Below are 72,089 nucleotides of genomic sequence, written 5' to 3'. Positions count from 1 at the left end.
ATTTGTTTTGTCAGCTGTGCTTTTCTGACAAAATATGGCATACCTCAGTGTAAAGGGTGAGGTGGAGTTATGAACCCCTGAAGTTGTGGTGGGTGACCATTGTAGAGGGCTGGTGTAGTGGTTTGAGCTTTGGACTATGAGTTTGGAGACCAGGGTTCGAATCTGGCAGAGCCGTGGAAATCTACTGGGTAGGCTTGGAGAAGTCACATTGTCTCACCCTCAGAGGATGGCAATGGCGAACCCCCTGAAGAAAGTTGCCAAGAATGTCCCATAATAAGTTCACCTTAGGATGACCATAAGTCAGAAACGACTTGAAAGCACAACAATAGGACTGAGACCCAAGCGTTTCTGGTGTGGGCACAAGAAACATGTTGTGAGCTAGGCTGTTGAGACAGCAGTTGTTGCTGGTGAATAAGTAACAGCAGGAAAGCCAGCATGGTGTAGTGGACTCTGACTCTGGAGATCAGGGTTCGATGCCCCGCTCAGCCATGGAAACCCACTGGGTGACCTTGGACAAGTCACATATTCTTAGCCCCAGAAAAACCTGTGATAGGCTCACCTTAGGATCGTCATAAGTCAGAAACTCCTCGAAGGCACACAACAACACAAAAACAACAAGTAACAGCAAACCTCAAGCTGGGCAGTGGTACAAATGGTACAAAATGGTGAGGTGCTGATCATGAAGCTAGCTTGTGATCTACCATCAGAAAGGTTGGGCAGTGTCAAGACTTATGACAGAAAGGAGAATTTCATAAGACGTTCTTCTTTGGAAATTTCCAGTACGAAACCTAAAACATCTGTGGAACTTGGTTGCCCAAGGAAAAAATCCAGATCACCCCAGTGCTTATCTTAAAGTGCCCCAAACTCTGACGTTTTTGCAGAAGGTCCCAAAGGAAGAAATAGCTGTGTCGACAGAAAATAGGCCTCTATCAGAGCAAGGCCTGGCTGCAGGCTCTTTCAATCCTGTTCTTCAATCCACATCCAAAAAACAGCAGTAAAGAGCACATACTTTTGCTCTGGCAGCCAGCCTTCTGCCCCATCACCCAGGTGAGGGGTTATCGGGGTATCTTGAGATATTTCTCGGAACCCATTGCACTAGGGCAGAGGAAAGTGCCTGGAGTTGGATTTGCAACCCACCACTTTCACATTAAAAGCTGTCTACTAAGGCTGGGATCCTTTTCGTGACATTTGCTAATGCAGGCATGCATGACTTCATGGAAGGCTGCCAATATGCATTCCAGTTCTCTCCTTCTCCCTGTTGGACCAGATTGACACATTCCAGTTCCCCATAAGTGAAGTTGTGTCACTTCTGATTTCTATTTTTGGTCATCTTTGGGTTGAAAAAATGGCCTTTGGGGTGGCGGTGGAGGGAAACAAATGATCATGTCTGCAGTAAGTACTGTATATATTTGACTATAAGTTGACCTCATATATAAGTCGAGGGCAAGTTTTGGGCCCAAAATTATAGACTTTGATATGACCCATGGATAAGTTGAGGGTAAAAGTTAGAGGCATGTAATGAAGGATGTAAAGGACAAAGCAAAGGAAAACAATGCCAAAGAAATCGAAGGCTTTCATGGCCGGCATCCATAGATTTTTATGGGTTTTTCGGGCTATGTGGCCATGTTCTTTAAGAGTTTCTTCCTGACATTTTGCCAGCATCTGTGGCTGGCATCTGAAGATGGTTTTCTCTGAAGATGCCAGCCACAGATGCTGGTAAAACATCAGGAAGAAACTCTTCTAGAACATGGCCACAGAGCCCAAAAAACCCACAAAAAACAATGCCAAAGAACTTACAGAATTCCAGCAGGCATCACTATTTGTGCTCATACTAAAGGCTGGATGGGTGACAGAGCAGGGAGGGGTCAGTGCTTCCAGGGCAGACTAAACTCTTGCCTTTCACCATATATTTAGATATAATATGAGCTAAAATACAGTACTTACATTGACGCATAGATGTCAATTCAGGTTTTTTGGGTCAATTTTTAAACCTAGATTTCTAGACTTATACATGAGTACCGTATAGACTCAACTATAAGTCGACCTCATGTATAAGTCGAGGGCATATTTTGAGGCTAAAATTACAGATTCTGATATGACCCATAGATAAATCTAGGGTAAAACTTAGGGGCATACAGTAAAGGATCTAAAGGATGAAGCAAGGCAAAACAGTGTCAAAGAACTTACAAAATTCCAGCAGACTCTGTGCTTACTCTTAAGGCTGGATGGATAAGAGAGTAGAGGGGGGTCAGGGCGTCCCAGATAAATTATATTTATTTATTTATTTATTTATTTATTTAGGTATTTATATCCCACCCTTCAGCCTTAACGGCTCTCAGGGCGGCTTACAATATTATTTTTAATCAGACAGTTCCCTGCCCTCAGGCTTACAATCTAAAAGACACGAAACAAAAGGAGAAGGGAATGGTGGAGGGAAAGGGGATGAGGTCCAGTGGTTCTTCTCTCCCTCTGAGGCTTGGACCAAGGCAGATGGATTGGAGGGAGGGCTCTTCCTTCTTCCAGGCTGGCCCTGATGGAGCTGGACCTGCCTGGTGAACTCCCTCTCAGGCCGGCGGATACTCTTGTTTTTCACCAGGGGATGGTTCCTTCTTTTAAATAAGAGTTAAGACACTTAACTTACCGTACATTGACCCGTACATAAGTTGACTCAGGTTTTTTGAGTTAATTTTTGGACCTAAATTTCTAGACTTATACATGAGTATATACAGTATATACAGTACTTTTTCCAGTGTTATGTAAGGAGATATCCAGTGCCTCTTTACTGCATGCAATTTTCAGATGAAAAATTGCCTGGAAAATGTGCCAAAATATTGAAAGATTTGGGGTTTGGTGGACTTCCAGGAGACCCTATGAGCCACAAAGTTGGGTTCAAGGCCACATGTACCTCACAGGCTGCAGTCCCCCAACCACAGTCTAAGGTTACACTACTTGGTAATTTTTCTCATGCTGCACAAGGAGGTATCCATTACCTCTTTATGCAATACAGTGCTACCTCGGGTTACGAATTTAATTCGTTCCGCGGCGCCGTTCGTAACCCGATACATTTCGCAACCCGAAAAGGCGCTGGAAAGCCACTAGCCGCGCTTCACATTTGAATTTCGCGCCGAAATGAATTTCGTAACCCGAAAAATCTTTCGTAACCCGGAACAGTTTTTTCCAATGTAACTTTTTCGTATCCCGGAAATTTCGTAACGCGGTCAATTCGTATCCCGGGGTACCACTGTAGATTTTTCCAGGTTACACAACAGCTTCTGGACAGGGCCAGGGGGAAGTCAGACCCCTTCCCTCCAAATGGCCAGTGATTTGCAGGAGATGCTCCAGGAAAACTCCAATAGGTTGCCATCTAACACTTTGACAGCATTAAATAGCTTCTCAACTCAAAGTTCCAGTCCTCAGGATGTCAGGGTAAAGTCTAGAGTCATTCTTGAGTCTCAGTTGAGGAACAGCTGACAGACTTGTCATAAATTTATTCAGAGAAACCCTTCTGCTTTGAGTCTTCTGCAGCCAATATAAGGGCTGTGCCCCATTTTCAAAAAGATGGAGCTTTTGTCAGTATAGCAACATGAGGCAGAAGTCTTGGATGTCCATGGGAGGTCCATGGTTTCCTTCAGATTATCTCCAGTTCTGGAGGGCAGCTATGAAATTCTGGAAATGGGGATTCAGTGAGCGCACCTAGAACTCTGACCATGGATTAGGCATGCCATCACAAAGTTTCTGTCCTTGTGGTTGCAGCCAGTCACAAATTGAAATTCATGGGGCCACCCTAAGTCAACAGATGACATGAAGGCACATATATACACATGAACATCTGTACTGGTTTGCAACATGGTGTGGCAGCAGAGTAACTCTGGCAAAAGTTTCACAGCTGTTTGTCAATGAGTGATAAACAAGGAGCAGTTCGTCACTCACTGAATCCATTCTGTGCCATTAATGAAAGTGTCTTCCACCTTGTATTCATTTGCAGCTAATGAGTCAGAAGCCAATTAGAAAGAAAACTAAGAAAGAAGATTACAATTCACAGAGTCCCCGTAACTGGAGTTGTAGTGTCATAACTAACTTTTCAGAGCTCTACTCTAGATTCTGTAGTGGGATACTGGTGTACTTTCCTATAAAGCTGCTGCCAACACTGCAGAATAAATGGAGTGTGACACCACTCTGTCATGGCTTCATCCTATGGAATGCTGGGATTTGTAGTTTGTTCTGGCACCAGAGCTCTCTGACAGAGGTGTCTAGATATCTCCGACAACTAAATATCTCTGACAACTTACAAATCCCAGAATTCCATAGTATAGAGCCACGGCATTTAAGGTGGTACCAAACTGCATTAGTCCTGCAGTGTGGCTGCAGCCTTGGTCTTTATATTATAAAGCAACCTCCTGGCCATTGTGTATAATAAGAAATTGGGTATAATATGAAATGGACAACTAAGGAAACCATAAGCAATTAAAACAGAATTGAATCAAAAGTGCTAGAAAAGTGTTTTAAGAGGTAATGAAAAGGGGTGGGGGAAAGGATGAAGGATGAAATAAAGAGACAGAGGAATGCTTAGCTGGTTAAAAGCAATTTTTTTGCAGGGGGGATGTTAGAGGAAAGCTTATCCCATCCTCATCTGGACAGCTATTTATGACAGGGCATGCTTACTGGATCAAGCTTCTCATCTTAATGTTCAACCCTCTGGGGATGTTTTACAGGAAGAAAAGAAAGAAATCTGTTGCTTGCAAAGGTTGGAAACCCAACTCATGATGCAGTTACATCTCTCGAGAGGCTGTGAGGATAGGACATTTGGTTTGGCGGCAGAGGGAACGACTGGGGCAGAATTAAGAAAGATTATATGTTGTGGATTTATCCATTATGGCTGGAGGGGGTAGAGACAACTCTCCGAAAGCCTGTGCAAACAAAGCTCATGCAGTGTAAACCAATGCATTGTTTGTTTTCAGGATTTAGTGTAATTCATATTCACCTGTTGTTCAATGGATTCTCTTCATTTCAATCTAATTGTTAGTCCCACTGCAGAAATAAAGCAGTTTGACACCACTTTAGATGCCATGACTCTATCCTACAGAATCCAGGGATTTGTAGTCTGGTAAGGCACCAGAGCTCTCCAGCAGGCAAGGCTGAATACCTCACTGAACTACAAGCCCCAGGATTCTATAGGATAGAGCCATGGCGGTTAAAGTGGCATCAAACTACTTTATTTCTGCAGTGCGACAGGTCTCCAAGTGAAAGTAGACCTATGGAATGAATGATACTTGGAATCAATTATGACTTAACATCAGGCTCATGCAATGCATTTCTTCTTGTTGGGGATAATAATTGGATGTCATCTATTAAAATAAATCTGCAAAATTAATGGGATTTCTGGTATGGTACTTTTTAAACAAGAGAAAGCATGGTGTAGTGGTTTGAGCATTGAACTAGGATTCTAGTGAGCAGGGTTCGAATCCTGACTGGCCATAAAAAACATACTGGGTGACCTTGGGCAAGTCACAGTCTCTTAGCTTCTGGAGATGGCAATGGCAACCCCCCTCTGAAGAAACTTGCCAAGAAAACCCTGTGATGCCAGAAATGACTTGAAGACACACAACACACACACTTTTTAAACATACGGAAAGATGTTCCACTCCTTTTTCTGCTTTAGCAAAGCTTGGAAAAGTTTCTTCTCTGTAATACCAAAATCCTCTATCAATTTAGACTAGTCAGGTCAGGAAAGGAAGAGGAGATTGTTCCAAATTCTGGACTAAACAGTATTTTGACCTCATCTGGGAAGGTTCATTTTATATAGTGGGCCCTTGTTATCCACTGGGGTTTGGTTCCAGGTTCCCCTTGGATAACAAAATCTATGGATATTCAAGTCCCATTAAATGCAATGGCATATTAAAATGGTGCCCCTTGTATAAAATGGAACATCAAGGTTTGCTATTTGGAATGTATACTTTTTTGGAATATTTTGGAGCCGTGGATGCTTGAATCTGTGGATTAAAAAAATCCATGGATAAGGAGGTCCGACTGTATACTCATGCTCTGCTCAGCCATTTATCTAGAGGTTCTCTCAAGCAAACTTTCTACTTGTATATGAAGACCGCAGACACAATCCTGTTTGATGCTGGTGGGATGTAAATGGTCGACCTGCATTTTTATACAGAATTCCAAAAGCACAAAGCAGCATTGCTTGGTGAACGTGGAAAGCAGAAGTGGAGCCAGTGGAAAGTGATCTGTGGAGGAGAGCACTTTGACCTTTGTTTACTACATACGTTTTATTTATGGTGGCTATTTTTTTCCAGAGGGAGAAGGAACAGCTAGTGTCCCGTCCCTGTACAATGGTGCAGAGGGAACTTTCTCAGTGCTCCTTGTGGTCAGAGGCTATTTGGGCTGAGAGTAAACTTGCGCTAGACAGCCGGGTTGTGGATTTTGCACAGCAGGGGAAAAGTTGCACAAGGAGGTATGGGATACCTCCTTGGGTAATAGTCGAAAAAGTATTTACACAAATGGAACCCCTAGCAATAGCAATAACATTTACATTTCTATACTGCTTGATAGTGAACTCAGCACTCTCTAAATGGTTTACAATCTGTAAGCCAATTGCTCCAACAAGCTGGATATTCATTTTACCGACCTACGAAAGGATGGAAGGCTGAGTCAACCTTGGAGCCCTGTCTGGGATTGAACTCACAACTTTGTGGTTGCAGTACCAGCATTTAACCACTGCACCAACAACCCTTCATTGTTGTTGTTGTTGTTGTTGTTGTTGTGTGCCTTCAAATTACACTAGGATAAATCACCAAAGGGATTCCAGCCAAGAAATCCTGTGAAATCCTTTTGGTCATTTCCAGCCAAGAAATCACCAAAAGGATTCCAGCCAGGAAACCTTGTTCTTGGTCCTATTCCAGAGATGAAAATCTGGGTTTTCTGCTGTGAAATTGACAGGACTGACCATGTTCACACAATTTGCAAATGGCAAATTGTGTGTGTGTGTGTGTGTGTGTGTGTGGACACCATTCATAACCATGTCAGGCAAGGATGTACAACCTCAACAGTCATTCATCTCATTGTATGTATGTATCTTTCAGGTTTTTTTTTTCTCATTGTGGGTTTTTCCCCCACTGCCTGCTCCAGATAAATAGCTTGGGGTGAAGGCCTGCTGTTATACATTCTTTATTAAGGAAAAAATATGCTGGGAAAGTAAGGAGGCAAAATCTGTGGCCCAGGGCACCATGTGCAAAGGAGAGCCTCTCTGATCCTTTGCACAGGCTTGTTTGAAATATGCAGCAATAGCAGCCGAGGTAGCAGTCTTCTCCTTGGAACGTAGCAAGGGAACAAAAGGGGGAAGAAACCATCCACAGTTTGGTCAAGCGAGCACAGAAGGGGACATGAGAGGAGGACTGGTCTTCACAGAGACAGTTCTTTGTGTGCATTATGTATCCAGGCGTGCATACATCTACATAGTTTAGACCTTTTTAGTCTCCCCTTTTTACTAACGCAAGGGAGTGACTCCTTTGGCTTTGGGCCAAGCCACTTGAAGGAATGTTTAGGAGCCCAGGAGATCCACGTGGTCATGGACAATTATAGAATCAGAGAGTTGGAAGGGGTCCCCAGAGGCCATAAAGTACAACCCCTTTGCTCAGTGCAAGATCTCCAGGTACAGCATCCCCAGCAAGTAGCTGTCCAGCCTCTTTCAGAAGATGTGCAGAGAAGAAGGTCCCACCACCTCTCTGGGTCATTGGTTCCATGGATGAGCCACTCTTACTGTCAAGAGGTTCCTACTAATCTAGGACCTAGACCTCTTCTTTGATCCTAAGTGTGAGGGGGAAAAGCTCAGGGCAAGAGCACTGTCTCAAAAAATGTGTGTGTGTGTGTTGTCCTTGGCCATATTCCCACTTACAAATAAATCACTTTGCTATCCAAATCGATGGATTGGTTCGGCAGTGGAGCATGGTTCAGACTACATTTTCCCTGATTGCATTTTCTTGCTGCAAAATAAAATAAAATAACCCACTTGTGGTTCACATTGATGAATGAATCGATTCAAAATGGACCCGCTCCAGCTGGCCAAAGGGTAAATTAAAATGATTCTGATCTGCATCTGGTTCACACTTGCATGGAATCAATTTATCCAAAAAGATGCAAAAAAAATCAGCATTAAAAAGATAATAAAAAATAATAAATAATAAAAGTTTTATTTCTATACCGCCCTTCTTGCAATCAGGGCGGTGCACAGCATTATACAAACATTATACAAAACACATACAATAGAAACATTACAATTAAAAAATCACATTAAAACCAATTCTGGCCAGCTTGCCACTGCTGTCAGAGGGGGGGAAGACTAACTGGAGCCTGTGTCCGGGAATGCTAACTTGAACAAGAAGGTCTTTAATCCCTTCTTGAACTGGGCCAGGCAGGTGGCCGAGCGGAGCTCTACGGGCAGCGAGTTCCAGAGGGTCGGGGCTGAGGTGGTGAAGGTCCTCCTAGATGTGGAGGCCAATCTTGCCCCTGGGACCCTCAATAGCAGCTGCCCAGATGTTCTGAGGGTGCGGGGTGGATGCGGGTTAAATGGGTCTAGTGCATGGCCCCCCTCTCCGAATCACTTCAGAGATTCAGTTCAAGTGCGAACCATGGTCATTTAAACTGGTTCAAATTGATTTGCGATCTGGTTTAAAAGGTAGTGGGAATGAAGCCTTTATTTGTTTGGCTTGGTATTTTTTATTTGATTAGGATATTCTGTGCAACCATGTTTGATGCAGAATATATCATGCTTAATGACATCACCATCTTCCTTGTTCCCCTGCACCTTCTGTCTATGGTTCTGCATGAGAATGTCTTAGGTTCTGCCCAGTCATCTGCTGACAAGACGCTGTACTCCAGCTGTTATTCTATGAAAGTCTCATAACTCAGGTGCTATGGAGTCCACTCCTTGGACTCTTCAGTCCTCCTCTGTCTCTTCTTCTTCCAGTACTGTATTGCAGCCATTCACTCACAAACCACAAGGTTGTGAGTTCAGTACCAGCCAGGGGCTCCAGGTCAACTCTGCCTGGCATATTTCTGTAGGTAGCTAAAATGAGTACCCAGCTTGTTGGGGGCAGTTAGCTTATACTCTATAAACCACTTAGTATACTGGTAAACGGTATAGAAATGTATTTGCTATTGCTATTGCTATTGCCACTCCAATGGTTGGTTTTAGCAGCTGTCGCCCTGGCACAGAGTCAAATATCTGAAGGAAAGGCCCAGGCACGGGTGTCCTCCATTTGTTTTGGTGAATCAATATTTGCAGTTGCTTTTTGGCCTCCTGGAGCATTGCCGACAAGTACTTGTTTTGTGACCCAGGTCGAAAGAATTACCGGCTTCTTTGCCAGTTGAGTTTCCTCAAGGCTAGATTCCTTCTCTCTTGCATAACGGAGATCTCTCATCACTCAGCAGGGCTATGCGGAGATATACAGCTCATTCCTTTTTCTTTTTCTTTTTCTATTTTTGACCCAGAGTAGATTGATTTAAATCAGCCAGGAAAAAAAAGTGGATTTAAATCAATGTGTGAATCAAGTTTTCCATTGCTACCACTTCCTCATATATAGCCTTTGTTGCTGTTGTTGTGTGTGCCTTCAAGGCATTTCCGACTTATGGAAACCCTAAGGCGAAGATATCATGGGGTTTTCTTGGCAAGATTTCTTCAGAGGGCATTTGTGTTGTCTTCCTCTGAGGCTAAGAAAGTGTGACTTGGCCAAGGTCCTCCAGTAGGTTTCCATGGCCAAGCCGGGTTTCGAACCCTGGTCACCCAAGTCATAGCACTCTATATATTTCCTAAAAGGAGCAAATCTGACCACTAAACCATGGCCTGAATCCTCCTGGTTTGTCCCAACTACAGTGGACCCTTAGTGTCCACTGGGGTTTGGTTCTAGGATTTCACCCCACTCCATGGATGCCAAAATCCACAGATACAGAAGTCCCATTATATACAATGATGTAGTTAAATGGTGTTCCTTACATAACATGGCAAAATCATATACAGTTGGTGCTCCTTATACACAGTTTTTTTTATGCAGAGATTCAAGCATCCACAGCTTGAAAATGTTTTTTAAAAAGTATAAATTTCAAGTATCTAACCTTGATTTTTCCATTTTATATAAGGGACACCATTTTGCTGTGCCACTGTGTTTAATGGGACTTGACCATAGACAGATTTTGTTATTCACCGGGGGTCCTGGAACCAAATCCCAGAGGATAACAAGGTCCACTGTACAATGATGTAGTTAAATGGTTTTCTTGTTGGAATATATTCAAGCCATGGCTGGTTGAATCCATGGATGCAGAATCCATGAATACAGAGGGCCAGCAGTATAATATACCCGTTGGATTAATTGCTGATGGTGGAACAGCCAGTGCTCTGAAGAGGAAATGTCCAGGTGGTGAAGGTCATCTCCAACATGGTTGCTTTCAAGTGGTTGCCCGGCTTTGCTCAAGGGTAGGGCTGGCTTTGTATGATGGTGAAGAGAGGTGTCTCCCTGGAGAAAGTGAGACTGGGACAAAGGTTCAGAAAGAGTGTGGAGAGGGCTGGCTGTGTACAGATGTGAAGAAGGAATGTTCATATGTCTCTCAGGTAGCAAAAGAGGGAACTCTTGGTTGAGCTGCTGTATGCTAGATCCTTCAAAGAGTGTGGCCAAGCTGGTAAGTGTTAATGTAGTAGAACACCCATGCTGCACAGCAGTTTACTTTTGCCTGAGTCTACTGGGAAGGGCAAGATTCTGTCCCCTCCTCTCCTCTTCCCCTGCTGAATCAATGGGGTGGAAATGACTTTTGCACTTTGAACTCAAGCCCGCTGTGTGTGGGCCAAATATAACATCCTTCCCTATCCTCACAGCAGGGAGTCAATGGGGATTCTGTAGGGACATATCTTGCCCTTCCCAATAGACTCAAGCAAAAGCAGATGCTGCAGGCTGGGCGTTCTACCTCGTTAATAACTCTTGCCAGCTTGACCACAGGTTTTGAAGGATCTAGCCTACAGCAACTCAACCAAGACTTCACTCTTTCATGATCTGAGAGATATATGAATTTTTCCGAGTCTAAGATCCTCAGTGGAGGGCTTTTCTTGGTCTCACCATTGTCACAGACCCATCTGGTGATGACATGGTAGCTACTCGGATGCTGCACTTCGGCTGCAGAATTTTCTATCAGGACCAAGGGCGTCGGGTAATGGGGGGACCAGGACCAGAATGCTCTGAGCTGCCCCCGGAACATTCTGACCGATGCAGACATGGCCGTAGTTTGCTGCATTTGAAGCGAGCTGAGGACAAAGGGGGAAAGTGAGGAAAAGGAGAAAGAAACCAGGATATTTTAAAAGCAGCTGGGAAAGTAGGATGGCAGAGGACTAATTGGGACAGTTGGCTTATGAGGCAGTCAAATGATACTTTCTGCTTTCCCATGGCACAGTGAGAAAAATGTGAAAGATAAGAAAATGGCACTTGGTTTTGGTTCCCTTGCTTGTACTCTGACCAGAAATACAGTTTATACTAATTTAAAAGTATAGAAATTTTAGTCAAAAAAATCGACCCCCCCAAAAAATGAGTTGACTTATCCATGGGTCAATGTAACTCTTATTTTAAAAAGGTAACCATCCCCTGGTGAAAGGCAAAGGTGTAATCTGTTTTGGAAGCACTGGCCCTCCTCTACTCTCTCATCCATCCTTCCTTTAATGTGAGTATAAACACAAGGCAGCTGGATTTTTGTATGTTCTTTGGCATCATGTTCCTTTGCTTGATCCTTTACATCCTTTGTTACGTGACCTTGGGTTTGATCCTCAACTTTTCAATGGGCCATTTAAAATCCATAATTTTGGCCCCAAAACCTGCCCTTGACTTATACATGAGGTTGCTTATAGTTGAGTATATATGGTGATGTCAGAAGAGACAAAATTGGGCCACATTTTACAGCATGGGACATTATTCCCCCTCCCCGAGCACCCTTGAGTCATATCAAAATATGGCTTGGTGACATTTTTGTTCAGAGCAGTAGTGTTCCTCCTTTTGGCATCACCTGGTGCGTGTGCCTAGAAAGGGCTCCTGAGAGGTGGACTGACCCACCCTCCCTCCCATTGCCTTACTCAACTGCCCCCTGGCCAGCCCCCCCCCCCACCTGGCTAGACCACCGCTATGGGGGCTGGGACCATAGGGTCTCACATTCAGGGTCTGGCATGGCTTCAGGGTGAGAGGAAAAGGGAGGTTGAGACCCTTTCTCACTCACCCAGCATCCATGCCAGTCCCACTGGGTATACCGCCCCAGCAGGTGTGCAACTCTTCTCTGGGTTTCACCCAGTGCATTCAGCACCCTCGCACCGCCCTAATGACACATCTGGTTCAGAGACCAAGAAAAATTCCCCATGAAGAAGACTTTTCAAGTTTGCTGTAATTTTCATGGCAAAATGTAATTTATTTTTGGAAATTTGGATCCTATGTTTGTTCAATTAACCAACCAGAGTATTTGTAGCATCTCCTAATGCACCATGAAAGTAATCCCAAACTCACCTGAAAATCAGCAACAAGACTACAGTAGAAAGACTGCAGAATGCCAGTTTGTGGTTAGGTTTGTTGTTGTTGCTGTGTGCCTTCAAGTCACTTCTGACTTATCACAGGGTTTTCTTGGCAAGTCTTTTAATAATAATAAAATAATAATAATAATAATAATAAAATTTATTTATGTTTCCCCGCCTCTCCCAGTGGATCGAAGCAGGGTTACAGACTAAAAAAGCACAAAGTGTTTACATAAACATTCAATTAAAAGCAGCTAAAAACAATAAAATATACAACATCATACAGTAACAATAGCATCAACAAACAAGGCAGGGGTCATACACAGACAGGGCAAGTCATTCTTATCAGGGGGGTCTTCATATCAGGACAGGTATGCTTGGCTAAAAAGCTCGGTTTTAATCGCTTTTCTAAATGTTTCTAACGAGGTCGCCGAGCGGATCTCCTCAGGGAGACTGTTCCAAAGTCTCAGAGCTGATGTTGAAAATGCTCTTTTCACAGAAGGTTTGTCATTGCCATCCTCTGAGGCAGAAAGAGTGTGACTTGCCCATGGTCACCCAGTGGGTTTCCATGGCCAAGCCTGGATTTGAACCCTGGTCAGTTCAGTAGCAGCCATGTTTGTATGCTGTGAGAGAAAAGGAACTTGGAAAAGTTCCTTGGAGAGAATGTAACTCCCAGAATCCACCAACTTGGTGCAGTATAACTGTGAGAAGGACCATGCTGACTTGAGGATTCTGAGTACTGTAGTCCAAGAAACGGATGTTTCCCAGACTTTACTGAGAACTGCTAATGGGTTACAGGAGACAATTAATTTTGTAATTAAAGGCTCCTCATGAGCTCCAGGCTTCCATCCATTTGGTAGAAGAACGCAAGCTGAGAAGGCAAGCCCTGGGAAGCACTGCTATTATTAGTTTAGGGTTTATTATTGCCTTTAATTGCATTGACATTAATGTGCTGGCTTCTAATTGTTTTCAGGCGCCTTGGGAAAGATGGAAGATAGTTTTATGAAACGTAAACGATGAAATATACGCATAACTCACTTTACTTCCAAAAGGGGCATACGATTATTGGAGGGGGTGATTAGATCAATGATTTAATTCTAATATTGGGTGGTAGAAAAACTCCCCCTTTGAAGAAGAGGCGTCCTCGTGTCTCTCTTTATGAATCACTGTTCCTGCTGTCAAAGTTGGAAGGAAATCCAGGAAAGCACCAGGGGAACCAAGCATGGGTGAAACCTCTCACAGGCCATTTTATTAGCTATTTAATGATTTCTATAATGCCTATGCAAAGTAGATTATATAAAATAACATAAACATAAACCAAGTTAACTAGCAGAGCAGTTCTAATCTTGTTCTAATCTTGTGGCTGGTGGCAGAGCTAGGAGGAATGTACAGAGGTGCTTTCCTACCTTTGTTGAGGATATTTGGGCTGGGGCTTCCTCCATTCCAACAGACCAATTCTTCCCTCCAGATACCTACTGACAATTGTGTTTCCCAACAGTGACAGCTGTTTGCATCCCTACCAACATTTCACAGCTGAAAACCAAGACATGTGTGGCTAAATGACATCAGACTGTGGTCAAGACAGCTATAGTTACTAATGAGAAAGAATAGGCAAGCTAGAAAGGGGTGCAGCAGTTTGCTTTTGCCTGAGTCTGCTGAGAAGGGAAAGATTCCTTTCCTTTTCTACTCTTCTTTCCCAAGAAGCCTGTTCTAAAGTCACTTGGTAGAATCTCATGTGGGGACTGCTGTTGACTTCCATGTCAGTGGTTTAATGAATCTGCTTTCAGTTCTTCTTCCTCTTGTGTGCCTTCAAGTTGTTTCCAACTTATGACGAACCCTGAAGGGAACCTATCATGAGGTTTTCCTGGCAAGAATTGTTCAGAGGGAGTTTGTCATGGCCTTTCCCTGAAGCTGAGAGCATGTAACTTGTCCAAGATCACCCAGTGGGTTTCAAGGCCAAGTTGCTCTGTGTTCTGGCTTTAGCTTTAAAGAAGCTATCCAATATACTGGCAATCTTTTCGGGGAGGAGAAGGTTTAGTGCCTAGGATATCTCCTTCAATGTTTAGACTAAAAGTCCCAGTGGATTCACTAGCCCTCCAAGAGGGAAGTCATCCATGGTCCCTGATCTTGGGAGACCACCATACCTTTGTGGTTCCAAAACTTTAGTCCCCCAGACTTTCTGGCCTTCCCAGAAAGTCCCAGAATTCCTGACTGTTGCCCAAGCTGGCTGGAGCTTCTCACAGCTGAAGTCCAAAACACCTGGAGGACCAAAGTTTGGGAACCACACAGAGGACTCGCAGAGACCTGGCTGTCAAACTCAATGACCCTGTAGCTTTTATCACAAGGAAGAAAGAGGAAGGAGAAAAGGTGGGTGGGTTTATTTCTTGTTTCCAAAGTAAACACACATGGGATCTTGGCATGGTGTGTGCAGTGCGACAGGCTTGATGCTGCGCCTCTGACTCTTCCTTCTCCGCTGCCTGCTCCTCCTCAGGCAAGTCAAAGCTGGTATGCCTCCCTCTAACTGTGAGCCAGCAGCTGTGTGCTCATGGATCACCAGTTGGCAAAGGGCCAGAGCTTCTGTACTCACTTTGGGAGAGAAAGCATGCGTGGGAGATGTGCTGCAGAGTGGCATTTGGGTGCTGGGCTGGACTCTGTGCCCCCCCTTGATCCAGGGTCTCAGGTGCCTTCTCTCCATCCTAGGCACATGAGAAGACTCCCCCCCCCCCCCGAACATAAAAAGACTTAAGAGAATGAGAAATGTCCATAGAAGATGACCCTTCCAGCTCCTTACTCCATAAAAGAACCCCTAAGTATGTAAGAAGATCTCCAAGAATGTAGAATGGAGACCTGTAAGAGCATAAAATCTTGTGGGGCATAAAAAGACATCTAAGCACAACATAAAGATGTCTCTATTGAATATAAGAAGCCTCCTGGAACATCTCATAGGGCATTTTCTTGGGAATTTACATCATAAACCCATTTGGCAATGGCACAGTTTGGAGCAGTGTCATTGAACTGTGGTTGTATTGCCAGGAAAAGAAGACTATCATAGCTGTGGCATCATAGCTGTGACCATTACACAGATGGAGCAAGCAGTGTGACCATTGCTCAACCATTTATGATGCACAACAGTTTGGCATTTTCTGGGGCAGGATGCCCTTGTGCGATGGCAGCACAAGGGGGGGGGTCCTCAACAGAGCCATGGGGCACTGGGAATCCAGAACGATGGCATTTTAAAGTCATGGGTGCCCAGTGCCCAGCCATCAAAATGTCCCCACCTTTTGTGCTGACTTGTTGAACAACGAGAGCCCCCAGTGCAGAATGGGACATCTTGTACAGTGCCTTGTTGCTCATTAGCTGAATCCTCAAGCATGGTTGTGTATCATGCCAGTGATGTAGTTCCATCGCTGTAAAGTTATGCACCTCACCCTGAGATGCGGTATCTCAGCTAAGATCTCTAGGCATGTTATAAGAGGTCCCTGTAGAACAGAATTTCATCCAGTACTTGCCCAGTGCATGATCTCCTGCTAAAGTATCCCCAGCTGGTAGCTCTCCATCCTTTTGTTGAAGATGTCCGGAGAAGGAGACCACACTACCTCTTTAGACAACTGAACTGTTGCTGAACTGTTCTCTCTATGAAGAAGTTCCTTCTAATGTTCAATCAAAATTTGCTAACTTCAAACCATTAGAGCTGGTCATGTCATCTAAGCAGACCCTCAGAGACCCATTTTCCAGGAAATACCTATTTTTCAAAGCAGAGATGGATACCCATTCGCTACTGTTTGCACTTCCCCATCTGGTGCCACCCAACAGGTTTCCTTGTGTGAGTCTATGCACCATCAAGCCAGTAACCCACTGAGTGGGTGCTAATTTTGACGCTCCCTCCTGCCACCTTCTTAACTGATGAATTTGATTTAGGAAGAAATGGAAGAAGAGGAGCACGAGAGTTCTCTCCCTGCTTGCTATGGATCATGGTCTGTTTGGTGTGTGGAAGCCCAAGTTTCTCAGATACTTTGGAGATCACCCTCCATAGGTAATGTAAGGCATTCAGACCTCACACATCTTTATCCTTCTGTTTTCCTTCTTTGTCCCTTCTTCCCATTTCTACCTCACTCTGACAGCCACACCTTCTCTTTCTGTGCATTTGTACTTGGACGTGGTTTGTATCTTCTTGTTGTGTGCCTTCAAGTCACTCCTGACTTATGTGAACCCATCATGGAGTTTTCTTGGTTAGATTTGTTCAAAAAGGGAGCTGCCTTTATCATCCCCTGAGATTGAGAGAGTGTGACTTGCCCAAGTTCACCACCACACACTCCAGTCGTTGTTGTTGTGTGCCTTCAGGTCATTTGTGACATATGATGAGCCTATCATGGGGTTTTCTTGGCAAGATTTGTTCAGAGGAGGTTTCCATTGCCTTCCTCTGAGGCTGAGAGAGTGTGACTTGCCCAAGGCGACTGAGTGGGTTTTCATGGCCGAGTGGGGATTCAAACCCTGGTGTTCAGAGTCATAGTCCAGCACTCAAATGGTTCAAATCACTACACCATACTGTCTCTCTAGTTAGTACCTTTTGTTGTTCTTGCATTGAAGTCATTTCTGGTTTATGGTGACCCATGGAGTTTTCTTGGCAAGATTTGTTCAGAAGAGGTTTGCCATTGCCATTGAGAGTGTGACTGTCCTAGATAGGTCTCACAGATCTCTTGGCCTGGAGCTGGTTCTTCTTTATTCAGGGGGAGGGGGAGGAATCACAGGGCAAGTGCATTGTCTTGAAATATACAAGTATATATCTATTTTACATTTTCTGGGCTGGCTGTTTTTTACTTGAATGATTTGAATCACATCCTTTGCACTTTACATTTTAAAAAAATAGAATATTCAGTGGAAAAGAAGGGGTAAATGTATAACCATACTGTGCTGCAAAACTTACTTTATCTCTGTGAGGGTTTCTTTTGACTGATCGCTTTTTTGTGTATTATAGTGATGAATTTATGGTTGTGCTGATAATTTTGTGTTGGCATTACAAGTAAACTAATAATTATTGGCCAGCAATAGACATCAACTACTTTGCTGAGTATGCATCAGCTACTGAACTGAGTAGACTGTGGGGAAGAGTTACCATCGTGGCAATAATGTCACAATTGTGATTCGAATCTGCACTGCAGAAATAATGCAGTTTGACACCACTTGCCATTATTTTTTAAAATGATCATGATGGTGATATTTATTTATATCCCACTGTTTTCCCAAAATCAGGACACAAAGCGGCTTACAAATTAAAACAGTACGATTAAAAACCTATAAAAGTGCACATTAAAATAGAATTAAACTAGCACAATATTAAAACATCAATCGTTAAAAGAATAAAAGGCAATAAAAATAAAAGCACTTAATATAGTGCATATTAAGACAGTTAAAATACTAAAACACATTAAAACAATGAAAATAAAAACTATATACATGCCCTTAAAACTTAAAAAATTGAGCACCATACAGCATTATGAGCCAACCTCAATCTCAGGAGTCAAATGACATACTCTGTGCAACCAGGAGAGATACTTAATGTATCCTCCTTTTTGACATCACTAGGGATTTCGCCTTGAAACGGCACTTTTGTGACTTGCGACTTTATTACAAGGAGGCAAATTGGAAGCAAATTGGTTACATCCCATGCAGAAATGGGATTTTAAAATCCACTTTTGCGGATTGTTTTTCAGATGCATTGGTGTCAATGAGAAATAATGTGACATTAATCCAAACACAAAGTCGACAAAACACACTCATTTTTACTTTCAGGAAGTTCTTGAAAGTAAAAAGGAATGGGTTTTGTTGACTTTGCATTCTGATTAATGTCACATTATTTCTCATTGACACAAACGTTGTTTGAAAAACTACCTGCTTTTGCTGGTTATTTCTAATTTCTGTTTAACCCTGAACATTGCGTGAAAAACAACCCACTTTTGCAGGGTTTTTTCACTTTAAAACAAGTTTCTGCACGGGATCCGTCCCGTCTGATAAACTCCATCGAATCATACACTTGCAGAATTGGAAGTGACCCTAAAGGGCCATCTAATCTAGCTCCTACCTTGCAGAAATCCTCTGCTAACACACACCACTGCATTGCCCCCTGTGACTGTATAGGCAGTCATATCTAGGTCTCATATTTTGGCCCTGAAATCTCATAGCCTGGGCTAGTCCCCACTTTCCAACCTTGTTTTTGTTGTTGTTGTTGTTGTTGTTGTTGTTGTTGTTGTGTACCAACAAGTTGTTTCCAACTTATGGTGACCCTAAGCGAGACGTATCATGGGGTTTTCTGAGGCTGAAAGAGTGTGACTTGCCCAAAGCCACCCAATGAGTTTCCATGGCTGAGTGGGATTTGAACCTCAGTCACCCAGAATCCTTGCCTGACACCCAAACCACTACACCAGCCTGCCAACCCAAACATTTCTGGTTTTCTCCAATAAACTAGCTTGCAGTTGGTACTGAGGTAGGCTATTTATGGTTTCTCTAGCACCAAGGTGGTAATTGTGTGGCTCTCCAGATATGATCATACTATAAGTCCCAGCAGCCCTTTCCAGCACAACCAAGGGTGAAGAATGCTGGGACATGCAGTCCAATAACATCTGGGGACTTATGTGATCCCCCCGCCCCTGGGTTTGCCTTGAGTCATCAACATTCTTTAAGGAAATTCAGAAATCCACCTTGGGATTTCCTTCCAGGCAAATCCATCCACACTACCAAACATCTGTTTGGCAAAGTACTGACTTGTCCTCACAGCTGCGATTTGGCCAATTTCCTGAACTGGAAGCTGGTGATGAGAGACAACAGGCAAGTCCAGCATGTTGAGTCACCTGCGAGGTGCGAAGTGATGTCTCCTGCACTTTGGGAGAACAAACGAAGTGAAGCATCCATCCAGAGGGACAGGCATGCTTGGATGCACACCCATGTCCAGCCCCTCTAGCGACTAAAAAGGTGATGCGTTTCGGTGATTGCAGATCATTGTCTGAAAACCTGGGTGCAGTTTCTACCCCACCTCTGGCCTCCTTCGCCATTAGCAATAATTGCGAGGGTAATAAAGATGAGCTAAGATAACACGATGACCCAAAAATATGCTATTTTTTTCTAATTAGTAACTATCCCGGAGGCTCTTTGGGAGCAGGGAAGTCCAATTCCCGTGCAAGGAAGCACGCAAGGCTTCTTTTGAGAAGTTTACAGCAGGGATGTGGAGAAGGTAGATCCAGGTCAGAGCTCAGAAAAATTGTTTTGGGGTGGTTTCAGCTCCCAAAATCCCACTGCCAACATGGTTACAGTAGTCCAAAAATGACTTGCAAGCTGTGATCCAAATATCTGGATGATCTGAAGGCAGACCAACAAACATTTCTGACTCCCAGCTGACTAAGTACAGTCACGTCTCCACATTTGCAGCTTTGACTTTTGTGGATTTGATTATTCACAGATTTGATTAATATGTTCTCCCTAGGACATACATAACTTCATACATAATCCCACTATCCCCATTTCCCCCTCCCCTAAAACGACAATTAAAAATTATACATTAAAATAATCCAATTAAAATAATCCAATAAAAATAGGCAGCCAGATGTTAACCATAGAATTGTGCTGGAGGACTAGAAATTCCTAGAGAGGTAGTCCCTTAGGTTAAAAAAAAAGTGGCTTTTTATTTGTGGTTTTTCCAGTTTTGCAGGGATCCTGTGCCCCTAACCCCTGCAAACTTGGAGGGGCACACTGTAGTAACAACAACAGCTGTCACAGTGTACCTTCAAGTCAACCTTTACTTATAGCAATCCTATTGCAGCATTATTTTGGAAAGATGGTATTTCCAAGGAAGTTTGCCATCCCCTTCATCTAACTAAGGCTGAGAGAGTGTGACTTGCCCAAGGTCAGCTCATGTGTTGCTTCAGGTTGAGGATCAGCAATTATTTTTCCCCCAATGTGCCAAGGACCAGTATTATATGTGTCATTGGCTGCATGCTCTGCTCAGTTGTGGTCCTCAAAACAAATTCTTGGGCTTCAAATCCTGTAATTGAAATTGTTGCCTCTTTTGTGCCAGGTTGCAGCTGGTTGAACTTGGAGTTGTGGCTGAAAGCAAAGGTGCTCTGTGATGTCACGGGCCTTGATGTTGTTACAAAGGTGGTATTACAAGGGACATCCCTTGGTGATGTCACTGTGCATAATATAATTACATTTGCACAGTGTACTAGAGTTGTACAGAATATACCATTTAACCTAAAACGAACAACCCTGCCTACAAAGTCTAACCAATGAGGGGAAAACATATGTCTGCACTTTTCAAGACAGCATTCTTGCTCTGAGATTCCTTCCCCTTGCCCTGATGACTAGAGGCCTAGGGTTAGGCCCTAAGATCTGGCAACCCTACTCATGCCTTCAAAGCCTTCCGATCTCCTATGTGTTGTTAGGGCCACATTTTGGGCAGTGTGTGGCTTGGGAGCATCTTTCAAAGGATTTGAAAGAAAAAAAGAGGGGAGGTGTTCTGAGAAATATGGGTGTCAGTGCGCTGTTTGATGCATATCATGATTACACATTATCCTCTAAAGCAGAGGCTGTGAACCTTTGATCTTCCAGGTGTTTGGGATTTCGGTTCCTAGAAGGCTTGGTCAGCTTGGTCAATGATCAAGGATTCTAGAAGATGAATTTCAAAATACCAGAAAGACCAAAGGTTCAGAACTACTGCTCTGAAGTTCTTGCAAGCGATCCCTCTTTGCTTTGTGTTACCTGTGCCTCTTGTTGCATGAGTGCTTTTCCATTTTAAGTCTAAGATTTTGAATGAAGAAGAGGCACAACTGGAAAGCTATGATGCTCCAAAAATGACAAACACACATCAGTCCTGAATGTATGCAGGAGAAGAATTCTGTTGGTTGTTTTAAAAATCCATAGACTACCGTGGACCTCCATAAACCCTATACAATGTGCAGGGATGTGGGTGTATATGTGTGATGGTTTGTCTATCTAACATACCCTCCAACTATCCCTATTTGGCAGGGACAGTCCCAATTGTTGTCCCACTTTTTTGCTGCCTTTAAAATGTCCTAATTTCTCTCTCCTTGCCCCCCTTTCACCCTTTGTCCTCAGTTACTTCAGTTGCTGCAAACTGAGTTCAAAATGCAAGAGTTGTTTGTAAATTAACTCAGTAGAATTAGAGGAGAAGAGAGGGTGGGATCTTTCTCTTCCCAGGCAAACCAGGCAAAAGCTAACTGCTGCAGATTGACCTAGCTTCCTAACATTTGTCGTCTCGACCACACACTTGCGTTGCTTGGCCTGATGTGTCCCAGTATTCATCTGTGCAATGCTGGGCAGTGTGACTTAAAACTAGGGTGGATAACAGCACTGGCCCACCATAGACCCTTGGAAGACTGCGCCACAACCCCATCCCACCCATTATTTTTAAAAGAAAAGTCAAAAGAAAAGTGGATTAAAATGAAACACCCTCCTCTCCCCGTCGCCCGCCGGAGTTGTGGAAAGCAATTTTGCCACATTTTGAAGGTTCCTCTGGACCATTTGAGGCCCAGAACAGATCTTTTAGTCCATTTGCAAGTTAACCAAAAGATGTGGGAGGCATTTTAGTCTAAAAAATGTTTTCTCAAAAAGTATTGGAAAATTGGGGAGGGTTGCTGGGGACCCTGGTGGCCTCACATCCAGCCTTGAGGGACACATCTCCAGGCTGTGCCTTCCTACCCCCTGATTTTACACATGTGTATTTATAGATGTAGTAATCGCTTTGAGAAACGGCCTCTCACACACCTTGGCTGGTTAGGAACCTGTTACAGAGAGGATTAAAAGGGCAAAGGGAAGACCAAACAGATCTGAAACTGATCCAAAACATCCAAGTCCCTGCTAAGACTTTACCAAGCAAAATTGAGCGGAGGCAGGTGACTCCCATGTTGGTGGGGCAGTGACTCCATCCCAGGTTTTAGGTTGCCCATGGAAGAAGCTATCTCTGGTGCTGAACACTAGACCCCCAAATACATTCAGGACCTGGGATAGCTCTTTGAAACCTACCTAAAATCTGAAGTAGGTTCACAGATCTCCTGATGCAGACGCCATCACTGACAAAATTGCACCCATCAACAACATTTAGTGGTAGAATAGTCCCCAAATCCAGGATAGCTGGAGCACACATAGATACAGACACTTGAGAAAAGACCTCAAGGGTGATCCAGTCCAACTCCCTTCATCCATGCAGGAACACACAAGCAAACCAGCCTGACAGATGCCCATAACTGATTGTATGTACAGCGCTGTGTAAATTTACAGCACTTTATAAATAAAGTTTCATAGTAGTAATAATAATAATAATAATGTTCTAACAAGAACCTTTTTTTGTCCCTTGCTGAAAGAGACCTCCAAAAACCTCTGATCATCCACAGTCAATCCATCTGTAATGTGGTCTTTCTCTTTTCCTACTGCCTCCCACTTTACCAAGCATTATTATCTTTTCCTGAATAGCCTAAATTACACGCACGCATGCACACGCGCGCACTCACTCACACACACACACACACACACGGCACCACAGCCTGTTGATCTTGGAAGCTAAGCAGAGTAAGCCCTGGTTAGTACTTGGATGGGGAAACCTCCATCAAATACTAGGTGCTATGAGTATTACTTGCCTGAGAAATTCCTATGAAATTCATGGGGCTGCCAAAAGTTGAAAGGTGACTTAAAGGTACACACACACACACACACACACACACAGAGAGAGAGAGAGAGAGAGAGAGAGAGAGAGAGCTGTGACTGGAATTCTACTTCCAGTTTGGAAAAACTGGTGTTTTGGATATTAAATACATCAGTGGGGACCTGAAACCTATTTAAAAGTGCCTTTCCATCACCGTTCCTTGATAGATTCCTAACTACCCTGATGGTACCAGATCCATTCTGATCTTGGAAGCTAAGCGGAGACAGCGCTGGTTAGTATTTGGATGGGAGACCACTAGGGGATCTCAGGCACTGTAGGCTGTAGTTCAGAGGAAGGAACTGGCAAATCCACCTCTGAATATTCCTTGCCTAAGAAAACCCTATGAAATTCATGGAATTGCCATAAGTGCACAGTTGAGTTGAAAGTACATATATACAAATACCCTAAAGGGGCCATTTTCCATCTGATCTTGGAAAGCTACACAGGGTCAGACCTAGTTAGTACTTGGAAGGGAGACCATCAGGGAATAACAGGTGCTGTAGTTTGTATTTCAGAGGAAGGAACTGGCAAAACCACCTCTGTAGCTTCCTTACCTAAGAAAACCTTAAGAAATTCTTGGGGTTGCCATACGTCGACAGGCAACTTCAAGGCACATATCCACCCACGCACTGTTCACTCAAGTTTCCAAGAGCAGCAACTTGCCCTCTTTTGTCAGGGAAAAAAACATTAGAGAGATCTGGGGCAACCATAAACATGGCCCTGGGCCACGTTTTGCCCATCTCTCTTCTGGGATGTAAAATTATCTATCTGTACCACTGGTTGTGAGATTCAATAATGTCCCTTCTCCAAATTTAAGAAGATTATGGAAAGTGAACTCAAAAAAGATTTTTCAGGGCTTTAACTGAGGGAAGGAGGGAGGGAGTTTTGAGCAGGGGAATGTTTATGGTTCCATAAAGAGCTGCAAGGTATGTCTCGAGTCGGGTCTGACCGGTCTACGTTGACAAGTCAATGCCTCCAATTATACAGCATGCTCTGGCCTGCAAGTGAAAAATCAATTTGTTATATTTATATATTTATATATGTTCCTCCTTCCATGACTTTGTTCGAGGCAGACATGTTTCTGGTACCTGGGGAACCCATCACAAATGCAAAACAAGATCCTCTTCCAAAGCAGCTCATAATCCAGTTAAAAGCTGGGGAGGCAGTTAGACCTAATGCTTGTCTACATTTTTTTAGGGCAGGACCCAGATGGAGCCTGCTTTCAAACTACTTTACTAGAAATTACATCCAATTAGTTTGCATTGATTAAGATAGTCAAGGCTCAAGGAGAACTCCACAGACTATGGTTGCCAGATCTCCATTCCTTGTCCTGAGTTCCAAGGTTTGGACCCTTGTTCCTAGTCCTCAGGGCAGGAGAGAGGAATGTCAGGTTAGAGCAGTTCTTTGCAAGATGTGTGAATCGCGGCCTTTCACGTTACACACACTTTGACCGACTTGCTTTTCATCACCTGTGGTCCGATCCAAAGTCTCCCATTTCAGGATGGGCCCAGTGAGTTTCCCCTAATTATTACTATTTATTGTTTATTTTATTTTTATCCCACCTTTTTCCCAAAGTGGGATCCAAAGTGAGATATACAACATATCCCAAAGTGGGATATACAACATATATAAAACAGATTAAAACAACAATTGAAATCGTACAATTGAAATCATAAAAAATATTTTTAAAATTACAAATATAAAATTTAAAAACATACAAAGTTATAAATAAGGGTTTTGGGGGTTAGTGAGGGAGTGGCCACAACCTAGACCGAGGATACTCCAGAATTTTAAAGACAACACTCAGTCCAAGAGGTCTAATTAACAATGTGTAAGCCGCTCTAATATCCTTTTGGCTGAAGAGCAGGGTATAAATAAATAAATATTATTATTATATATTATAGGTACACAGTGGTTGCGCTATATAATTCAACAGGGAGAAATGTAAGGTAGAAAAAAAATGCAAGGCTCAGATATAGGGTGGGTGATACCTGCTTGACAACAGTACATGCGGAAGGGATTTAGGAGTCTTTTTTTAGTAGACCACATGAGTCAACAGTGTGATGCAGCAGCTAAGCAAGCCAATGTGATTCTAGACTACATCAAAAGGAGTGCAGTGTTTAGAGGGAAGCAATACTACCATACTATTCTGCTTTGCTCAGGCTGCATCTAAAATATTGTGTCTGGTTTTGGGCATCACACTTGAAGAGGTAAAGCACCCCAGATTCCAACAGACCATCCTAGTTGTGGGATTTGGGGGGTTATACTTCAGAAAATTGACTTTTTCCAGCTCTGGGGAGTAGTAGTAGTGATGGGCCCTGGCATCAATGGATACAGGGTCCCAAGCAGGGATGTATATCAAAATGCCCCAGGCATGTCTAGAAGAGATAGGCGATTTCCATCTGCAGATAAAAACTCTGACTCTGGGCGTTGAATTGTCTCTGCCTTGTGGATGTCACCTCATACTGTCAAGTCTCCAATTTTTTTATGTATTTATTTTGCATTTCTTTGCAAAATCCTTAACCAGCAAATTCCCCATTTTAGCCTGTCAAGGTGCTTCTGGAAGGTAGGATGGGGAAAAGGGAGGGATCTACCGTTCTTGAGGTGTGCCCAGACCTGCAGCCTTATCACAATGCACTTTTTGGATAGCTTTTTACTTCTTTAAAATAAGTGTGCCTTTCCATTCACCAATACTCAAAGCTCTATACTGTGTCTCTCTGTGTGCCTTCAAGTTGCCTGTCAACTTATGGTGACCCCATAAAAGTTTTCTTAGGCACGGAATAGTCAAAAGTGGTTTTGTAGTTCCTTCCTCTGAAATCTAGCCTACAGTACCCTGGATTTGTAGGTAGTCTCCCATCCAAGTACTAGCTTCCAATATCAGATGCTATCTATCTATTGAGCTATCGATCCATCGATCTATCATCTATGTATCATCTATCTATCATCAATGATAGATGGATGGATAGATAAATGATAGATAGGTTGAAAGATATGATTGTAATTAGTTTCTCAAAGATATAAAAAAGTTATATTACAATGGTGACTGAATAAGAGATAAAGGCTGCATGTGCACTGCAGAAATAATCCAGTTTGACCCCACTTTAGTTGCCATGGCTCAGTGCTATGGGATTCTCGGACCTGTAGTTTTGTGAGACATTTAGCCTTCTCTGTCTGGGAGCTTTGGTGCCACAACAAACTACAGATCCCAGAATTCTATAGCATTGAATCATGGCAGTTAAAGCAGTGTCAAACTGGTTATTTTTACAGTGCAGATGGAGCCAATCCCTCCTCCTTGAGGTAGGACTATAAATTTTATAATGTTTTAAATTGTTACAGGGATATGGCCTTGCTGAATGTTGGAGGAGGAATATCACATGGTGCTAGTGCCGGCTTGTGCCGTGCTTCATGTTCTGTTGTAAATGTCAAGGCAGCACCTGTTACACTGGACTGTTTCCAAGTCAGTGGTGTTCTTTCTAAACTTTAAAGGAGGTGTGCAATTAGCCAAAACTGGGGTCAGCACCTTGAATATTTCCTTCAGAGTTTGTACTAAAATGCAGAGTGAATTCACACCAGAGGAGAAGGCTCTTTCTGTACAATACTGTATTGTATTTTACTGTATTTTATGGATTTGCTTTTGTAATTTTGTAAACTGCCTCAATCTTTTGGAAAGGTGGTATATAAATTATTATTATTATTATTATTATTATTATTATTATTATTATTATTTCTAGTATAGGCCAGTGAGCTTCAGTGTTAGAACTGTAACAGTTAATTTTGAGATAAAAGACTTACTTTTACAAATTTGTAACAAGAGCAGTAACTAACAGTTTTCCAAGAGGGAGGTGAAATTACAACTGTAACTAGTTCCTTTCCTGTGCCAAACCCAGGGAAATCCATACCTTTTAAAATCATCCTTCTTTTGTTGATGTGATGCATAGGTAGTTATCCCTTGGCGTAAAACAGATGTCAGTTTGCCAGGAGATTTAGGGGGAGCAGCAGGGTCAGGCAGAGGTGGCATTCTCTCAGCCCTTGTCTACAGGATCAAGGAATTCCAGCGCGTATCCAAAAAAAACCCCACAGACACCCATTGTGGACTCTCCTGGTTCACCTCCAGGTCACAGACTAGCTTCGGGGGAAATGGGAATGGCATAGATCAGATGTGACAATTGCCCAGGTACCATTTACCTCCAGGATGGGAATAATGCAACCTTCCAGAGAGGATGGACTAGATCTCCCAGCCAGGGCTATGGAACCAAGCGTTGGACTCTGACTCTGGCTTCTCTGTTATTTGACACCAACACCTTCGTAAGTGGCAAATGTACAATGTCCGAATTTAAAACAGCATTAAAGACCAGTCCTGTCCAGATGAATATTTAAATTATGAATTTTAAATTATGAATTGCAAATGGTGGGCTGATTGTTTTGGTCTTATATGTTTTTTTTTAAATTGAGGCTGTGTTTTAACTGGTATTATATGTTTTTAACTGATATTTTGGGTCATATTTTAATCTGTTACAGTTCTCTGCCTTGATGCACATTTATTTAAGTATTAAATACTATTAAAGATATTATTATTATTATTTACTAATAACAACTTACTAATTAATTACTAGGTCTTGTTTGCATTGGGTTCCCAGACTCTGCAATGCCCTCTTTATGATGGTCAACTGGCACCAACACAGCTATCCCTTGTTCCTCCCCAAACATATCTAGGAAGATAGTTTGATTGTTCAGATCATTACCACATTTGTTTCTAATGCTTTTTCATAGAATCACTGAATTATAGAATCATTGATTTGGAAGGGATCTCAAAGGCCATCCAGTCTCACCCAATTCAAGCCAGGTACATGCAAACGTTTGTGTAAAACTAATGTGGTTCCAGAAGCTTTAGTGAATAACCCATAACATCAGAAATCCACCAAATAGCAATACCTTTATTGGGTCAAGCAAAACACCCAATATGCATGTTGCAAGCTTTTGATATCCCACCAGCTTCTTCATCAGGCAAGGTGTTACAAACCATACAAGAGGGGGGAAATGAAGATATTAGCTGTATGCCTGCATTTTGCAGTTTTTGTTCTCAGTTCTGATGGTATGGAGGGGTATCCTTTGCAGGCTGGCAACTGCTCCTTCTGACCATGTGACCACTGGGAGATTCTCAAAGTCCAGGAAATTTAACATCCATTTGCAACACAAAAAGATACTTTATTTGCAATCCAGTATATCTCCATCCTTTGTGAGGGCACATGCCTCAACAACCCATGTTTCTAATTGGTGTTGGAATGAGAGCCACAATGGCACCCATGGAACCTCAAAAGAGAGTGGCACAACAGGGATGCCACAGCTGAAAAGGCCCTGTCCCATGTCTTCTCACAACATATTGCCATGACTGGTGAGATTCAGAGAAGGGCTATCATGTCATTCCTTAACCGTCTTTTCTCCAGGCTAAACCTACCCAGCTCCCTAAGCCACTCCTCATAGGGCTTGGGGGTTTCCAGACCTTTCACCATTTTGGTTGCCCTCTTCTGGACATGCTCCAGCCTGCTAACATCCTCCTTGAACTGTGGTTCCCAATTTAAGCTGCTTCTTGAGTTGTGGTGTAGGTACAATATTAGGTACAATATATGCCTACTGTATGATATTTGTAGTATATATTCTGGCTCTTTTCTTGTTGTTATTTATTGCCCCGTTGTTTTAAGATGAAAGGCGGGTTCAAACTAGTTGCAAGCCATAAATTAAAAAGGGAAACAAACAGACAAAACAAAACAAAACAAAATATGGTGCACCGAAGACCTGCCATAAACATGTCTCTGGGCAGGAATGCGCGTTTCCTTGAGGCCCAAAGGCAACACCTGAGTAGAAATGCCACATTTATCTTCCGAGGATTGTCTGTGGGATTTCCCAGATTTGCATAGACAGGTTAAGTGTGAGAGACTGATGGTTATCAGGGAAGGAACCAAGCGATTTATTTTGGTGGAGCTATCACAACTGGGCAAGGGTGACTTCCTTGGAGAAGGGAATGACCGCTCTCGTCCTTTCTCTTTCTGCAGGTCCCTGGCTATCGGCCATCAGTATTCCTCCTTGGGAACCCAGCCCATTCTCTGCGGAAGCATTCCTGGCCTGGTGCCCAAGCAACTCCGCTTTTGTCGGAACTACGTGGAGATCATGCCCAGCGTAGCTGAAGGGGTGAAGATTGGCATCCAGGAATGCCAGCACCAGTTTCGTGGGAGGCGATGGAACTGCACGACTGTCAATGATAGTTTGGCTATCTTTGGACCCGTGTTGGACAAAGGTGAGTAAAGGTTTGGTTGAAAGATTGGCCAGAGATAGACAAGAAGGGAGAAAGAGGAAGAGGAAGAAGTCAAGAGTCTAACTGGTGAACATTCTTGAGAAATGTGCAATGGTTTCTGGCTGCTGCCACACTGTGGGATTAATGCAGTTTGACACTGCTTTAACTGTCATGGCTTCATCTGACATGGTGATCCTAAGACAAGCCTATCATGGAGTTTTCTTGGCAAGGTTTGTTGAGAGACAGTTTTACCAGTGTCTTCCTCTGAGGCTGAGAGAAGGTGACTTGCTCAAAGGCACCCAGTGGGTTTCCATGGCCACACAGGGATGTGAACCCTGGTCTCCAGGGTCATAGTCCAACTGGCAGAGAAGGTTAATGTATGCCAAAACTGCAAATCCCAGAATTCCATAGCATTGAGCCATGGCAGTTAAAGCAATGTCCAACTGCATTAATTCAGCAATGTAGATGCAGCCTCTCTCTGTTTCTGTCTAACCAGCTTGGGAGTCAGAGGCAGTGAATGTTTGGTGAGATTTAGTATGAATCCCTGCATGCAGAGTTATGAGGATTTACTATGCCATGTCATCTTATTGTTGAATGAGCAATTGAAGCACAACCAAACATACAGCTAAATAAGTCCTGTTGCCAGTTTCAGCTGCAGCAGATGGATAGGCATTGACTGAGAATCCCATGCACAATAGCATTGCATGCACCACTTCATCCCTACAACCTTGAACTTAATGTGGATGCTGAGTATCAAATATAATGCCTAAACATTTCTACAAGGAAGCATATGTATTCATAAGACACCCACAGGATCCTGGCCAGACTGTAGTTGTAGCTTTAGTTATGGCCCGATGCAGCATAAATGTGTGGTCAAGTTTGCAAAATGGCTGTGGGTCAGTGATGGTGGCTGTAAAATTAGGGACTGGAACATTACTGGTCAGAGCTATGGTGTGCAGTTGACAATATAAATGCTGAAGACCTAATCTCTATGGTAGTTGGGGAAAGAATAATGTACATATATTGCACTAATGGGGTGCCAGCAGTGGCACCTGTATGCCAGACTCAGCTTTGGCTAAGACCATGTGATTTTCACAAGCATTCTGTGGTGAGAATTAGCATCACAGATTAGATTTTCAAGAGATGAATTCCCAAATGAGTCACAGAGTTAAGTCTCCTTTCTTGGAAGACTGATGACTTTCATTGGAAGTTTTTAAACGGAGGCTGGATAGCCATCTGTCAGGAATGCTTTCGACATGGGTTTCTGCACATTGGGCATATGTGACTTCCCAGATCCCTTCCAAATATACAATTCTTTGATTTTGTGGCATTGATCCAATAGATTAGCAAGATGAACCCGTTCAATCAGCTGCTGAATGGCAAGCCAACAAACAGCTAAAGATTTAGTAGATTGACTCCAGGTGGGATGGACAACAGGAGTGAGGCATATGATTCTTGCATGCTACATCAGATATTGCAAAGAGTTCTGTGAAACCTTAAAGACTGGCAAATTTGTAGTAGCATGAGTTGTCATGGGTTTAGGACCACCTAGGGTGCTTCTACACTGTAGAAATAAAGCAGTTTGACACTAATTTTAAGTTCTGTAGCTCCATCTTATGGAATCCTGGGATTTGTAGTTTTACAAGGTCTTTACCCTTCTCTACCAAATAGTGCTGGTGCCTCACAAAACTACAAATCCCAGAGTTCTGTAGGATGGAGCCATGGCAGTTAAAGTGGTGTCAAACAGCATTATTTCTACACTACAGATATGCCACTACTCAGATACCTAAAGCATCATATAGATGCCCAGGCTGAAATCCAATACTACAAAGTCTTGAGAGCCTGGATTATTAGCACTGAGACTAGAAGGAAATTAAAATGCAAGAAGTACCAATGGTGACAATTACCTTATTAACCCTGGCCCATCACAAAACTGTTAGGAATAGCAGAGGCATCAGTGGCGGTTTCATAAAGGGCCAATGTTAACAAGGTAGTTGACACTCCAGGTTGCTTCTGTTCTGTGCCATCAGGACCGCTTGGTTTTGTTGTGTGCCTTCAAGTTGTTTTCATCTCATGGTGCCCCTAAGGCAAACCAATGTTGTTGTCTTTCTGGCTAGATTTATTCAGAAAGGGTCTGCGTTTGCATTTGTCTGAGACGGAGAGGTTACATGTCGCCCAAGATCTCCCAGTGGATTTCCACGGCTGAGCAGGGATTCGAATCCTGGTTTCCCAAAGTCCTAGCACAGCACTCAAACCACTACATCATGTTGGCACCGACCCTTTAAAGGAAAGCTATCCAAGAGATGGTGCTCTGTAAGCGCAGTTGAGATCTCACAAACTTAGGGCTTTTGTTTTCTTGATTAAATACATTTGTCTGCAAAGTGGCCTTCTATTTTTCCTATTGCTTCCACTTTATCCAGAGTTATCATCTTTTCTAAGGGATCACATATTTTCATGCTATGTCCAACGTACAATAGCCTCAGTTTGGTCATTTTGGCTTCTATGGTGAGCTCAGGCTTGATTTGGTCTAGGATTCAATTATTTGTCTTGTTCATGGTCCTTCTTATCCCTAAGTCTTTTCTCCAATGCCACATTTCAAGTAAGCTGATTGTTTTCCAGTCAGCTTTCTTTATTGTCCAGCTTTCATACAGAAATATTATTCGGTGTTATATCTTTACACTTGAGAATCTTACCTAGGTCCTTCATAGCTGCCTTTGCAAATCTTCTTGGGATGTATGTACACTGTGTAAATAATGCAGTTTGACACCACTTTAAATGTGGTAGTTCTATTCTGGGATTCTGGGATTTGTAGTTTTGCAAGGCCTCTAGCCTTCTCTGCCAAAGACTGCTGATGCCTCACAAAACTACCAATCTTAGGATTCTGTAGGATGGAGCCACAGCAGTTTAAATGGTGTGAAACTAAATTATTTCTACATTATAGATGCACTCTTAGCCTTCTGATTTCATGACTAGAGTCTCCATTTTGATTGATAACTGAATCGGCCCCCAGATGTTTTATCTGAAGAATGCTCCCCACATCTGAAGAAGTGGGGTATGGACCTAAACTGGCACATCTCAAAGTATAACTTCTGAGTGTAAAAACCAGCTGTATTATATAGATAACAAATGAATGGATTTGGTGCCCTTTCAGATGTGCATATTGGCACAAAATCATTTCATTTGTATGCTGCCTTTTGCCCAGAATAGGACCCAATGTGTCATGATGTGGGGTTGCTCTACAAGGTACTGAAAAGATGGGGTACCACTCCTTTGGCAATGAAAGGGGAGATTTGAAAAATCTGTAGGGCTCCAAAGCAAGAGAAGCAGCCTTGGGGGTCCCACCCCTTCCTTAGATCAACTCTTCTCATTGCCAGGCATCATGTTTAGCAATAGGCCTCCAATTCTTCTTTTCAAACATGACCTCCATTGAGGTCAAAAGCCATAGTCCTAGGAAAGAGGTGGCCCAGAGTGAACAAGACGCCCTTCCCCTTCACAGCAGCCTTGGTTTTACTGGTCTAGACATAAGCCTTTGAGGATGTAATGATCAAAACACTTGGCAGCCCCCCTCCACTCCTCTCCTCCCCAAGGGACCAAGAGGGCTGCGAAGATTAGCTTAGCCTAATGCCAGAGCAAACACCAATTGACCTCCTGTCAGAAGTGCAAGGTGACCTCCCAAATGCATGGAAAGGCAGACTGTCCTGGTGGCTGTTTGTATACTTGACCTTCTAAATTCACCCTTGGGAGGCTGGAAAAGCTGGGATTTTGCAGTAACAAGCAGTCTGGGGGTCTTGCAGAAAGAGGAAAGGGTCTTCCCTCCCCTTGTGTGCACCTAAGGAGGCTAAAGTGGGCACTTTCTCTCTGTTTATTTGCAGTTCTTATATACAGTCGCCCCTAACTTGAGATCTGTGGGTTTGATTATTCATGGAGGGGCAACCTCCATTAAAGTTAATGGTGCACGCACCCATGAGACGTGCACATGGCTGCACGCAGGGGATCATGGCCGTTCAAAGCTATGGGGCTTGAATATACATGAATTTTCAGAACAGATCCCCCACAAATTTGGAGGGAGGATTGCATATACCAATTTAGCAGGGAATAAATACCCAAAAGGCACCAGATGCCATCTTTTGGATAAGGGAGTGTTTTGCCATTGAATAAGGGAGACTCAACCTGTACACAGTTATTAAATAATGTTGTCCCTCCTTGAGCCCAATAAGGTGTAGTGGTTTGAGCATTAGACTACCACTCTGGAGACCAGGGTTCAATTCCCTGTTTGGCTGTGATCCCTACTGGGTGAGCTTGGCCAAGTCACATGCTCTCAGCCTCAGGGAACGGCACTGCCAACCTCCTCTGAACAAACCTTGCCAAGAAACCCCCCATGATAGGACCATCTTAGGGTTGCCATAAGTCAGAAACGATTTGAAGGCACACGACAACAACTCAGTAGAGAGGAGCCAAAGATACCTGTCAACATTTTGGGTTGTTCTTAAAATCCTAAAAACATAAGAGCCATCTTGGATCACACCAAAGTCCATTTCAGTAAGTGTCTTCTATGTCAAGGGAGGAGTGAATCCATCCCATTTTAATTCAAGTTCCACAGAATCTGTCCAGGGTGCTGAACTGTATTTCCAAATCAGGGTTCAGGACTCTGGGAAGCATTCAGCTTAAAACCTAGAGTGGGTTCACCTTCTCACCAACATGGCAACTACTAGTCACTTCTGGGCCAAACTAGTCCAGCATTCTCTTCACATCATGAAGCTCACCAGACAGATCTCAAATCCCCAAAACAGTGATGCCTTTCCTGGGCCAACCAAAATTCACAAAATCCATGTTGCAAGCTTTCAAAGCTCCACTAGCTTCTTCAGCAAGCAAATATGGTTAAAATCATACAGGAGGAGGGGAATTTTGGGGCAATCACAAGCCTGCATTATTTTCAAGATGATGTTGGTGTTGTTCTAAATATGGAGGGATATCTATGCAGGCAGGCCATTCCTCCTTCTGGCCATGTGGGTACTGGGAGACAAAGTATTTCAAAGTCTAGGAGAGAAAAGTTAAATGCCATTAGCAACACAGAAAGATATTTCCTTTGAGATCCAGGATGTTTGTGAGGACACAAACCCCTTCGCTAGGCAAAGAACATTGACTTTCTTGAGAACCCTCCATGCTTTTTTGCATTAGGAAAATTTTAGGTGCTGTTTGGGTAAAACATGTCAAATGCAGTCCCAATGTAATCTCAGAGCAACTATATTTTTGCTACCTGAGAAGCTTTCCTCCATGCCATGTGTTGTTGTTGTTGTTGTTGTTGTTGTTGTTGTTAATTGAGGGCTGTAAAGTTTGCACAGTGCTTGACATGACAGACATCAAGACAGAATAAAACGGTAATAATGTAATAATAAAAGTAAAGAGGCCAGGTGGACCAGTGGTGGAATCAAGCAGTCTTCTATCACATTTGAAGGCAGCAGAGTTGTTTAGGGGCTCAGTCCCCCAAAATTCAGGAAATGGCTAGAGGGTTTGTAAGGTACATGTGGGAGACTATCATTGCTGCCCCTCAACATCTGCCACCTGAGGAAAGGTGGCTTTTCATATTAACAATGATTGCAAGACTCCTTTGGTGAAAAGAGCATTACAACAGAAATGTTGTTGTTAAAAAGCATGGCTCCTTTTTGCTAAATAAGGGTATACTATAATGTATGGGAAAGATCTGGAAGCTGAATGATTTTTGCTGATTGGAACCAATCTGTTTGTGTGTATGTGTGTTTTCAAGTACTTTCATCAAATTACAAATCCCAAGATTCCTCCCTTTCTCCCAACATGTGGCAGTGTACAATGTTATGAAAGCACAAAACGATTCAAAAATGAGTAGGACAAAGTACCAGTTAAAAGCATTTTAAAAGCATAGTGCAATTTAAAGACAGTGTGCCAATACCCTGGCAAGATCTGGCTCTCAGAATGAAGCTTATCCCCGTAAATGTATCATTTGAAAAACCTTTCACCTGGGGCATGTGTAAATGCAGAATTTGGATGCAGACAGCTGATTTCATGATACATCTTTTCATGTCACTCTTAAATTACAACAACCCTCCACAGCAATTTAGGCTAAGATAGATCATGACTTGCTGCCAGAGTCACTTACTGTGCATCTACACGCTATAGAAAAAATGCAGTTTCATACCGCTTTAATTGTCATGGCTCCATCCTAGAGAACCCTGAAATTTGTAGTTTGGTGAGGCACCAGCACACTTTCGTAGGGAAGGCTAAAGACCTTGTAAAACTACAAATCCCAGGATTCCATAGGATGGAACTATCACAATTAAAGGCTGCTGCCACACTGCATAATTAATGCAGCTTAGCACTTCTTTAACTGTCATGGCTCCATCCTATTGCATCCTGGGATTTGTAGTTTGTTGTAGCACCTCAGTGCACTGACAGAAGAGGCTAAATAGCTCACAAAACTACAAATTACAGAATTCCATTGAGCCAGGACAGTTAAAGCAGTGCCACACTGCATTATTTCTACAGTGCAGATGCACCCTAAGTTTCCTTTGGAGCCAAACAGGAGAAGAAGTCCCAGGGTCTGCCTCATGCAAAATTTCACCCTTTGCACCGATCCGCCACACTGGAAAGTGACACCTTTCTTCATTTTGATGCCTCAAAAACCAGTCAGACCAAAAGGGGGAAAAAGGAAGGTGAGAGACTGGGTTGTAAGAGGGGACTGCTATTTCATAACTGAAGAATGTTGTCCCTCGAGGGAGAATCCAGCCACCCTTCAGCTCTGCTTCACCTACAGCAAGAGAGGCAAGGTGAGGGGGCGGGAGAGGGAAAAAGGGAATAAACATCTCAGACACATTCTTCAGGGTTCCCTCAGGGGAAAGAACATAGTTTTGCTACCAAGGAAAGAAGCTGGATTGCAGAGCTAATGGAAGCACCAGGCCTTTGCAGGCAAATCTCTCCGCTCTTGGAAGCTAAAGCCTGAACAAAGTGTGACATTATGGTCCCGTCTTTCATTGCTGCTGTGGTTGTTGCTTGTTTGGTCAAGTTGGCTTGGATGTCACGTTGTTGGGCACCTTCAAGTCATTTCAATCCTATGGCAACCCTAAGACAACCCTATCACAGGGATTTAGGAAGGCTGAGTGTGTGTAGGGTTGCCATCCCTGAGGACCTCCAAACCGAGAAAAATGTAGGACAAGGTTTAAAAATGTAGGGCCTTTTTTTTTAATTTCCTGGCCAGGAAATTAAAAAAAAAAAGGTCCTACATTTTTAAACCTTGTCCTCCTTCCCGGCTGGGGAGGAAGCCTGCCTCCTCTCAGGCCAGGAAGGGGCACGGGGGCTGCCCATCATTACGGCCATTGCCGCGGTGGCAAGCGGCCTCCTTCTCCTCCCAGGCCCCGGCGAGGCCTTGGAGGACTCCGCGATCGCGGAGCCGCCTCCAGGGCCTCGCTGGGGGGGGAATCCCGGGGGCGGGGCCAAACCGGGGTGGGACCGTGCGGACCCGCCACAAACCGGGAAAGTCCCACCCCCAGGCGGGATATGGCAAGCCTAAAGCTATGTGACTTATAGTCACTTATGGTCATCAACAGCCCTGCCCAAGTTTTGCAACTCACAGCACCCGTGGCTTCCTTGGTGCAGTCAATCCACTTGTCATTTTGGAGCTTATTGCATTAACAAATAAGTCAGTATACCTCTTCTGGCTTGAATTCAGGATCCAGGATGCCCTTGGATGTTATCATACCTAAATCGCCACCTATCTAGCTGGGATGCCACTGCCCAGATGCATCCCAGGTCGAAGCCTCGCTCAGCCTTTACTTTTTCAAAACCAGGGAGCTTCCGATTTCAAAAATTGGCCGGTTGAGTGAGGCTTCGACCTGGGATGCATCTGGGCAGCAGCATCCGGCCTAGATAGGTGGCGATTTAGATATGATAACATCCGGGGTCATCCTGAATCCTGAATTCCAGCCAGGAGAGGTAAGCCAGTTTATTGGTTAATGGAATAAGTTCTACAGTCTCTTCTTTTCCTACTGCCTTCCACTTTGCCAAGTATGTTCATCTTTTCCAGTTAGTCATTTTGTCTCATGATACACTCAAAATACAATAGCCTGGATTAATATCTGTGGCTTCTTTGGAGAGTTCAGGCTGGGTTTGTTCTCTGACATTTATTCCTCTTTCTGGTACCCGTAGATCTCTCCTCCGGCACCACATCAAAGGTGAACTGATCTTCCTATCAGCTTTCTTCATTGTTCATTTCCCTACCATGGCATTTTGTTCCCTCCTGAGGTCTTTAGCATTACATATTGTGGTATTAGCTGTCTGTGTTTCTTGTGAGCCTCCTTCTGCCTCTTTTCTTCTACCTTCTGGACCTCTCTTCTTATTGTTGCTCTCTCTCTCTCTCTCTCTCTCTCTCTCTCTCTCTCTGTGTGTGTGTGTGTGTGTGTGAATGACAAGCTCTAAGCAACTGTAGTTGATTTGTTGCTGTTAACCACCTTTGACTTGACCTCAAGTCATGGCAACCCTATGAATGAGACATCTCCAAGTCTCCCTGTCTTCAACTGTTTGGCTCAGTTTCTGCAGACTCAGACACATGGCCTCCCTGACTGAATCTAGCCATCTGCTGTGCAGTCTTCCACTCTTTCTGCTGCTTTCCACTGTCCCTAGCATTACATTTTTTCCTAATGATTCAGGCCTTCTCATGTGTGGCCAAAATATGACTGCCTTGGTTTAGTTATCTTGGCTTCTGCAGTACAGATGCAGCCAGAGTCTCAGAGGCCTGATACAGACAGCCAAAATAAAGCTGCTTCGAGTCACTTTGAAGGTATGGTGTTTCAATGATACATGTGTCCTAAGAGTCCAGAAGCTGCACCAAAGCCATGCTCCAGTCCTAAGGACTGGAGTGCAGCTTTGGTGCAGCTTCCAGACTCTTAGGACGCATGCATCATTGAAACACCATACCTCCAAAGTGACTCGAAGCAGCTTTATTTGGGCCTGTCTGTATAGGGCCAGAGAGAGTTCAAGCTTGATCTGCTCCAGGGTCTATTTGTTTCTCTATTTGGCCATCCGCAGTATCCATCTCAAATGAGTTTATTTTCTTTCTATTGGCTTTCTTCACTCTCCAGCTCTCGCATCCATCCATAGTGAAGAGGAATACCATGTTGTAGAAGCAGATGATCCTCACTTTGGTGTTCAGTGTTATATCTTTGCACTTTAGGATCTTGCTGAGTTCTTTCATAGCTGTCCTTCCCATTGGTAGGCTTCTTCTTATTTCTTAACTACGATCTCTATTCTAATCCATGTTTGATCCAAGGTATGGGAACACTTTGACAATTTCAATTTATTCATCATCTAGGATGAATTCATATAGATCTTCTGTGGTCATTATTTTTGACTTCTTAATGTTCAGTGTTAAGTCTGCTTTAGCACTTCCTTCTTTGGCTTGCTTTAGTAATTGTTCCAGGTCTTTTTTTGTTTTCTGCTAGGAGTATGGTGTTGTCTGCAGATCTTAGGTTGTTGATGTTCCTTCCCCTGGTCTTCACTCCTCCTTCCTTTCAGTCTAAGCCTGCCGAGCATCATGTTTTCTGTACACAAGCTGACCAAATAGAATGAAAGGATGCAGACTTGCCTGACCCCTTTGCCAACTGGGGGCAATTCTTTTGCTCCATATTCTCTTCTAATAGTAGCCTCTTGTCCTGGGTACAGGTTATGCATCGGGACCATCAGATGTAGGGGCACCCATTCCTTTGAGAGCATTTCATCGTTTTTCGTGATCCATGCAGTCAAAGGCTTGGCTGTAATGAACGAAGCACATAATGCTTCACGTTTATGCCTATTTTTTAGTGGCATCCACAAGAGGCATCGCTAAATCTCCAGTTTTGGTCCACAAACCTCAGGAGTTGGGATGATCTTAAACTGGCAAACCCGCAGCCACTAGGCCACACTATCAAACCCAAGAGAAAGAGAAAGAGAGTGACTCGTTATTCAATTAAATTCCCTCGTCTCTCCATTTACAAGATGCCAAAAGTTTCAGTGGTGGTTTTTTTTTCTTTCTCCCTCCCTTAATGCCACCAATCTCCTAAAACAGCTTTTATGGGAGACTCCATCCCTCCGAGAGCTCCTTCTTTAAAAACCCTCACAACGGCACATAATTAACCCAGAAGAAAAGTTTCCCTTCCCTTCAGCCCTCCCTCTTTTCCACTCAAAAGTAAATTACCCACCAAAGTCTTTAAACCGTCCCCTTCTTTTCTTGGGCTCCCTTCCCGGCCCATTCATTTAATCCCCCCCTTTCCAAAAGGGACCCCTTGTCCATCGGTTTCCTCTTGTTTCAACCCCTCCTCTCGCTCCACTAAGCACAGGACCAGAGCTCTAAACCTGCCAAGCAGACTGAGAAATGGCCAAGAGTCATTGTGGAGAAGCAGCTTTTAATGAACTATTGGAAAAGTGGATGCAACCATGGCTGCTGGAAGTCACCCCTGTAAAGAAGCAGGTTCTCACTCTCAGGCCTTTGTGGTGCAAATGCAACCCACTCCCTCCTACTGTTTGGCCAGGGCAGAAAGAGAAGAGGACAGAAGGGGGTCAACTTATAGGGTCTCTGCTCCAGTTAATCAATCTGATTGGATTAGGGTCACTGCAAACCCTAATAGTGTCAAAGTGTCGCGCCCAAAGGGATTAGGCCCTTTGTTGCAAGGGAGGCTGTATCCTCTGGGCCGTCCCCAGACGAAGCTTGTCGATTAGCGGTTAACACTCCCACCATCTTTTGAGAGAAGGAAGGGCTTTTTGGTGGCCTTGTGTTCCTTTTTTGTGGCCTTGTGTGCAAAAGGAAGGAAAGAAGGCGTGAGAATACTTGTATATCTGCCACGCGTGCAAGGCCGGATTGGCCCTCGGGCGCCTATGTCAGATAGGGTTGCCAGTGTCACAACTGGAGACCGTTCCTGAACCCGTAATGGTTGTGGAGAAGAGGTCATTTTGATCATAGATCTTGCTTGTCACAAGCAATGCTGTTGTTGTTGTGTGCCCCCAAGTCAGTTTTTAGTGGTTCCCAAACTTTAGTCCTGCAGGTGTTTTGGACTTCAAACCCAGGAAGCCTCAGCCAACTTGGCCAACAGGAATTTTGGGACCTGAAGTTGAAAACATCTGCTGCAGGACCAAAGTTTGGGAATCACTGCTCTAAGGCCTATCATAGGGTTTTCTCTCCAGGTTTCTTCAGAGGTAGGTTTGCCCTTGCCATCCTCTGTGTCTGGGAAAGTGTAGCTTGCCCAGTGTGACCCAGTGGGGTTTTTTTGTGTGTGTGTGCGCTTGAGCAGAGAATCGAACCCTAGTCTCCAGAGTCCTAGTCCAACACTACACCACTCTGGCTCGCAAGCAATGTTGTTTATTATTGTTCTGTTGTTCAAGTCGTTTCGATTTATGGCAATCTTAAGGCAACCCTAGCATAGGGTTTTCTTGGCATGTTTCTTCAGAGGAGGCTTGCAACATGTGTTAGGTGTTATAGGGTAAGGATCTGCCTGTCGGGAAAGGTTGAATGGTCATTGGCAGAATGTCTGAATGACAGTTGGTCAGGGATAAGAGAGGTATTCTGTGAGGATTTGGGATTAGTTAGAAGAGGTTTAGGGATTAGTTAGGAGTTAATTGGGTTTAGGAGTCTGAGTGGTTAGGAGAGTCAGAGTGAGCTAAGAGATGAGTGTGAAAGTGAGAGATGGGGTTTAGATGCATTAAATAAGTAATGATTAATAATTAATTGGTAATTAATATTGAATAAATAATGAGAGCGAGTATGGTGTAGTGATTTAAGCACTGGACTATGACTCTGGAGACCAAGGTTTGAATCCCTTCTTGAACATGAAAACCCACTGGGTAGCCTTGGGCAAATCACACTCTCTCAGCCTCAGAAGAAGGCAATGGAAAATCTCCTCTGTCATAAATCACTGTAAATCTGAATGCCAGCATGGTGCAGTGCCTTGAATGCTGGACCATGGAACCACACTTGTCAGGAAAAAGCAACATGGGATATATAGTCACAAGAAATATAATATGTATATGGATGTATTTGAAAGTAACATGACACAGCAAAAGCAATTGAAATGTCACATAGGTGTTGCATATAATGTAATTAGAAGGTCCTAAAAGCCAAGGACATATGTGGCAAGGACAAAGTGAAAAGGTGCAAATTGATATCACCTGAAAGTCATTGAGTGGACAGTAATGTATGATGCAATGTGAGGTCAAGATTGAGCCAAGTATTGTATGTCAATCATAATGTATGTACACGCCCAGGAGGTGGCAACTGTATAATGAATGGAGAGACAAATGTCTATATAAGCAGCAATGTATGGCAATACATTTTGTGGGTATTGAGGAGTATAGTAGTGTGGGTTTTGTGAGTAGTGAATTGTTTTGTGCATAGTGTATATATTAGAATAAAAGTAGATCTTTTTAGAAGACTACTGTGTTGACTGGTGTCTTGAGAGCAGAACAAGAACCAGCAGATTCCAGAGAAGATTAGAAGACATCTTCAGCCAATTCTCAGAGCTACTGGTCAAGCTGATTGTTCTTCCGCTAACCAGGGGGTGAGAGTGAAAGCCAGGAGAAGAGCTGCAGCTCCCATCATCCCTAACAACACTAGGCGATCCTGTGGGAATCACAATCTCTCAGCCTCAGAGGAATGCAATGGCAATGGCAAAACACTCTCTGAATAATGATTGCGAAGAAAATCTCGTGATAGGGTTGCTTTAGGGTTAAAACAAGTTGAAGGCACTCAACATATTCAGGAATGTTCCTTTCCAGTTGGTTCTACTGAGGAGGACATCATGATATGTTCTTGTTGTGTACCTTCAAGTTGTTTCCAACTTAAGGTGAACCTATCATGGGGTTTTCTGGGGCTGAGAATGTGTGATGCACCCAAGATCACCCAATGGGTTTCCATGGCTGAGTGAGGAACTGAACCCTGATCTCCAGAGTCGTAGTCCAACGCTCAAACCAATACATCATGTTGCTTCTCTCGCCTAGATAAAAGAAAAAATGAACGAAAAAAGGGCGGTTGAAAGTATAATCATCCTTAAAAGAGGAGAAGGAGGAGAGAAATCACAGGGCTTGTGGTTTTTCGGTGAATCATTTCATCCACCTCAGGGATGGGACCTGATCTCAAAATGGTGGTGCCTTCTTGAGATTAGTCAACCTTTGGTTTACTCAGTCGTGTGAGGGCAGGGTCCCCTTCGCGTGGATATTGCCAAAGTTTCTAATAAAGGATCTGTATTTTGGGAGGGTTGGGCCTTTCCTGGCAACAGACAATCCAATGAAAGACTGGAGCACCCTCCCAAAAAGCCTGAGGCCTTCAACCCAAGCCGGTCATTAACTGTCAGGAATTTCCCTTCCCATAAATCATTATTGGGCCTTAATCATTCTCAGGCAGCTCTGGATTGGCCCCATCCAATCCCCCCTGCATGTCTGGGACACCCTTGCATCCGAAAAACAGCTGGGTCAGCCCCCCCCCAGTTTTCAAATGTAATGGGACCACTGGTATGGAAATCGCCGATCAAACACAATATGTGTGTGTGTTGCACTTTTATTTGACTAAAATGTCGACAATGGCTGAAGACCATGCTCAGGTCATCTCAGAAAGTATGCATTCCCCTCAAATTTCTTAGGGAAAAATCTTTTTTATAGTCTTTAGTCTTTTCATGTTTTTCCAAGAGAGCTCAGAAAGGGGGAGGCAGAAAACAAAACCAAAAACTCTTTCTCTATGGAGAGGTTACATCTGCCCTGCATCTGCACTGCCATGGCTCAGTGCTATGGAAAGCTGGGATTTGCAGTTTTATGAGATAGCCAGCCTTCTCTATCAGAAAGCTTTGGTATCCCAACAAACTACAAATCCTAGGATTATACACCATTGAGCCACAAAGGTTAAAGGTTGAGTCCCAGTCCTAGGAAAAGAGCGGGATACAAATAAATATAATAAATAATAAATAAATAAATTAAAGCGGTGTCAAAGTGCATTATTTCTGCAGTGCAAATGCAGCCAGAATTATAGCAATTTGGTTCCCCCTTTCTCTGCTGTGGCTCCATCTTATGGAATACTGGGATTTGGAGTTTGGTGAGATATTTAGACTTCTCTGCCAAAGAGCTGTAGTGCCCCCACAAACTACAAGTCCCAAGATTCCGTAGAGTGGAGCCATGGCAGAAAAAGGGGTATCAGTCTTGGGTTCTCTGGCAGCTATAGCCACTGTTGATGCTGGTTGGGGGATTCTGGGAGCTCCATTCCTCTCAAAGCAACTTTTCCAAGTTCTAGAAAGACTTTCCATGCTCTGGAGAATATCCCTTCTTGGAGACAAGCCTTGGAGAAAGCCTTCTTCGCTCACTGTCTAAGTCTCAGGCTACTGTACTATGACTAATTCTGAGTACCACAATTCAAGGAGGATGTGGACAAGCTGGAATGTGTCCAGAGGAGGGCGATCAAAATGGTGAAACATCTGGAAACCACCAAGCCCTCTAAAGAGTGGCTGAGGGAGCTGGAGGTGTTTAGCCTGGAGAAGATAAGATTAAGAGGTGACATGATATCCCTGTTTAAATATTTGAAAGGATGTCCTATTGAGGATGGAGCAAACTTGTTTTCTGCTGCTCCAGAGAATAGGACACCGAGCAATGGGTTCAAACTCCAGGAAAAGAGATTCCACCTCAACATTAGGAAGAACTTCCTGATGGTGGGAAATGTTCAGCAATGGAAGGCACTGCCTCGGAAAGTGGTGGTTTCCTTTTTTGGAGGTGTTTAAACAAAGGTTGGATGCCTATCTTTAGGCGGTGCTTTGACTGTGTCTTCCTGCATGGCAGAATGGGGTTGGACTGGGTGGTCCTTGGGGTCTCTTCCAACTCTATGATTCTGTGATTCAGTGATTCAGTACTATTAAGGCCATAGAAGCTGGTTGAAAAAAGAAAGGTAACAATTGTGTACAAGAATAACCTCCTTTGGAATGGAGATTCCAAGCTTTCACTGCAGTATAACTCTCTCTCTCTCTCTCTCTCTCTCTCTCTGTTTTTTTTTTATTTAATCACAGTGAAAGATATAATAAAAACCAAATAGTGTTGATATCATCAGCTTTATGATTCTTTGAATTTATAGCCCTATGAGATCATTGTGTCATGGGCTTCTGAGCAATTAAAATAATGATATTTTTTTTGTAAAACAAAATTGTCCAAGAGCAGTACCTTCCATCAACTGCAAGATGTTTCATTAGCATCTCGTACCAAGAGTAGGCCTAGTGACTTTGGAAGGATCTTGCCCTGAGCATTTTTCCATCCTCCTCTCACTTTCTACAAATCTAAGAAAGAGAGATTCAGATTATTTCCTTACTTGCTCTGAAACAAAGAAACCCAAAATAGTATAGAATGAGTCATAAGATCTGAAGGGCAGTCAGGTGGCACATAGTGAGCTTCAGGGTTGTTGTTGTTTTTTCAGCTCCCAACATAAACTGATGCATTCACATGAAAAAGAGGGGAAAGCTTCTGAATGGCCATTGGTGTTTCACAGTAGAATAGTCGGCTTTGGAAGGCAGTAGACTCTCTCCCCTTCATTGGGAGGGACTGAATGTACACGTCTCAGGGCTGACTTACAACAACTGCAGTTTCCCACATTGGAAGTGGATTAGACTAGATAGTCCTTGGGGTCCCTTTCAGTTTTATGAGCCCAGAAGAGATAAAGGGCATAGGCATAGTGGTTTGAGTGTTGGACTACAACTCCAAAAAAAATCACCTGAGAGAATACCTCTCTAGGCATCTCTAGATCCTCCGGCACAACTCTGGTCAACATCTGCTGGAGGACAGAATTGCGCTGGAAGACCTATAAATGCCTTGACTAGAAGTGTTCTCTAGGAACCTGTAGGTTCTCCATCACAACTTCTGGCAAAAGTAGACCACAGAGTTGTGCTGGAGGACCTAGAGATTCCTAGAGAGAATATATTCAAACCCATGAATGATCAAATCCACAAAAGTCAAAGCCACAAATGTGAAGAGCCAGCTATATTTATGGATGAATCCATCTCAATAATTTTCAGATATGTCAATCTTATACATCTTGCCAGATAGCAAATGTATCTAATGTTGCACGCTGGCCACCAAGTACAGCCTAGAAAGCTGTTGGTGTCTTACCCTTGCATAGGTTCCTTCAGGGAAACAAATGGACATTTTTGTCTGATATGATCTTGAAGTGGATTTGCACATGCAGTGCAACTCCTCAATGCACATGTGCATTTGGGTTATGCATTCAGTTGTTCAACACTGACATTCAAGACAAGGGGTTGTGTGGCACAATCAAATAAATCACTTATCTCACAGCCCCAGTGTTCCTTAGTGATGGAACAGGAGCATTAATCGATTGCTTTTCATTATGTCTTTGTGCAACTCTGGCACCCAGTTGTAGAATTTTGTGTTTGACTGTCTGATCAGCAATGAGATTGTAGTTGCTTGAGGGCATATTAAGGGCATTGTGTGTCTATCTGTTCCTGCTGCAATCTCTGATCTGGAATAAGATTGTATTTGTATACGCTTAAGGGCATAATCCCTCAAGTTTATACAAGATATTCTACTTCTATAGGCTTGTGCTGGAATCTCTGATCTGTACTAACATTGTACCTGAATACAATCCCAGTGCATGGCTTGTGGAGAATAGGATATAATTCTCTTCAAAGCCACTATTTCCATCCAATTTTGTCTCTTGAGCCCTATTTTTGCACTTGTCTTTGGCTTCTGGAACTTGGACCAAAGAAGATCCTGTACACGCCAACATTTCACAAATGGAAACGGTTCAACGTTTATCCAAGTCTGTTTCGATATTTAATTTTTGCAGAATTCCTGAAACATTAATGCATTCTGTCATCAGTTAGATTATCTTCTTGAAAATTTGGGATGTCCAATTGGAAAATAGTTAGATTGCTTACTTCCAAATCTATTCTCTTGGATTCTTGTGTTATTGTTGTTATTGTGGGCCTTCAAATCATTTCTGACCTATTATGAGGTTTTTTTGGCAAGATTTGTACAGAGGAAGTTTGCTGTTGCCTCCTTCTGAGGCTGAGAGAGTGTGACTTGCCCAAGGTCACCCAGTGGGTTTCCATGGCTGAGTGAGGATTCAAATCCTACTCTCCAGGCTCATAGAATCCTGAACATCCCTCTCTAAACCTCACATTCCAGGATTCTATGGGATGTTTCCATGACAGTTAAAGTGGAATCATAAGACTATAATTGTGTAGTGTGAAGGGGCCCCAGCAGAACAGGTAGGGGCTGCTAGTGGCTGATCACAGGCCAGCCAGGTAAGCATCTGTGCATGGAGGTGGTTGGTTTGGGCAGAGCAGTAAAGGGACTCCCAGCTGTCCAGGAAGGGGATGATTTGAGGAACGGGATTTTCCCCTGCTCCCCTTCCTGCCTTATATTTTTCAAGCCAGGATGAGAGCTGCTGCCCAGAGCGGTTGCCCTGGTTGGTGCACCTGTCCTGCAGCCAGTGGTTAGGAAGGTGGGTAGACAGGGCATGGGGAGGGGGAGAGTAAGGCAGCTGTGCAGTAGGCAGGTGGGGAAACAGTAGGCGTTCGTTGTTGATGTGTGCCTTCAAGCTGTTTCCAGCTTATGCCGACCCTAAGGCAACCCTATCTTGGAGTTTTCTTGGCAAGTTTCTTCAGGGGCAGTTTGCCATTCCCTTCCACTGAGGCTGAGAGAGTGCAACTTACAATGGTCACCCAGTGCATTTGCATAGCCGAGCCAGGATTCATACCCTGGTCTCCAGAGTCATAGTCCAACATTCAAACCACTGCACCATGCTGGCTCTGTCCAGCCGTGCAATGGGCAGTTGAGGAAACAGTAGACATAGGGCCTGAACAGACCAGCATAAAAAGCCAGCCTTGAGGCAGAGTGGGGGCGTGGTGTCCACACGCTGGCCACCTGGATACCAGCCCCATGCCATCTTCATGCCATCCCCATGCCGCCCCCATGCCACCAGCCTGACCAGACAGCGGGCAGCATCATGCTGTGTCTTTGATGTAGCACTTAGATGCACTGTGCCAAAGAAGCAGTGAAAAGGCACCAGAGCAGCAGCTAGAGCACCCTTTCTCCAGCGCAAAATGAAGCTGCTTTTTGCGGCTCCTTCTTGCACTGCAAAAAGGCCAGATCAGGGCTGTGGCGTGCAGTTGATGCGGTTCCAATCTGGCAAGGAAAGAGGTGGTGTCCTGCCACCCCTTAGGGGCTGTCTGTACAGTCCCATACTTCCCAAAGATTCACAGATAAAATCACATGCATGGCCAAGCAGTATTAGAGTGAAGTCAAAAAGTGCATCCAGGCAACAAGAGGGTAAAAGTTACTAATGAAGTAGAGCACCCAAATTACTATTTTAAGCAGAGGAGCCCTGACATATAACGCCCTTATTGAAAGAGCTGCACAGGCTGCCAGTTTGTTTCCAGGCACAATTCAAAGTGCTGGTGATGACCTGTAAAGCATCCTATGGTTCAGGTCCAGGCTATTTGGCAGACCATATCTCCATGTATGAACCGGAGATCATCAGGAGAGGCCCTTCTTTCAGTCCTACCACCATCACAAGCTTGGTTGGTGGTGGCATAAGAGAGAGCCTTGTTGGTGGCTGCCCTTGGACTCTGGAACTCGCTTCCCAAGAAAACCAGACTGGTCCCCTCCTTGTCCTTCCATCAGCAGGCTAAAACCTCTTTATTCAGATAAGTTTTTAAAACAGAAAGGCTAGGGAGTAAATGTTTTAACCACTGCATTTAAGAGCTTTTTATCTTTTCAAATCTCATTTTATTCTTTTATTGTGAGATTTGTTTTAATGTTATAATAGTTTCTTTCTGTTTTAATGCTCACCAACTGTATGTTTTTAAACTGTATTGCTGTATTGCTGTAAGCTGCTTTTTGTGAGGTTATCATTCTCTCTTTTTTTAAAATAAATAAATAAATAGTGAGATGCTTTGAGTCCAAATTTTGAGGGCAAAGCAGGATGATGATGATGATGATGATGATGATGATGATGATGATGATGGATATACTAAAATCAGGAGAACTGGAAAAAAGAGAAACCGAAAGAAGCCTACTGGAAAGGGCAAGACTCTATGCTATCTTTTCATTGTTAACTGAGCTGCTGTTGTTATTATTGTTGTTTGACTTTCAGTCCTTTCCAGTTTACGACAACCCTGAAGTAAACTTAGGAGAAGGTTTCCTTGGCAATATTTCTTTGGCTGAGGAGGCAGCTTTCCCTTCCCCTGAAGCTGAGATCATGTGATTTGCCCAAAGTCACCCAGTAGGTTTTCATGGCTGAACCTTGGTTTCCAAAACCATAGCCCAATCCTCAAACCACTTCACCACACTGGCTCTCTATTAACTGGTCAAACTACTTTTTTTGCTTTGAACTCAGTTTGCAGGTATTGAAGGATGCTGAGGACAAATGGGCACAGTGGGAGGAGGGGAGAGAAACTGGGACGTTTTAAAAGCAACTAAAATGTGGGAAGGCACAGGATGGATTGAGGCCATCCCTGCCAAACTGGAACAGTGGAGGGTATGGAGCGCATTCCCAGTACTTGAAGCACCTGTGAAGCTGTTCCAATGGTCAGCAAGGCAAAAACACACACCACATTGTCATGTCCTTGGCCCCTTTCCAGACCACCTGGAACATGTACAGTGGGCCCTTGGTATCCACTGGGGTTTGGTTCTAGGACCCTCCCCCTAATAGATACCAAAATCCATGGAAGCTCAAATCCCATGATATACAGCAGCACAGTAAACTGGTGTTCCATATAGGAAACGGCAAAATCGGGGTTTCCTTTTGGGAATTTATATTTTTTTGGAATATTTTCAATCCATGGATAGCTGAATCCATGAATAAAAAATCCATGAATAAGGGGGGCTGGTTGTACTACTGCTTCCAGCCTCCCTGATCAGTCCTGGAGAGACTTCAAGTCAAGATTGAAAGTGCTCTTTGGATGGTTCTCCCTGATTGTGTTGTGGGCATGATGGAGACTAGCTGTCTTGCTGAAAGAAATACCCGCCTTTTTCATAACACATTCCTGAAAATATGGTTGTGGTTTTTATTAATTCTTTCCCCCTCCTCACTTCCCCCCCAACATTCTTTATCATATTGAAATTGATGGCTTTGATTTTGGCAGGGGGAGAGAGAAAGAAATGAGAGAGAAGGAGAGAGAGAAGGAGAGAACGAAAGAGATGGAGAGAGACTGTTTGCAGTAGTTTGCTGGCATAGATCTCCTAATTGGAATACGCCCCTTGGATATTTGAAAATTGGCCCAGATATGGTCTTTAATGAATAACACTTTAATTAAATTTTTACATATTAAGCATGCAGGAGTAGAAATCGTTTAGGGAACTGGCACAAGCATTAATCATGTACAAGTGAGTCAGTCCGAGGAGGCATACATTAGGAGGGCTGAGGGAACACCCTTCCCTTTGAAGAAGATGTAAAGGATGCTGGAAGAGGGAGGCAGATAATTAAATGGAGATGGATACAAACGATAGGCGATAAAGTCAGGGGGGGAACCATCAGAGAAGGAAATGTATCGAACCACAATGGGATGCCACAAAATCCGAGGATAAAAGGTTCCCGCATTGAGCGATGTTCCCCAGTTGAACTCCATAAGGAATTAAGTGGTGGATCTGCAAGGTCCATTAGTGGACTAGTTGGGCCAGAAGGCCCATAGGAATCCATGTGGTTCATAGACAGATCTAGGAGGTGGAAAAAGTAGATTATTCATCAGCTCAGATGTCTTTTAATTAGCTAGCATCCCGGTTAAATATTGCTTAGCTTTCACTATTTTCACTGACCCCTTCCTTTCTTAGGCCCGTTACAGACGGGTGTAAAGTACGTCCTGGGGACATACTAGAGTTAGGGAAAGTGTGTGCCTTACGCCCGCATCTAACCCTAATACGTCCCCAGGACGTACAAAATGGCGGCGCCCATTCCACACAGGGGCCGCCATTACGACGTCATGAACGCGCCACCTCCAAATGGGGCAGCGCGGACGTGATGTCTTTGCGCCGTGTGAGGGCGCATAGAGCGCCCTTTCCGCGGCACTAGAAGGAGCTCCAAAATGGAGCTCCTTCCACGATTTGCATCGCTGGCGCAGCCTTTAGACAGCTGCGCCAGCGACACAAGGGAGAAAGGGGCTGAGCGGCCCCTTACTCCTCTTCCCTGCTGCCGTTGGGTGTCCTTGGGGCATGAAGCCCCAAGGACACCCCTTTCCAGTCCGCGGGGAAGCGGTCTTTTGCCACATCCCTGCGGCCTGGAAAGCAGCGGATCAGGGCCTTGGAGGCTGCCGCTCTGGCAGCTGAGGCTCCGATCCGGCGGGGAAAGGAGCGCCTACAGGCCGCCCCAAAGGAGCGGTCTGTAACACGCCCTAGTTTCTCAGTTGGCTCATAAAGTTGTTATTGTTAATTTCCTTGAGTTGATCTTGACCCATTGCAACCCTATGGATGAGACATCTCCAAGACTCCTTACTTTCCACTGCTCTGCTTAGTTCTTGCAGATTCATACCCATGAGTTCCTTAATAGAGTCCATCCATCTGGCATGCAGCTTTCCTCTCTTTCTGCTTCTCTCTACTTTTCCCAGCATTATTGTTTTTTTTCCAATGAATCATTCCTTTTCATGATATGTCCGAAGTATGACACCCTCAGTTTGGTCAATTTGGCTTCCAGGGCGATTTCTGGCTTGATCTGCTCTAGGACCCATTTGTTTGTCCTTTTAACTCTCCATGGGATCCTCAGCACTCTTCTCCAGCACCACATCTCAAATGAATGGATCTTCCTCCTATCTTCTTTCTTAACTGTAACTGATATTGTTACAGTATCAAGGATATTATCAAAATTATATCAAGGCCATCTATCAAAGGTGATAGAGTACTGGGACAAACATTTTTATAGTACAGTGGTATCCACATGCAAGATATCCACTGGGGTTTATATTTTATTTTATTTATTTCAATGATTTATATCTTGCCTTTCTCCCACAATGAGATTCACAATGGGTTTGATTCCAGGAATACGAAAATCCATGGATACTCAAGTCCCATTAAATACAATGGCATAGTTAAATGGTGCCCCTAATATAAAATGGCAAAATCAAGGTTTGCCATTTGGAAACTGTAAGTTTTTGGAATATTTTCAAGCTGTGGATGGTTGAATCTGTGGATAAAGAATCTGTGGATATGGAGGGACGGCTGACTGTTTAGTGTAGCAAAAGTGTATGCCACTGTCCTTATTGTTGTGTAATATAGAATAATAGAAAGCTGGAAGACACCACAAGGGTCAACCCCTTGCCAGGCACAACAGTTGTGTAACTGATGACACAGTGGATGCCGGCACCTTGAGTCCACCCATTACACAATGATCACTTAGCATAGGAGTCAAAAGTAAGAGAAGGGAGACCAAGTGTGCTTGTGAATTGTTTGGCTGCACAAAAGATCACACACATACAACCCCTGAGAAAGCACAACACTTGCACAACTATTGTTTATTGTAGCCTAGTGTCCCAACAATATTTGGATCATAGGAGTTTATCACACGAGAGGGAAAGTGCCCAAAGCCTGTGCATAAACGGGGTTTAAATCCCAGGAAAATCCCACAAAAGCGGGATTGTTTTCAGACACATCGGGCACATTGAGCATTGATGCGACACTAACCAAGTGGGGAAAATTGTGCTGCTCTTTTACTTTTGGGATTTTCCTGAAAGTAAAAAGTGGCACGATTTTGCAACTTTCTGAAGTCGTGTTAATGCTCAATGTGCCCGATGCCATCTGAAAACAATCCTACTTTTGCAGGATTTCCCCAGATTTAAACCCCTTTTTGCATGGGATTTAGCCACCTCCCACCACCCCACCCCCGTTTGATAAACTCCATAGTATTGTCATGGAAAGAAAAGGCTTCTGATGGCTTCTAGTCATAATGGCTGTGTTTTCCTGAATATGGATCCATATGTCCCTGAATATTAGATGTTGGATGGTGTGACTGGGAGGATGCTGTTACACACTCTTGTTAGTGGGATTCCCATTGGCATTCAGGTGGCAACTGTGGCAAAAGAATTGGCCTGTTATCTGTTCTCTCTTTAGGGCTCTTCTTCAATAATTTACAGACCCTTCGCAGACCACCACCATTATCTTTTCTACCCACTTCTTGGCTTCAGGCCAGCATGGCACAGTAATCTGAGTGTTGGGCTAAGACTCCAGGAAACTAGGATTTAAATCCTCACTAAGCCATGGAAACTTGCTGGGTGACTCTGGGCAACTCACACACTCTCAGCCTCAGAAGAATGGATTGGGAAACCTCATAATAAGTCTTGTCAAGAAAAGTCTAAGATGTGGTTGCCATAAGCCAGTGTCAGACTCGAAGGCATGCGAAAACAACAACTTGGGTGCAGGTCAGCAACTTGTCCTTCTAAAAATTCTTGCCAGTAAATTTGGACTATGCTAGACTAGGCTAGGGAGTCAACATGGTATAGTCATAGTGGTTTGAATGTTCGACTAGAACCCTGCAGACCAGGGTTTGAATCCCTGTAAATCCATGGAAACCTATTGGGTGATCTTGTGCAAGTCCCACTCTCTCAGCCTCAGAGAAAGGCAAAGGCAAACCCACTCTGAGCAAATCTTGTCAAGAAAACTGTGGCATGTTCGCCTTCAGGTCTCATCAGCTGAAAATGAATCAATTGTAGTTTCTTTTGATTTCTCATTTTTCTTCGGTACTTCCATTTGTTTTGCAGCATTTCCACACCAGTTTACAATTTTCTTTAAAAGTCTGTATTCATCTGTATTTTGCTTTCCCCTTTATGTATGGACATTTTGTATACATCTAATGCATCTAACAGATGCAGTTTTGTAAACAATTTCACTTGATGCACTGTTTTTAGCACATTACCCCCCTCCCCAATATATCCATTTTTGTGTGCAGCTTTCCCTAGTACACATATTACACATACATTTTTGTCCACAGAATTGCATTGGAAAATTCAGAATAGTGGTTTGAGTGTTGGATTCTGGCTCTGGAGAACAGACTTAGATTTCCAGCTCAGCCATGAAACCCACTGAGTGACCTTGGGCAAATCACACTCTCTCAGCCTCAGAAGAAGGCAATGGATAGCCTCTGAACAAATCTTGCCAAGAAAACCCCATGATAGGTCTACCTTAGAGTTACCATAAGTTGGAAACAACTTGAAGGCTCACAGCAACAACAAAGTAATACAGGATACCCCAGTTGACTTGAAGATACTGAAATGCATCAACTAACGGGTAGAGATGTCTTCCTTTGCTGTTAACCTCTTAGTAATCAGTTTACCACCTGTACAGTTTCCCTTATAGTAGTCATGCAAGGTATCTTGTAGCAGCTTTGACACAAGCTACACATGGAAATTCACAGATCTGTGGAAGTAAACCAAGTCTACAAAAGTTTATGCTACAACTTCTTTCACACAGTTACTTTCAAAGGCGCTAAAAGATCCCTTTGCATGCTATTATTTCAGACTAACAATGCTATATCTCTGAATGATAGTAGTCTTGTGTGTCATGTTTTGGTGTAGCAAAGTCTTGGAGTAGCTTTAAAATGCTGCCATTTCTAGCTCAGAACTTGACCACTCCTGGTATATCAGACAATGTATGAAAAAGAGATGGGATACAGAACCATGCCCCTTCTTTAGTTGAGAAAACAAGCATTTTTGGCTCCTCTCTGCCATGAGGTCCTTTCAGTTCCAGCTGGTATGGAATTTTGCCACCAAGAACAAGTACCTGGATTTGCTTTCCCTCACTTTTCCCCTTTGCATCCCATTTCCTCATGCGCATGCCCCTGATCTGTGACCTATCTCAGTACAGCCTGGTAAATATGCATCACTTTTATGGACCTAGAAATGAATCAATTCATTCCAGGAGCTTGAAGAAATTAATTGTCGGGACTCACTTACAGGAGGACAATGTCTCTCTCTACATATCTATCTATCTCTTTCTTTCTCTCATTCTCTCTTTTTCTGTGTGTATAAGTCAAGCCCTTGGGAACAACCCTGAGCTTCAGCCCTCATTTGAAAGTGGACTGGTTAGACATCCCCCCAAAAAGGCAGGTTACGACCTGTGACCTTTGGATGAGAAATTGTCGCCTTTTAGGATGTGTTCGGAGGTCCATCCTTTTCATCCCAGGCGTGTTTCTCCTTGCTGTGGGAGGCAATGACACCAGTATATCATTAACTCGCAGAGAAAAGGGGGCCCTTAAAAAACACTTGATGGGGGACTTTAGCCTGTACCCCGCTGGGGTCTGCTCCGAGCACAATATCCCAGAGACCAGGAGATTAAGCGAAAGAGAAAAAAGTGAAAATGCTTTTCACCATTCACACGCCCTTTAGATTGTTTTATTAAACCATTTGAATAGGGATTTCCCTTTCGGCCGGCGACGGGGCCCGGCCAACGCATAGTTCTAGGTTGCTATGACTGGGTTGGTTCCTGCTAATCAGTGGCAAGGGCAAACTTCATATAAAATATCTGGGGCCATTGTTGGACTAACGCGCCGTGACACCTTCCGGACAAAAGGGGATTCATTCCCCCCAGCAGGTAATAAGGACGACTTGCCATACCAACCAAGCCGGGCTGTCAAGAGGAATCATGCCAAGGGAGATGGAGGCCTTGCATTCCATTCTCAGGTAGGCCAAGAGAGGGGACGATCCTTTTGTCAGAGCACAGCCTACTGATCACAGAGGACTGGGGAGGGGGAGATGGGGGTCCATCCGATAGGAGGGGAGGGACAGAGATTTGGATGGTTGCTTGGTGTGTGTGTGTTTCTTATGTGTGCGTGTTTAAGTTGCTGGGAAGACCCTACAAGGACAACTTCTCATGGTAATAAGATCAGGCCATGTAGCAAATTTGACCCCCTGCTACCAGGGAGAAGGGTTTTAGAGTCCCTCTTAGCATCACTGTTGTTATTGTTGTTGTGTGCCTTCGAGTCATTTCCTACTTATGGCAACCCTAAAGCAAATCCATCACAGGAGTTTCTTGGAGAGATTGGTTCAGAGGAGATTTGCCATTGCCTTCCCCTGAGGCTGAGAGAGTGTGACTTGCACAAGGTCACCTAATGGGTTTCATGGCCAAGCAGGGAATTAAACCACGGGCTCCAGAGTTGTAGTCCAACACTCAAACTACTATGTCACACAGGGGCAGTTATGTTGGTGGTGTGCCTTCAAGTCATTTCCAACTTATGGCTGCCCTAAGGCAAACTTGTCATGAGGTTTTCTTTCAAGAATGGTTAGAGGAGGTTTGCTTTGCCTTCCTCTGAAGCTGAGAGAGTGTAACTGGCTCAAGGTCACCAGTTGGTTTCCATGGCTAAGTGGGAATTTGGAGCTTTGTCTCAAGAGTTATAGCCCAACGCTCCAACAATGACACTACTCGAGCTCTCATGTGCAAAATTCTTGCTGGTTTATTATTCTTCCTGATGGTGCTTTCCAACAGTTAGGAAACCCATTTAAAGAAAACAACAGCCCTTGAGCATGAACAATTACAATTTTTCCCCAGAAACAACACATTGCTCCAATCACCAGAAGGGTCCCCTGATGCATCTTTCAATATTGTTGATACACTTGGAGAAATGAGCATCAGCTTGACTACACCACACAGTGGCATCTGTGGTGGCGATGTACCTTCATGTAACTTCTGCCTTATACTGGCCCTAGGGCAAGCCTATTGTAGGGTTTTCTGGGGCTGCAAGTGTCTGACTTGGCCAAGGTCACCCAGTGAGTTTCCATGGATTAATTTGTGTTTAGCAAGATTAGTTTCAGCTGAGTGTGTAGTTCAAGACTGGGAACAGACTGGCAGAGAAACTCTTCCTGTTAGCAACCTGGTCGAACAGTTCTCATATTAGTATGGGAGATTAATCACACCTTCACAATTCAATGTCCTTTGTTTGGTTCTTCCCTGAGGACCCAGATTCCAGTTGTTTGGCCCTTTGGGGGGTGGGTGCCTTCAACCCAGGAGACCTGCTATTCAGTTGTTGTTGTTGTCGTCATTGTTGTTAATTGCCACCAAGCCTTGTGGCAAACCCATGAATGACAGACCTCCATGTCCCCCTATCCGCAACAGCCCTGCTCAGATTTTGCAAACTATGGCTTCTATGATTGAGTCTATCCATCTGTATGGTGGTCTTCCTCTTTTCCTACTGCCTTCTACCTTACTAAACATTATTGGCTTTTCTAATGAGTCGTATCTTTTCATGATATGTCCAAAGTATGACAATTCCAGTTTAGTCATCTTGGCTTCTTGGGAGAATTCAAGCTTGATTGGTTCTTGGATCTATTTATTTATATTGTTTTGGTGGTCCATGATACCTGCAGAACTCTCTTCCAGCGCCATATTTCAATGCTATACTATCAGCTTTCTTCATTGTCTGGCTTTCACAACTATACATAGAAATAAGAAACCAGGAGTGAGCAAAGTGTGATCTGTGGGTCACATGAAGCCTTTGGGACCCCCAAAATGTTGCTCTTGAACTCTAGGAGAACACCAAGTCCTTTTGTGCTTGTTTTCAGGTGGTTTTTCACCTGAAAAGCAACCCAAACAAGCCACAAATACATTATTTTACATTGTATCTGGAACTCTTGATTCCAACCCCAGCCCCCAAAAGTGGAAAATTGGCCACAATGGCAGGCAGAAGAGATGTGGTGTTACTTCCAGATTACTGAAATGCAGTGGTCCATCCTGCTGGAGGGGAGTGCAGCCTCTGGCGAAAGTTGGGCCTAGAGCTGTGCTGGAGGACCTTGAGAGAACTGTGAATATTCAAATTGCAAAAGTGGAGGACTGACTGTAAAATATATTTGGCAAGTTACAGTAGAAAGCTAAATATATAGAAACAAGGGAAGGCTGTTTGCAATGTGCCATTTGTCCATCTAGCACAGTATTGTTTATACCAATGGTACTCAGATTTTTTACCCTTGGGACACCCCCCTTACATCTACAAACAGACATTGTGTGTCTGCCCCTACTTGACATAGTATATGAATAAAAATATTTTCTTTATTTAGTGTGCATATTTTCATTCGCACATTCATGTATATTCATATTCTAAGATTTAAGTAAATTCAGTGTTTAACTCAATGCATGTGACACCCTCAAGCAGGTAGGTTGTTCCCAGTTATCAGCGCTAGTGTTACTGGTGCACTTACAGTGCCTGATCTGCTTCAGTTAATAGTTTGGCATGAACACGATTTCATGCCAGGAGCCTAGAGTGGTTCCTCTAGCTGTATCAAAAACAGATGGCACAGGTGATGTACCAAATAAGTTCAAACCCTTTTGAATGGTGGTGGTTGTTGCCAATCGAGAAGGATTATCTGATTTGGGCCCTGCTGCAGTTCCAAATAATGGTGGATGCCAGCAAGGATGAATCAAAACCTTCAAGTTGCTTGAACATCTTTTGTCACCCCCTGGCATCTCACCCCACAGTTTCAGAACCACTGGGCTACACCAGGAGGTTCTCTAGATGTTTGGGTCTCCAGCTCCCTAAAGCCTTGATTGTTGGTCATTCTGAATGAAGCTTCTGGAATTAGAAGTCCAAAATCCCTGAAAGTCCAAAGACTGATGCCCATTGGCTACACCAAGAGTGGGCAACTACAAATCCCAACATTCTTCAGTACTGACTATGCTGGCTAGGAATGCAGAGAGTTGTAGTCCCACAACATTTGGAGGACCACCCCATTCCTACCCTTGCCTTTACGCCATGCAAGCTTCTCTGACGTAGTTTTTTATACATATGGACAGGACAAGCAAGGTTGCCATATTTTAAGGGCTGGGCTGAATCTCAGGCAAGGGGAAGGAATCTCAGGGTGAGAGCACTATCTTGAAAGATAGGCAAACGTATATATATTCCTCATTTGTTAGACATTGGGTGTGGTTTTGTTTTTATTTGAATGGCAAACTGCTGCAGCTTCTCCTAGCCTGTGTGTTCTTCCTTATTAATAACTTTTTGCCATCTTGACCACACTCTAATATCCCTTGGCCAGATGTGTCCCAGTTTTCATCTGTGAAATGTTGGAAGGTATGCAAAGGATTGTTTTTGCAGGCCTTGGGCAGCAACCTGCTGGTAGGTATCCCATTGATCTGTAAAGTCATGGAAGTATATGGGAAATTCCCTTTCTCAGACACCCTTTTTTTCCCTGGAGCAAAGGGAAGGTAGCGAATAAATGTATTTTTTTAATGTGTTTATGATTAAACAGGAACAGATAGTTTAGTAATCAAAACTATTAAACGTTGGCAAGTCACCAGGCTGAGAGATTGAAATCGTCCCAGAAATGTGGGGGGAGAGATTGTTAGAAACATGTTGGAAGTCTTTGGCATGTGTGTAATTTATGGCAAATGCCTGGAGTGCAAAGGAGGGGGGTCCAAAAGCAGGAAGAAAGGTGTAATGCATTGCTTCCATCAAAAAAAAAAAAAAAAAAAAGCCAGAGGGAGAATCCAGGATGCTGGGAATTTGACTTTGCTGATGGCAAAAATATTGGGAACATTGGAAACCAAACATTGACTCTTGGGCTGCTTTTTTAGGATAAATTTGCTGAGGTGCGTTTTTGCCTTGGCTCTATTTCGGAAGAAGGAACTGGCAAAAAAAAAAACCTCTGAGTGTTCCTTGCCTAAGAAAACGCCATAAAATGGGTTGCCATAAGTTGACAGACAACTTGAAGGCACTTACATACAAACTAGATGCTAAGCAGGGTCAGTCCTGGTTTATGCTTGGATGGGAGACCACCAACAAATACCAGGCACTGGAGTTTATCAAATGGGACGGGTGTCCTAGACTGCAGCCAGCACACACAAACACCACTGATGAGGATGGTAATTAGCAAAGCAAGCAGCTGAAACAGTCCACAAACCTTGCAGGGAATGAGAGAAAGAGCAAACCGAAAGCCAAAGCCGAAGTCAGGAGAACAGAGATCATGATAGTCAGTCCAGTCCAGGGTCAGAGCAGCCAGCAGGTAACAAGAGTCCAGTCCAGGGTCAGGGCAGCCAGAAAGTAACAAAAGTCCAGTCCGTTCCAAAGTCAAGGCAACAAGGAGTCAGGATACAAGAAGCCAGTGCCGGCAGCAATCACACCAAAGGATCATGCAATAAACTCTGGCACTGAGCTGGCATGTCTCTGCTTCCTAAATAGGGGAATGCCTCCCCGTACCAGGTGAGGCTGGTTAGCTAATTGCCTTGCAGCAATTCTCTGGGATCTGCATCTGCCAACACTTTCAGCCCTGCGCTGCCTGAAGGAGGGAACCTCCAAGCCTGGTTCCTCCCCAGAGTCACCACTAGGCTGCTGTACCACCAGAGGAATCCCACCAGCACTAGGACCTGGCTGAGCCTCCTCCTCTGGGGCTGGGAGATCAGGGCTGGCTTCTGGCAGAGCAGGATTAACACCTGGTGTAGCCTCAATTACCTCTTGCACTCGAGCAGGATTAGCACCTAGTGTAGCCTCAATTACCTCTTGCACTGGAGGAACCCCATCCTCCTCCTCATCCCCGAGACCTGCTCTTGGCTGGCCATGACAACGGGAGACTCTCAATTTCAAAAGAGAAGATAGCAAGGTCAACTCAAAAATTCACGCAATTACGTGATTACTTATCACAGCTTAAATTGGCCGTAATGGCCTCCTTGAACGCGACCCTGTGCAAAGTAAGCCATCATATCGGTGGGTTCTTAATTGTGAGTGGGCACCCTTGCGCATGCTCAGTGAGACTCCAGATGACTGGAGCATAGCATATTTAGGTGAGTGAGAGAGAGGAACCAAGGAACCCCACAATTTACAAAAGAAGTTGGAGGGGAAGCGGGGAGAATGGTTGAAAGAACATGCTCTATTCATGTTAAAACAAGCATATATTCACTCTTGTCATGTTAAAATGTGAATATAATGGTTATCCAATAGCTCCGGGTCCATGCCTCTTCATTAGTAGGCAGCAGCCCCCCCCCCCCCCCCCCGCAATGTTGAAGGACAAGTGGAAGCAAAATGGAAGTGGGATTGCAGCGTGGCTTCATGGGAAACCTCCCCTTCCGGATTGGGGGGGGGACCAAGACTAAAGGAGACATTCACGTCACACCAAACAACAGAGCACTGAGTACGAAGTTGCCTAGGAACAGGGTTTGTGACTTCGCTAGTTCACCGAATTTACTTAACTGTGGACTGACACGTGATTGCGTTTGGAGTGCGTTCAGACTTCCAGCGATCACGTGTGGTACCCTTTCATGCAATAACGTGAATACGCATGATTGCCTTCAAGATGACACTGGATTATACTTCCAATTTCATTTGTGTGATATCGTCCACCGTAGGCTCTGTTTCAGAGGAAGGAACTGGCAAAATCACTTCTGAGTGCTCCTTACTTAAGAAAACCCTGTGAAATTCATGGGGTTTCTATAAGTCAACAAGTGATTTGAAGGCACTCAAGCACATGTACACACAAAGCTAAGCAGGGTCAGCCCTGGTTAGTACTTGGATGGGAGACTGCCAATGAATACCAGGCATTTTAGGCTCTATTTCAGAGATCTCTTCTTTTATGTTTTCTTGGAAATACAGTTTTAATAATAGTAGGAAAGAGACCCAGGTCAACTGAGTTAAGAGGTTTTTGTTTTGTTTTTTTAAATGGTAGGACTTCTTGGCTGTGAGATGTTCTTCAGGGCATGTCTCCTAATAGGAAAGAGGCAAAGGTGCAGAGGCATGTGAGGCCACACAGAGTGCAGAGGGTGTTGTTCAAGGAGCATTGCTTCAGAGAAGTAGCTCCTCTCCCCCACATCCCTGGAGTTATTTGAGGGAAAGGCACTGAATCATTGCTTTGACATGGAAAATAAGGCGAAAATCCCCCGCACTGACATGAGAGCTACCACCGCTTCCAGGGATTTCCTCCTACCCGATTCTCCCACTTTCTGGTTAGGAAAAGGATGGAAAACATAATGGCAGAACATGGAAGGGTTGCAGATGGGAGGTTTCATCCGGATACCTCTGTGTATGTGTGTCCTCTGTGTTTGTCTCCATGTGCCTTCTAAGTCACCCATTGGACTTATGGAAACCCCATGTGCCTTCCAAGTCACCTGTCAGACTTATGGCAACCCTGTGTGTCTTCTAAGTCACCTGTCAGACCTATGGTGACCCCATGTGCCTTCCAAGTTGCCTGTCAGAGCTATGGTGACCCCATGTGCCTTCCAAATCACCTGTCAGATGTATGGTGCCCTAAATGGCTTGGGCCCAGGGTACTTGGAGAACCGCCTCTCCCCATATAATCCGCCCCGCACACTCAGATCGGCCGGGAAGCACTTGCTGAGAGTTCCAGGAAAGAGTTAAAAACCTTCCTGTTCCAACAAGCCTTCCCCTAATTGTTCCCTTGTTAGCCTCCCCTCTTCTCCCCTCACTGTTACTGTTGTTGTACATTCTAAGCTAGCTGGATATTGTTATATTGTTGACTGCATTGATTGTATTTATTGATTGCTATTTTAATGTATATTTACTGTGTTTTTATCTTGTAACGGCACTTTCTGTAACCCACCTTGATCTGAGGAAAGGCGGGCTATAAATAAATATTTTATTATTTATTATTTATGGCAACCCATGTGACTTCCAAGTCACCTGTTGACCTTATGGTCACTCTAGGTGTCTTCCAAGTCACTTGTCAGTCTTATGGCAACGCATGTTCCTTTCAAGTCACATGTTGGACTTGGTGACCCCATGCATTTCATAGGGTTTTCTTAGACAAGGAATCCTCAGATGTGGTTTTGCCTACAGAACCTGGGATTCATTGGCAGTCCCTCTGGGCTTGGGGAAGGTTCTCCTTTTTGGACAGTTACCCCCTGAATCTCCCAGCCAGTGTGGGAGTCTGGGAGTTACAGCCCCAAAAGACACCTTTTCTCATACTCTGGAAGTTCCAACCTGCAGCATTTGGAGAAAAGGGACCAATGTGAGATATTATATCTGTGCCTTAAAGTCACTTGTCTACTTATACCAATCCATGTGTTTCATAGGGCTTTGTTAAGCAAGGAAATACTCCAAGGTGGTTTTACTAGTTCCAACACTCCACTGATATTCTGTATTTGGAAGCAGCATGGGGAAATTAAAAATTACACCAGGAATTGTGTATCAATTCATATATTTAACTAACTTCTCCTTGCCCAATAGTGTCAAAATCATGACATAGGGTGCAGTTTGACACCACTTTAAGTGCTGTAGCTCCATCCTATGGAATCCTGGGTTTTGTGATTTTACAAGGTCTTTAGCCTTCTCAGTTAAGGCTAGTTAAGGCCTCACCAAACTACAAATCCCAAGTTCTTGTAAGATGGAGCTATGGCAGTTGAAGTAGTGTCAAACTGCATCACTCTACAGTGGAGACGAGCCCTAAGTAGTGGTCATTGAATATAAAACAATTACCTAACCATAACTGTTTCATGTTCACAATTGCTACTTAAGTCATATTTTTGACACTATTGCTCCAATTGTAACTCACCCCCTAAACCTATTTTACCAGCATCAGTGGCATTGAAAGAAGGAAGTCAATTCTGCCCATAATCAAAGAAAGGTTCAGTGATGTCTCCATCAAGTTTGGCAGGAGAAGTTACTTAGTTAAGTACTTGGTTAAGTATAAGCTGATACAAAATTCCAGTCCTTATCAGATAAAGGCACGGGACAGACCACCTCAAAAGGGCGGCCTGCTGGCGGCCTATTTCCCTCCAGTGGGACGCTGCAGCCGCCAGACTGCGCGGCGTCCCTCCGGAGTAAAAAGAGCCCAGAAAAACCTGGTTCTTTTTGTGCTGCCGGGCAGATGTCACTAGTGTGCCAATGGTGCACTTGATACGTAAGCGACATGCAGCGACATACAGACACTGTGCATCGCTTACGTAAAGATGGTGACCCCTGTGTGGATGGGGGGCCGCCATCAAAATGCCGCCGGCACATACTAGAGTTGGGAACCGTCCAGTTGGTGCATGGTCCCTAACCCTAGAATCGGCGGTGGCAAGGCACTTTGGGACAGTCTGTCCCGCGCCTTAGTTTACTGTCTCAAACTGTGATTCAATAAACCAATGGCAAACAACAGTAGAATAAACTTTCTTTTGGGGAATTTCAGTATTTATGGTAACAGCCAGCAGCTGACTAGTGCTGTAGTTACTCCTGTTTTATAGCTGGGAGCTGATGGCTATGAAACAGGAGTAAATATTTTGAATGCCTGTAATAAGGAGAGAAAAAATGTGGGGGGACTTCTGTTGATTTTTCTTATAAAATAAATACAGTCAATGATATTTCAGAGTGACCTTGAGCAAGTCACATTCTCTCAGCCTCAGAGGCAAGAGAAAATCCCCTCTGAACAAATTTTACCAAGAAAACCCCATGACAGGTTCGCTTTAGGGTCCCCATAAGTCGGAAACAACTTGAAGGCACACAACACACACAAAAGTGGCAGCCATGACTTAAATTTAATTCTTAGTTCCAATAATAAATTCTCATTGAACATGTAAATCAACATGTAAATTGGTTCATTTGATTCAGTGAGTCAACTGCAACAGTTGGAATTAGACCAGAGATGGGAACTGGATCCCTTTGGTTGTTGCTGAACTACAAGTCCCATCATTACTCACCATTGGCTAAATTGGCTGGGGGATGCTGAGAGTTGTAGTCCAACAACAGCTGGAGGTATAAGGTTTAAGCTCAGAGGAGAAGAAAGTGATGGATGGAGGGCAAGGATGGGTTTCCAGAAATATTTAGGAAGGTGTTCCTTCCCTGAGAAAAGAGGTCTGGTTCCTTCTCCAATCCTTTGCTAAGGCCAGCTTTTTCTGACCCTCTTCCTAGCTTCCCAAAACTTGCCCGAAGCAGAGTGGTCTGCTGGGGAGAGCCCAAAAATGGCCTCTTTTTCTCTCTCCCATCTCAGCCTCACTTTCTGAGTTGGAGATAAACAGGAGGAAAAGCACGCACTTGTAATGGAAATGAGGGGTTATTAAGGTGCCATATAAAAATGTAAGAGCCTTAGATAAGAGGAGAGTGGAACAGAGTGACTGCCCCAGGGCTGTGTGTGTGTGTGTTGCTGGAGGTTGGGGTATGTGTGGAGAGCTTATTTGTCAGCCAGCTTGGGTGGTTCTTTCTTGGTAGCCGCAGAAGAGACAGGCAGCAGGTCGTGACTTGAGAGGTGGAGGCCTTCTGGAAAATCAGCTGGGTCGCGGAGGAGCAAGAGGAAGGCTTTTTACCTAGAGGGTACACAGAGCATTCCTGGCAGAGGAGGGCAAAACCACCACCTTGCCAGAGAAAGAAAAAGGTTGGGTGCTTTTTTTACTACAGCGCCCAGCCACCTGGGGATTCTGTACATCGTAGTCCAAAAATCCCCAACCTTCCCCAGGTTCAACGTGCTCCACTTGCCTTGAAGCTCTCCCTTTCACCCAGGGTTCATTCTGAAGCTTCCAGAAAACCCATTGGCGGAACATTAACATCTCCAGGGGGGTTGTATTTGACACAGGCTGCATCTGCACTGCAGAAATAATCCAGTTGGACACCACTTTAACTACCCGGGGCTCCATGCTGTAGAATTGTGGGATTTGTAATTTGCTGTGATACCAGAGATATGTGACAGAGAAGGTGAAATATTTCACAAAATGCCAAATCCCAGGATTCCACAGCATAGGGCCATGGGATTTTAAATGGTGTCAATCTGGATTATTTCTGCAGTGCAGATGCAGCCATTAACATCTGCTGACTTTTTGAACCACTTCAGTGGTGAATTCCCTCTCTGGTCTCCAGAGTCAACGTCCAATGCTCAAACTACTATGCCACACTGGCTCTTCCTTTAGAAACAGACACTAAAATCAATTGCCTGTTTATTTTGGCTTCGTGTTGTGTGCCAAGTTGTTTCTAACTTATCATGACCCTATGATGGTGCTTTCTGGGGCTGAGAGTGTGTGACTTGCCCAAGATCATGGTTGAGTGGAGAAGTGAACCCTGATCTCCAGAGTCATACTCCAACACTGAGACCACCACACCACACTGCCTCTCTTCCTTTCCCCCCTTTCTTTCTTGTTTTTCTCCAACCTTTCCATCCAGCTTGCACTGCCAACATAATCCAATTTGTTTCTTAAACCATGGTATACATTCCAACTGTCCCAATTTGACAGGGTCAGTCCTTCCCAATAGGCTTTTCCCATCTTGACCACACTCAGATGTAGCTTGGCTACATGTGCCCTGGTTCTTATTTGTGAAATGTTGGAGGGTATGCCATGGATGCTTAACCTCTCACTATCTCTCTTCTCCTCTCCACCCCACAGCAACCAGGGAGTCAGCCTTCGTCCATGCCATTGCCTCTGCTGGTGTGGCTTTTGCAGTGACCAGATCCTGCGCAGAAGGTTCAGCCACCATCTGTGGCTGTGACAACCGTCACAAGGGCCCTCCAGGTGAAGGATGGAAATGGGGTGGCTGCAGTGAGGATGTCGAATTCGGGAGCATGGTATCACGGGAGTTTGCAGACGCACGGGAGAACAGGCCAGATGCTCGGTCCGCCATGAACAGACACAACAATGAAGCTGGAAGGACGGTAAGAAAACAAACTAGTTGTGTTTTGTGCGATTTCCTTATACCATCTGAATGCTTGTGATGCCTGCTTTTATGAGAGATTGTAACCCCTTGGAACAATTTATCCATTTCCTTGCAAAACAAAACCTGATGCCAAATTGCACAATTGGGAAAACTGCAATGCATTTCACTTGAGCTGCATCTACAGTGCAGAAATAATGCAGTTTGATATTGCTTTGACTGCCATGGCTCATTACTATGGAATTTTGGGATTTGTTTTGTAAGATATTTAGCCTTCTCTGCCAGACACCTCTGGTGCCATGAGAAGTTACAAACCCCAGGATTTCATAGGATGGAGCCATGGGAGTCAAAGTGGAATCAAAGTGCATTATTTCTGCAGTGCAGGGGCAGCCTTGGGACTTTATCGCTTGGGATTAAAACCCCATTTTACCTTTCCCGGATTCAGTCCTAATTCAGGAGGAAGCCAGGTGTTATCACAAAGAAATCACCACCACAACCACACACATCACAAACATGCACATCACAACCACGAAACCTTTTTCTCCAGAGTTTAAAGAGATTTTATGAGGTGAGGGGAACAAAAACCCTGAACTCCTGCAAATTGCATGTGGCCAGATTGCATTCTAATCCACTAGAATGAGTGCTTGAAATGTGTGTACAACTCCTGGGACTCAAAGCAGCTCACAAAAATTTAAAAAATACAGTTTAATTATTTAATTGAAATTATTATATTATGATGAAATTTTAAAAATGCAATTAAACTACCCATATGTTTAAAACATTTCAAAACAAAACCATTTAAAATATATTTTTTTAAAAAATCAGGAAAAACAGCACAACATGTAAAAAGTCAGTTTCTAAAAGGTTGTCAAAATGAAAAAAAAGACTTTACTTGATGACAGAAATAAAACAAGTTGGAAGCAATCTTAAACTCCCTATGTACCCTTTATTGGGAAGCCAAATAAGAATTGTGCCCCTCGATTAAATTTCCTTCAATCGCCAAATTTCTAGCATTGCAGAGAGTGAGACAATGAAAATTATTCACACTTTAAACTCCTCTACTTTGCATTCCCTTGGTTACTTTGCCTGCCACTTTTGTCTAGATGCCTCAACTCTATTTCTAAATGCTCGGTGGTTATGTTTTCTCACACAGCAACCTAATACTGTCTCTCTGTCTTCTACCTTCCCTCCTTCCACCTTCATTTTCAGTCCATCATGGAGCACTTGCACCTGAAATGCAAGTGCCACGGCTTGTCGGGCAGCTGTGAAGTGAAGACCTGTTGGTGGTCGCAACCTGACTTCCGGGTCATTGGCGACTATCTCAAGGACAAATACGACAGCGCTTCGGAAATGGTGGTGGAGAAACACCGAGAGTCCCGCGGCTGGGTAGAGACGCTGCGGCCTAAATATAACTTCTTCAAAGCCCCAACCGAGAGAGACCTGGTCTACTATGAGAACTCGCCCAACTTCTGTGAGCCGAACCCCGAGACCGGCTCCTTTGGCACCCGCGACCGGATCTGCAACGTCACCTCGCACGGGATTGACGGTTGCGACCTCTTGTGCTGTGGCCGGGGCCACAATACACGGACTGAGAAGAGGAAAGAGAAGTGCCATTGCATCTTCCACTGGTGCTGCTACGTTAGCTGTCAGGAGTGCATACGGATCTATGACGTTCACACATGCAAGTAAAAGAGGAGGTCCTCCGTTTGTGGAAAACACCTTCTTTCTGTGGGGAAAGTCAACCTTGAGATCGAATGGAAACTGGAAGTAAACACACACATACACATATCCAGATTTGAAAATTGGTGGAGCGATACATATATATTTTTCTCCTTGACTGTCAGTTCTGGAGGCTAACCACACCACTCCAGGCAAACTGAGCAACCAACCAACTGGACTGTTGGAACCAACACAGGACTATGGAAGGGTTTTTTTGTTTTTTGGTAACTAGTCCACAACATAGAGTTGGATAATGGATGACTAGCAGGTTTCCTGAGACGCCTTCAATCTCTGCTCTTTCCTCTCTCAAAGCGTACGGCAAGACTTATGCTGTTAAGTGTCCTTTTGAAAGTTGTGGATCTTCCTGAAACATGGCCTGATTCTTGTGCATTATGAGCATGGAAGAAGCTTCTCTGCTCAATGACTCCTGAGTGATCCAGCCCATCCTGCAGGGCTGTTATCTCGACTGCTAAGTTTCTGTGTATAGAATTAACACGGTGGTGTGCTGGTGTTTTTCTGACGCCCTCATTTCAACTTCTTACAGGAGCAGGATGAACTTGCAAACTGCATTCAGTGGAATTGCCAAATGTCTTCCCCCTTCCCCACCCCGGATCAGGTTGGCATAGCGGTTTGTAACATATGCATAGGAAGTGACGATCGAAACCATACTTCTGCCAAGAGAAAAGGGGAGAGAAAGTTGAGTATCATGGTCATTCTTGTATGGCTTGCTTATCAGATCATGTGTGTGGGTGCATGCATGCATGCACACGCATGCAGGCAAATCTACGCAAGGTCAATTGGGTTATGAAGGTAAGATTCATTGGCCCAATTTGTAATGAGCAGCCCACAGGAAGTGAGTTTCACATCACAGAAAGTAATTCCACAGCTGTGGGCTACTCAGCTAAGTATATGACATTGAGATTTCAATATGATATTTCCTTGGGACAAAATGGCTGCCATTCCTTATTAGATTGGAAAGATTGTTTGAACAACATTGTAGCACAGGAGTCCTGAATCTTCAACCAAGCCCATACAATATGTGAAATAAAATGTTGAATGCACACTTCTTGGTGTCCACCATCACCACTGCTCAGGGAGACTTCTGGAGTGTATCCACACTGCACTGTCTTAACAGTTCAACATCACTTTAACTGCCATAGCTCCATTCTCCAGAATCTTGGGGGGGATTAGTGTGGTGGTACTTAGAACTCTCTAGACCAATGGTTATCAACCTTCCTAATGCCACAATCTTTTAATACAGTTCCTTATGTTATGGTGACCCCCAACCATAAAATTAAAGTGTTTTCCAATGGAAATATGTGTTTTCCGATGGTCTTAGGCAACCCCTGCAAAAGGGTCATTCGACCCCAAAGAGGTCGCGACTCACAGGTTGAGAACCGCTGCTCTAGACCATTCCTTTGAACAAAACCATTTGATTCATGAGCCTATACCTCTCAAGAGTTCATAGGATGGAGCCATTGCAGTTCATAGTATCGCATTGCTATTAATTGTGTAGTGTGGACACTCCATTGCCCAGTGGTCCACCCTCAAGCCAGATTCTCAAAGCTGCTGCCCACACAGTACCCCTGAATTAGCTGCTTTCCCATGAGAAACACCCTACTGGCATGCCCTCGCTGCCAGTAAAACCAAAACCTTTGCAACAAGGCAAAGGTGTTGTTTTTTCTGGTCAATCCACATCTTTAGAAGAAAATATTTCAGATCTAGGGAGATTCATCCTCCCAGACAAAGACCTCTCTTTCTTTGGTTGGTTATTGAAATGATCATTGGGGTGCCAAGCAGCTGAAAGTATAGGCACTGGAAATAGTTTTTCAAATGTAGAGAACTTTACGGGTTCTAGCTCCTCTCAGCCAAGCTGCTGTGAACCAAGTTCCTAGTGTGTGCTTCATCAGTGGGTCAACCTTTGGCCTTCTGATTATTTTGGACTCTTGATTATTGGCCATGCTTCATATCCAAAACATCTGAAAGACCAAAGGTTGGGAGTCACCAAGCCTACAGGACCTGAAGACCCTTAAAAATGTTTCAAGATGTAGGATATGTTTGCAATAAGGATGCACTTGAGGGTAAATACCAATGACATTTGACCTTATCCTTCCAAAGAAGTCCACAGAATCCTAAATTAATGATATATTAAACCCCCAAAAGAGTTGTGTCAGGAAGGGACCAATTGCTTTCCACTTATTGAATGTTCTTTTTGCTTTGATTACTCAGAGGTAATTCTCATTCACCACCAGAGCTTGGGAAGGATCTTTTTTTATGACAACCCTGTCTTATCATAATCCATGGGGACTATGAGATTCATTTGTTGCAGCTCACCATGGGTGAGCTAAAAAGGTGAGTGACCATTTAATTGCCAACCTGATTTATATAATTATTGAATTCACCTGATGGTCTCTTGCTTCTCCACATGATAGTCACAGAAGGGCCATCCATGTCTCTTTGCCAGAACGACAAGGGATTCCAAGCAAAGTGTGGCACATTATCCCTTGAGAAGTGGACATATGCATTCTTTCTAAGTTTCCCTTGAATGAGAGAATACATCACAAGTCAAAGGGCATCCTCTGAGTCAAAAGGTGACAACCAAAACAGAAGTTGAAAGCCCTATAACTCCCAGCTTTAAACTCCTCTTCTCAACGCATATCAGTATTAGCGTAGATTCTCTAATCTCTAGACTCTACAGAAAAGGTGTTAAAATGCCAGCACCAGCTCCTCCGGCCTTCACACAATGGCCGCAATCCCACATCCTCTCAAACGGTGCACCTACAAGGTAGAAATAATAATAATAATAATAATAATAATAATAATAATAATAATAATAATAATAATAAATGCAGTTTGACTCCAATTTAAGTGCTGTAGCTCCATCCTATGAAACCCTGGGATTTGCAGTTTTACAAGGTTTTTAACCTTCTGTGGGGAAGAGTGCCGGTGCTGCACGAAACAACAAATTCCAGGATTCTGTAGGATGGAATCATGGTAGCTAAAGTGGCACTAAACCACAAGACCACCACAACTCCAATATAATAGAGTTGCCATGACACCGTTCATTTGCAGGAGGTTTACTATGATTCAGACCCTGGTCTCCTGGAGCTTCTAACATTTAAACCACTGCATCACCCTGACTCCTTCCAGTTGTGATTGGAAGCCTAAAATATCAACCAGGTGTAAAAATTATCAGGCAATGGAGTTGCTCCACAGCTACCCAAAAGTACAACTACCGGTTGGATATACAACCAGAGGAATAATACTCAGGGCAAGTTGAATCCAGTCAGCATTACATCAGAGAGAGGGGGGAAAACATAAGTGAACACTTAGCTCTCTACCATGGAAATGGGATTTATGAGTGCTTAGTGCTGGCAGGATTGTGCCCTGATGTCATGGCACTTCTGCCAGAGTATGCAGTCAGCAAATGCCAACCTTAGAGATGGCATTGTGGGGATCACACAGTGATGGTAGGTTTTTCCTCCCCAACCTCCCTTCCCCCAGTGATGTCAGATATGTGTTTGAATGATGGAAAGCTTAGGAATCCTTGCATATTCACCCCGAGGCAGAAACGCAGCTGCAGGAATATGATCTGTCAAGTTTCAAAAGGAATGGGCTGGTTCAGTGTGGCCTTTTCTCTTCTTTCACTTTTGATCAGATCTCAATCTCTCTTTCTCTTTCTTCCATTTTCCTGCATCTGGGGAGACTTTGAAAAGCCCCACAAAGCCACACTCGGGAAGATTTCTCTTCCATACTCCCATTTGGCCATGTTTGTCTGTTATTTATTTATTAGTATTTGTTTGCTAGGAGCTACTGTCTCAGAATCATAGCTTTCACACAGGGAACAGCCTAGAACAACCAATACAGATTGGGTCTGTCTTATCTGAAATGCTTGAGACCAGAAGAGTTTTGGATGTCAGAATACCTGTATTTCCATATCCACACATAATGAGATATCTTGGAGCTGGGCCTCAGGTCTAAATTCAAGTATGTTTCATATACACCTTCTACGCATAACATGAAGTCATTTTATACAGCATTTTTTAATAATTTGGAGCATGAAACAGAGTTTGTATACACTGAACTGTCAGACAGCAAAGGTGTCACTATCTCATTTCTTTTTCACCCATGAAAAACATTTGGGGTTTAGGAATATTTCAGATTTTGGAATTCTGGATAAGGGAAACTCGACCTGTAGCTTTTTGTTCATTGACTGAAGTGACTGTAGCCCTATTCAGTTCCTCTCAGTGCTTTCTTGAACACTCGAGTAGAGATGTGCTTTGCCCTCCAGACTATAGAGACCCTATTCTAAGGATCTGGAAAGCAAAGATTTATT

At 43.8% G+C, this 72,089-nt stretch overlaps 1 protein-coding gene across 1 annotated transcript; it reads left to right on the top strand.

Moving 5' to 3' along the window:
• Window positions 1-29,393: 29,393 nt before the first annotated feature.
• LOC149310132 (protein Wnt-3a) lies at window positions 29,394-67,723 on the top strand. Its single transcript, XM_089531479.1, has 3 exons — window positions 29,394-29,535; window positions 65,770-66,035; window positions 67,244-67,723. Exons 1-3 carry the CDS (start codon window positions 29,409-29,411, stop codon window positions 67,721-67,723), a joined length of 873 nt encoding a protein of 290 aa, XP_089387605.1. The 5' UTR covers window positions 29,394-29,408.
• The last annotated feature ends 4,366 nt before the right edge of the window (window positions 67,724-72,089 follow it).

The sequence above is a fragment of the Sceloporus occidentalis genome, unplaced genomic scaffold, assembly GCF_023333645.1.
Source record: "Sceloporus occidentalis isolate IW3139 unplaced genomic scaffold, rSceOcc1.0.p SCAF_7, whole genome shotgun sequence".
Taxonomy (NCBI): Eukaryota; Metazoa; Chordata; class Lepidosauria; order Squamata; family Phrynosomatidae; genus Sceloporus; species Sceloporus occidentalis.
The sequence above is the reverse complement of the archived record's forward strand: the minus strand, read 5'-3'. Positions and strand labels throughout refer to the sequence as shown.

Bases quoted from the DNA above. Each gene is read 5' to 3' on its own strand.
- LOC149310132 (XM_089531479.1), top strand. From the start codon at position 29,409: ATGCCCAGCGTAGCTGAAGGGGTGAAGATTGGCATCCAGGAATGCCAG. The intron at 29,536-65,769 runs GTGAGTAAAGGT...TCCACCCCACAG, and splicing joins TGGACCCGTGTTGGACAAAG to CAACCAGGGAGTCAGCCTTC. The intron at 66,036-67,243 runs GTAAGAAAACAA...CTTCATTTTCAG, and splicing joins ACAATGAAGCTGGAAGGACG to TCCATCATGGAGCACTTGCA.